General features: G+C 38.0%; 2 pseudogenes; both read right to left on the bottom strand.

Annotated features, from left to right (window-relative positions):
* Positions 1-8819: 8819 nt before the first annotated feature.
* On the bottom strand, positions 8820-16199 carry LOC111144472 (annotated as a pseudogene).
* Positions 16200-35898: 19699 nt separating this feature from the next.
* Positions 35899-69247, bottom strand: LOC111144471 (annotated as a pseudogene).
* Positions 69248-72089: the final 2842 nt, after the last annotated feature.

The raw sequence follows: 72089 nt of genomic DNA, 5'->3' as shown, positions 1-72089 counted from the left end.
TTTAGGATATTGAAAAGATATTAATAGCTACTATTATTGAGACCTTCCTAAGTATATACTGTTCTAAATGTTTTACATTTATTACCTTAAGTCTCAAAACACCTCTGAGGTAGATACTATTATTATCCCTGCACATATAGATGAGGTCAATACTATAATTATCCCCACATTATAGGTGAAGTAACAGAGACACAGAGAGGTTAATTGATGCCCAGAGTCACTCAATTACTGAGGAGTGGAGCCAGTGTCGAAACTCTGTTCTTGTGACTTCAAAGCCCATACACAAAATGGTTATTGTGAGGATTATTTGCAAAGGTCAGTACCGCTATTCTTCAAAAAGGGTGGTTCTCAGGACTCCGGTTGAATTCTGTTAACATAAGTGTGCCATGGGTTAATTTGACCCTGTTACAAAGACTCCTTTAGTTGCAGGATTTAGGGGACAAATGCCATGGTCTAGACGAGGATTTCTCCCCACCTGTTGACAGTGAGAGTCCTTAACCAACTCTTAATGTTGTAACTTCTTAAATTCTGGCAATTGTCTCAAATTTCATAAAACAGTAATATTTTGCTGAAGAGTCTCAGTCATGACTGAAGAGTCATGGGCCCCTCTTCATTGTCCTTGCCCCAAACTCCCTTCTAACTGCCCACCAGCAGAGGGGGACTGTCCAACCAGAACCTATTACAGGGATTTTGGTAGATTTACAAAGCAAACTTTTCTGAACTATTTGGTATAAGTATCTATACATCATGATATTTTGCCTTCTCCATTGTTTCTTTATTCAAGATTTTATGATAAATACTATAGTTTAAATAAGTTACATGTCTTAAAATTATATATTTTTTAAAAAGGTCTTTTATGGACCATTAAATCACTTATAAATTCATGGGCCATGTTTAGGGAGAGAACAAATCTACCAAGTGAACTCATTTACTGACAAATTTTTTTCCCACAAACATCGGTCGAATCTCTTCTAAAACAAAAGCGAATAAGGACACCACCAGATCCAAACACTTTTACTGGATTGTATGTGCCACACTTTTATTCTGTGAGTCCTTCAATCATCTGGATATAATATCATCTGTTCTGTATTGTTGGTACATTGTGAAAAGGTTTTTATAGATTTGAATTTTCTAGGAAGATTACTAGGGCTATAAGATGCTATCTCTAGGCATGCTATCTGTCCTTTTGTCTATAAATTTGTCTTTCATCCATAAAAGAGGCTCCTGCTAGGAGCCCAGTACAACTGACAAACATAAAACATTGTGAATCTATGATCCAGAGAGGTAGATGGATGGGACAGACCAGTGAATCACCTAAACAAGAAGCAAGCATCTCTGTACTGAAAAGTAGCATAAATCAAATTGATCATTCTCTTCTCTTCTTTTGCCCTTACCTGTCTACCAAATAACCTCCTGACAACAGGCTACACTCTTCTGGTTGTGCTCATGTCTTCCAGATGTCAGCTGACGCTTCCCAGCCCCTGGAATCCACATAAGATTGGCTCGAGCCCCTTCCCAAATACTGGAGATGACCAAGCCCTCTACCAAAGTTTTCTAAATTTCAGGGTGGGCAGGAGAATGTGTGCAAGGAGGCAAGGATGACATTTTCATGGTCATTTCCGTCTCGAACTATTCCTTCATTTGAGTTCATTTATTCTGTGACGAGTTTCACACGTGGCCTCTTTATGCTGTACACATGGCAAACCAGACATGAAACACAGCTTCCTCTTCAAGTTCTGCAAGAATCTCATCAACTCATCTTCCCAAGTGATGCCTAAGCTGAGACTAAAGAAGTTAATCAAGTAAAGAGTTTGCCGGTCAGGGAGTCTGAGCAGAGGAAGGGAAACTCCATGTGGCAATGCTTGAAGCTAGAGAAAGCATGATATATACTTGCTGTTGAAAGAAAATTAAGTTTGGTTTCATATTTTTCCTCCTTTGGGTGTTTTTTCACTCCTCATTTTCATCACAACTCAGTACAGCTGTGCATTTCTTCAGACAAGACAAAAACACAAATATTTGCTGTCGCTATTCTTTTTATTAAAACCAAATCAAAATTACATGCTCACGTTGCACCGTACATTCCAGTTTCCAAAGCAATTGTTACAATCTCATTGGAAACTCTCAATGGCCCATCACCACCACCAATACCAGAAAATCATCTCCATCAAGGACCCATTTTTTATTTCAATAAAAAAGACTTCTAGAACTTCCTGAAACAGCAGACATTTTAAAAATAATTGAAAAAATTACCAAAATCTTCACCCCAGAGCAAAAGTTTGCTTTATCAAAGGCACACCAGTTGCATATATAAATTAGTTCCCTCCGTGGTCTGGAAGTGAGACACACTTTTTCTTCTACAGTGAAGAACATAAGAAGTAGCATTTTAGAATATTTGTTCACATATTTGTAAAAGGTAACAAAATAAAGTTTATAACACTTTGAAAAAGAATAATTGGTACATTTTTATGAAGCATTAAAAACATAATGTCTCACTCTTCACCTTTATAACGCTCCCTTTAGTTTGATAAATGTGGAGGGAACAGGCAGTGGGTTCTGGGTCTGCCCACGCCTTGCCAGGAAGCATTATTCATTTGGCAGCTCAGACCTGAGGATGAACAATTGCACATAAGGCTTTCTGACTTGCCTGTGAAGTGTCTGGTTAGAGTTGGTTGTGAAGGCATGGGTCAGCGCTCTTGGACCAGAGGATTTTGCATACCACAAGAGGCTTCAGAATGATGTGTTCTCCCCATCTGACCCTTCGGATGATCCCGGGCCAAGTGCTTCTCTGGAAAGGCTGGTTTCTCTCAATGCCCTCTTTCTGTCTGTGTTTCTTGGTTACCAGACTTGCTTACTTTGTAATATCCTCCAAGCCCATGATTTCTTCCTCTTCTGTTTTTTCTCCAAACAACCTTCATTTTCTCAAAAGTGTTCACAAACTTCTCTATGTTTTAGCTATCACAAGACTGAGCACATTTCCTGGTGGCTGAATAAGCTCTATTCAACACAAATAAATTAAGGAGGAATAAGCAAATTGCTTTACCATTGTGAATGCTCATTAAAACTTGGAAAAATGCTCAGGAGCACAGATTCATTCCCTTAGAAGTATGATTGCATCAACAGGTTATAGGCATCTTTGAACATTGAGCATCTGCTCTGTGTGGAAGTGTTACATTGGCATTATTACCTTCGATTTCATTTTCCCAGAGTTTGATCATTTTATTTGCATTTGATAAAAAGTATTTTAAAATTTTAGTGCAAAACTTCTTCCTCGTTCTCTAAAGGGCACCAGACTGAAGTTGATTGTGCAATAGAAAGGAAATGGTAATCAGAGTGCAAAGCAGCAGAAAGATCCCTACAGCTTCGTAGATCAGAAATGGAGTCGGGGGGCTCCCAGAGGATGCCAGGTTATTTCTTGACTCTCTGTATAGACAGCAATATGCAAAACATGTGGTATCTTGTTGTAAGAGTAAAGTAGCTCTGGAGTCAATGGCTTGGCCTTGAAGAAAACCACACTTGAACATTTTAGATACAGCAGGATGGTGAAAACCACTGGCTGTGGGATCAGAACTCGCTTGGTGACGCTTGCCACTAGTTATGGGATCCTGGTGAAACTATCAACCCCCAGCCTTAGTCTTCTCATCTATAAAGTGATTTTCATTAACATTAGCTTTTTTATACATTGTCATAAGGAATAAAGCAAAAAAATTACATATATATAAAGAAATTCCCCACGAGATACATAAAAAAGTCCTTATTAGCTATACCACATAAAAATGCTCAATAAATACACTATTTTTTGTTACATCTTGATTTGCACCCATTTGAGGGTCTTTTGTACCCTCATAGACACCTTGGTCAATTCCCTGGAGCTGAGCTACGTGGACAATTCTGGTGGTGGTGAGTGTTAATCAACAAAATGTCTGACAAACTGAAATCCCAGTTCTATCAGAAACATACCCATTACTGCAACATCATTGAAAACAGGACCTGGGTTGTCTTCACCGTGATAAAGCTAGCAACTTAAAGTGCTGTAAACATGGAGGGCCCAAGGGATAGTTGCTAACTTGAAATGATCTGACATACTTGATAATAAAATTGTTTATGATAATAGAAAATCTGAGATGCACACAAATATTATTTTCTATCACGTAGCATTAAGATGAATCCTTAATGGAAAGTGAAAGTAACTAACCAAGAGCGACAGATCATCTATATTGTTGTAAAGACACATTTAGTTGCTTGCCAAGAAGGTGGAAGTTAGCATTTATAAATCAGAAAAGAAAGGTCTTTGTCCTGTTTGTTATTAGTGGAAAATAAATTCTCCATTAGGTATCTCCTAAGGCCATTTATGATGCTCTAAGTGTCTGCATTGTATAGGTTTCACTAGAAAAATTTTATATTTATTAAAGAGGAAATGGGACTGACTTTTAACAATTTCATAAATTTAATTTGGAAGTTTTATTAAGTGAATTAAGGTACATGATAACGTGTAGGTTTTGTTTAGAAGGGCTTATTTCTATCTATATTCATCTTTAATAATTACGGGTTGATTAGCATTTCAGTGCATCAGGTAGATATGACCTTCAACTTGCTGATCTGGCTCTTGCTTTTCCTATGTTAACTTATGAATAATTTACATTTGGCCCATGGGCATTTTACAATACACAATGACATGGATATCTTGATAAATTGCTAATTAACAATTTCATCAGCAACCTCTCTCCAATACAGAGCAGATATGCCTTAGGAACTCTGTGCTTTTAACCATGTCTAATATAATAGTGCTTTGCAAGGAGTAGTAAAGAACAACAAATTGAGGAATGGTAGTTACTATAAACTGTGTGATGAATGGTTTGAAGGTCAATTCAAATACTTTTCAAGAAAACTAACACCGCCTTTACTTCTTAAAGACATCTATACTTTGTACTATTCTATACATAAGGGCCGTGTAACTTTGCTGCTGATGATGTCAAGTGGTCTGAAAAGTTATCTACCTAAAGACAGTATTCTAGTAAAAAAAGAAATAAAAACATGTATAAACAAGGGAAAATGCAACTGAACCACGAACCTCTATAGAAATTAGTTGCAATAAAATAAATAGAAATCTCGGTGGGTATTATGGAGGGCACATATTGCATGGAGCACTGGGTGTGGTGCATAAACACTGAATTTTGGAACACTGAAAAAAATAAAATTAAATTAAATTTAAAAAAAGGAAAATAGTCAAGCTTAATATTAGTACAAAAAAATAAAAACTGAATGACACAGGAAAAAAATAGAAATCTGTCTTTCTTTCTTTATTTATTTTAGAAATCTGTCTTTAAAATAAACATGATATTTGTTACCCAATTAGAAAATATTTTAAAAATTGAGAAAATCCTGTCTTAGGAAGAACTTAAAAGAGTGGGCACTGAAATACTCTTCTAATGAACTGAGTAGTAGCATTTTGCTTTAGATAGTACTTTGGCATTATATAGTAATCACTCTAAAATCGTGCATACTTTTTGACCTAATAGTGACACAATTAGGAAATATGGTCTAAAGTAATAAACCTAAAGTCAAAAAGTACTTTATGAAAAAAAGTTTATGAAAGCATTCTTTATAATAGAGAAGAATCAGAAGTTTATTTTCCATCAAAAGGAAATGATTATTTATGATATATCCATATAATGGAATATTACAAACTCATAAAAATATAATGTGGAAAATTACTTAAAATCATGTTATATAAAGTAAAGTGTAAAACTCTACTCAACAATGTTAACAATACTTTTCTTTTGGAAGATTGAAATATGGATTGCTCTTTTCTCTTTTCTATTTTTATGTATTTATGGACTATCTTTTTAATCACTATCTCTTTTTTAAATTCAAGAAAAATAAATTACAGAGTTCACTGCAATAATCTATTTGGAGATTATGCTCTGGACTTTTTCATAGCCTAAGAAATTATGTCAGGTTAAACCAAGATTGCAAAGTATGCTTTCAAGGACTCTCAAGAGTAAGCGGCCCTATTACAAATTCACTGGCTCATCGAGTCTAGGGCAGAGGCAGCAGCATTTGGGAAAATCCTGATAATGGCTAGAACTCTGTACGTCTGACGGACTAAAGGGAGCCAATAGCCAGTAGAGCTGTAACTTTGAGGGGGAAGAGCTGGTCCTGTATCAGCAGATGACTTTAATCTATGGACAAGCAGCAGATCATACTTGTCCTTGCTCATCCTCAGGGCAATAAGATTTTGGAAGATTTTTGAAAAGAAAAATGACAAGACTCAATGTACTTTCTAATTAGATCATTGACTTTCAATCTTTCAAAACATGTTCTCATTCTCTTTTTATTGAATCTAATTTCTACATTAAAATCATTTTTTTTCTGGGTTGCCTGGGTGGTTCCATTGGCTAAGTATCTGACTCTTGATTTTTGGCTCGGGTCATGATTTCAAGGTCATGAGATCGAATGCTGCCTGGGGCTCAGTGCTGAGTATGCAGCCTGTTTAGGATTCTTTCTCTTCTCCCTCTGCTCCTCCCCACTCATTCTCTCTCAAAAAAACAAAAACAAAACCCAAAATCATCTTTTTCTTTCTTGATATTGGTAACGTGTGTTTTCGTTTTTTCTATTTATTTGTCGTGATAGCAGTTTATCACTTTTATTAATTTTTCCAATGAATCAAATTGTGGCTTTGTTAATTTTCCTCTATTGCATATTTTATCTTCAATGTTATTGACTTATGTTTTTATCTTATTTATATGCATACATTCATATACACATTATATAGGTTAGATTTCTTTTCCTAGCTTAGTGAGATCAAGTTTAGATCACTGACTTTTTTTTAGGTATTTATTTACTAATATATGCACTTAAGTAGTAAATTTCTTTCTAAACTCTGCAATGACTGCATCTAGCAAGTTTAATGGGTTATGTAGTCTATGGTTTTCAATATAAATATTGTTTAATTTCTTCTTTTGACTCTTGGAATTTTTAGAAATTCATGTTCTAACATCCAAGAGTATGGAAAAATTTTAGTTGTATATTTTGGCATTTGATTTTTTGTATTATTGTGTTAAATTCATTCATAGAATTGTCAGGATAAAATTGTCCATTTTAATATTTCCACTTATTAATTTTATAGAAACAAATTATCTGGCAAATTTTTCATCCTTTTTTCATCTTTTTTTTTTCCTTGAATATATTAATCATAGTTATTTTGCTCTGGTCTGATGACTTTTAACACTTGAGTTTCTGTAGGTGTGTTTTGTTCTAGTTTTATTCTCTCTCAGTATTCAACTATATGATCCTTTATATTGGCAAATATAGCAATATTTTTATAATCAAAATACTGTAAATTTTTAAATGTAGACAAATAGAGACGGGGCTGATCACCTTAATACTGAGTTGAATAAAGCTTAGGTTTCAGTTTTATTAGGACTCAGTCTATGTCTGGTTCATTTCTTATGTTGGCCCCTTGCCTCTAAAGCTTTTGACATGGGCCAAGCTCATATTTTCAGATGTTAGGCCACATCCAAAATTGCAGATGCTTTCCAAAAAATGTACTTGCAGATAATCAGCTCACCTTTCCAAGATTCAAGATGATCCTGGACCATAGTTCCTCTAGTACATGTTGCTTCCACAACTTTCCAATGTGATTAAAAATGATCATTTTATTATACATTTTATATTTCATTTGGCTCTTTTTTCCCCACTTGTTCTTAGTAGTACCTTGATCTGTCACAAACTACTCCATCCAAATGCAGAAGTACAGATGATCGTATTTTCTGACACTTTACTTACCTGTAAATTCTGATTTTTCTAAATTCAGTTTGAGATTTCATTTATAATAAATATGCATTGGAGACAAGGATGTCTAACCTCACCATTTCTATTCAATATTTTACTGAAAGTTCTATCCAGGGCAAATAGGCAAGAAAATGAGATAAAAGTCATCCAGATTGGCAGAGAAGAAATAAAATAATCTCCATTTCAGATGGCATGGTCTTGAATATCAAATATTCTATGTAATCCACTATAAAGCCATTAGAACTAATATATGAGTCAATAAGACTGCAGTATATAATATTAAAATACAAAAATCCATTGCATTTCTGGATACTAGATTAATCATTTGTAAAATGAAGTTAAGCAAGCAATTCCATTTATAATAGATAGATAAGAATAAAATACTCAGGTATCAATTTAACAGAAGAAGTGAAAAGTTTATACACTGGAAATGACAAAGCACTATTGAAAGAAATTAAAGAAGATCTAAATAAATGAAAACACATCCCATGGTCATGAGTCAGAAGACTTCATATTATTAAGATGGAAATACTATGAATGGCAATAATGCCTTGTCCCAAATATGTTCACATTCTAATCTCTGGAACCTGTGAATGTCCCCTTGTATGGCAAAAGAGACTTTGCAGGTGTGGTTTAATTAAGGATTTTGACAGGGAGAGATTATACTGGATTATCCAGATACACAGAGTATAATCATATGGTCCTTATAAGAAGAACACAGGAGGAGTCAGAGTCAAAAGACAATGAAATTAAAAAAAAAAAAAAAAAGACAATGAAATTGCTGAAGCAAGAGACCGGAGTAATGAATTTGACAGTTGAGGAAGGGGCCACAGCCAAGGAACAGAGCAGCCACCAGACACTAAAGGCAAGGAAATGGACTCTCCCCTCATTGCTTCCAGAAGGAACCAGCCCCACGGATATCATAGCTAAGTGACACTTACTTTGGGTTTCTGACCTCCAGGGCTGTAAGAAAATAAATTTGCGCTATATTCAACCACTATGTTCGTAGCAATTCGTTAGAGCAGCAATCAGAAAATAATATACTCCTCAAATTCATCCACAGATTCAATGCAATCAATATCAAAATTGAAAGGTCTATTTTTAATCTAAGAAAAAAAGGTAGATTTAATGCAAGAATACCATGAACCTGAGGATAAATAAATCTGCAGCATAAAGTTTGATAATTTTTTTCTTTTCTTTGTAGAAAGAATGGTATCTGAAAACACAGGACTGAAGATATCAAAAAAATTTAATGTCTAACACCCAGATGAAAAAAAAGTTTAATTGTCTAATATCCAGGACTGGTCTTGGTCCTCCCTTGCCACTCTTCTAACACTCGCCACTGGCCAAGGTGATGGTCTCACCTTCGTTTAATTCAGATGCATGTTAGCTTCAAGAGTAAGCTGATGGCATGTTTACTGATTTACCTTCTGGGATCCTCTTTTGCACAGATTGGGGATTCATAGCCCCTCTTCATCCTTGGTTTTCAGTCACTCATCAAGCTCTATATATTTCAACATTTCCTGATCAATGTTATGAAGCATGGCTGGATTATATATTGTATTCTGGATTATATATTATTTATATTATATTCTGAATGTGATCATAACATTCTTTTGACTAATACTTGCAAAAATGTCACCGTCTTACATCATGTGTAGTAGATATTTTTTCCATCTCTTGAGGTCCAGATTGCACACAACTTGCCATATCGAATAACAGTAATGTTTAAAAAGTCTTTACAAGTCTTTCAATGTTCTTTTATTTTTTTAATAAAGATTTTATTTATTTATTTGATAGAGAGAGACACAGTGAGAGAGGTAACATAAGCAGGGGGAGAGGGAGAAGCAAGCTTCCTGCCAAGCAGGGAGCCCAAGACCCTGGGATCAGGGCCCCTGCTAAAGGCAGATGCTTAACGACTGAGCCACCCAGGCACCTCTCAATATTCTTTTAAAGAGATGACAAGTTTTCCTTCTCAAGTCCTATGATGTTAATTAACTTAAATAAAAATTTCACTTTAATTGTTTACCAGGTTTCAAAGTTCTGCAAGGTTAATTGGTTGAATACAATTGTGCTAACTCATGGTAAATAAACATTGCTAAGGGACTTAATGAATCTAGCCATAATCTGAGATATATGTTTTGGGAGCTACTGTACTCGGCCAAGTAGTATCAGAGAAACTAGAATACATTTTTTACATGACTTCAACACATCATGACTGATGACTATGGCAGGGGTGGGGTTAGCCTGTTTGGGGAAGGAGAGTGTTTGTTAGCCTATGTGAATTACCCTCCATGTAACTGTATAGTAAAAAGGGCTTTGCGTGCTATTCTAAAATGCACTTGAGTTTTTTAATTTTGGGGGGGGGGTCTTTTTTTTTTTCAGATATAAAAAGGCCAACAGATCAGGGGATAATTGCCATTGAAGATATCGTTGCAGGCACTGAGTGGCTCAATCAGTTAAAGCTTCTGCCTTCAGCTCAGGTCATTCATAATCCCAGGGTCAGGTGCCTGGGATTGAGCCCCACATTGGACTTCCTGTTTAGCGGGGAGTCTGCTCCTCCCTCTCTCTCTCTGATCCTCCCCCCTGCTCGTTCTCTCTTTTTCTCTCAAATAAATAAATAAAATCTTAAAAAAAAAAAAAAGTAAATATTGTTGCTAAGTAGTTCCCAAGAGGAGGAGACACACCCCTGCATACAGGGCTGCACGGGGAAGCAGCAGGGTCAGTCAGGTGGCAGAAGGAGCAAGGGGAAAGCATGGCTCAAAGCCTTCATTCTGGTTTTTGAAGGAAGAAACAGGCAAGGTAAATCAAGCAAGCTAAGCAAATTTAGGAATGGATAGTTTGACTAATTTTGGTAGGCTTCAGATTATAGCAGTGATCCCTAGTTGTCCTGTACCTAGATCTGGGGTGATTTAGGTCAGGGAGATAATGTTCCTGACTGCAGGGGTCTGAAAATGAGACAGAGGAATAGCTGGAGGGATTGACTGGTTTGCATATCAGATGCATGCTCACAGGCAAGTTGTTAGCTGTCTCTAGGAATTAGCTAACCCCTCCCTAGGTCCACAGGGCTCCCTAAATTGTCAAAACATCGTAAAATACAGACAGCAAAAACCATGATTAGTAGAGTTCTATTCTCTTTACAGTTACCCATCATATCTATGTCAAGATATGGAAGGGCACACTTAAAGCATTTTGCCACTTGCCGCAAGTAAAGCTGGCAAAGGTCAGCATGTATTGAAGTTAGTTAGTTTGTATTCATCTGAAGCTTGTCTATTGCTACTTTAAGATGCCAATTTCTCCCAAGGGCTATTTGCTTCCACAAGTGCATTTGTTAACTGACAGCAAAGCCCAGTGAAATTATTTGTTGCATATTGAATATACTCCCCATTACAAGTACTAATGAAAAGCTATACCTTTAAGAATCATATGTGGAAAAAGAATTGAGAAAAAAAAAAAAAAAGAAGAAAGAATCATATGTGGAAACCAGGAACACTGGGCATAAAAAACTTTGCAAATACAAGGCGAGGACACCCAAGAAATGTTCTAAGACATCCAGAGCCCCAAACATAGTGCCCAGGTATGATAAGTTACAAAAAGTTGCAAAAAGTTCCTTATTCTTGTTGATTGGTTCACAAAGTTAAATCATTTGCTTTTGAGCTGAGAGCTAACACTGTTCACAAATTGATGGCAGACACCATGTCTTCCCCAGAGTATCCCAAGTGGCAGAGGCAGCTTGGGCAGGAAGAGCTGGGAGGAAGGGCCACAGTGAATCACCAGAGGGCCTCCAGACTCCCTGTAGAAACTGACAAGCTAATTCAAAAAATCTATATGGAGGGGCACCTGGGTGGCTCAGTGGGTTAAGACTCTGCCTTCAGCTCAGGTCATGATCTCGGGGTCCTGGGATTGAGCCCCGCATCGGGCTCTCTGCTCAGCAGGGAGCCTGTTTCCCTTCCTCTCTCTCTGCCTGCCTCTCGGCCTACTTGTGATCTCTCTCTGCCAAATAAATAAGTAAAATTAAAAAAAAAAAATCTATATGGAAATGCAAGGGATCCTGAAAGCCAAAATAACCTTTAAAAACAAGAACAAGCCCTGAATTCAAATGTTACTATAAAGCTACAGTAATCCTGGTGTAAAATAAATTTATGGATCAACGAATACAACTGAGAGTTAAGAAATAACCCATACATTTATAGTCGGTTGACTTCCGACAAGGGTGTGAAGACCAATCAATGGGTAAAGAATAAATTTTAACAAATAGTCTTCAGACAACTGAATATCCACATGCACAAAAATACATTTGGACCTTCTACTGCACATTATTCACAAAAATCCACTCAAAATACATTACAGACGTACATATAAGAGCGCAAGTATAAAAGGTTTAGAGGAAAACAAATGCAAACCTCTGTGCCTTGATTTAGACAGTGGTTTCTTAGATACAAAACCCAAAGCACAAGCAACAGCAATAAAAAAGATAAATTAGACTATATTAAAATTAAAAACTTTATGCTGCAAATGATACCAACAAGAAAACTGAAAAACAACCTAGAGAATAAGAGAAAGTATTTGAAAATTACATATCTGATAATGGACTTTTATACACCTACAATATATAAAGATCTCTTATAACTCAATAATAAAAAGAGAACTGAATTTAAAAATGGGCAAAGAACTTGATTAGATATTCCTCCAAAGAAGATGTACAGATGGACAATAAACACATAAAGGAAAGTTTAAGATCAGTAATTATTAGGAAAATGTATCTTAAAATTGCATGAGATACTAATTCACAGCCATTAGGATGGTTATCAAAGAGATACACAGTAATGAGTGTTGACAATGATGTGGAGAAGTTTTAATCCTCATTGATTGCTGGTAAGAATATAAAATGGCACAGCCACTTTGGAAATATTTTGGTAGTTCCCCCAAATGTTAAGTAGTGACCATATGACCTAGCATTTCCATTCTACATGTATACATAAGATAAAATATATGTCCACACAAAAATTTGTACGTGAATATTCAGAGTAGCATCATCCAAAATAGAAAAAAATGGAAGTATCACGCATGCCCTTTAACTAAAGAATAGATAAATAAGGTGTGGTGTACCTATATAATACAGTGTTATTTGAAAATAAAAAGGAGTAAGGTACCAATACATGCTACAATACAAATGGACCTTGAAAACATTATGGTAAGTGAAAGGATCCTGTTTCAAAGAGCCACATATCCCATGATTCTATTTTTTAAAAGATATTGTTTGTTTGTTTGTTTTCGAGAGAGCACAAGCAGAGGGAGAGGGACGAGTAGACTCCACATCGAGCACAGAGCCCAAAGTGGGGCTTGATCCCAGGACCCTGAGAGCATGACCTGAGCTGAAATCAAGAGTCAGATGCATAACTGACTGAGCTACCCTATCCCCCCTCCAGGATTCCACTTATAAAAATATGTTCAGAATAGGTGAATCTATAAAGACAGAAAGTATATTAGCCTAGTGCCCAGGGCAGGGGGATGGGAGGGATGAAGGATTATGGAGTGAATGTTAATGGATATGGGTTTATATTTTGAGTTAATAAAAATATTCCCAAGTTAGATTGTGGTGATACCTGTACAGCTATGTCAATATACTAAACACCATTGAATTGTAAATTTCAAATGGTTAATTTAATTGTGTCAATTATAGAACAATGAGGATGATAAAAAGTTACATAAAAATGCAATGGAAATTAATGTGTGAATTAATTAAAATTATATCAGAATAGGGGCTCCTGGGTGGCTCAGTCAGTTAAGCATCTGCCTTCAGCTCAGGTTGTGATCCCAGGGTGCTGGGATCGAGTCCCACGCAGGGCTCCCTGCTCAGCGGGGAGCCTCCTTCCCCCTCTCTCTCTGCCTGCCTCTTTGCCTACTTGTGATCTCTGTTTATAAAATAAGTGAATAAAATCTTAAAAAAAAAAGTACAGTCATGAGCTTGGCAGTTGTTTACCGATCCATTTTCTCTAACTTTTAAAGGAACCTAAAATGAGAGCACCAAGATCTTCCACAATTTTCTGCCAGACATGATGGTAAGCAAAGTTAAAGATGGTCTCTTTCACAACTGACAGGAGATCCTGATCTACTTAGAAAAATCACTGATGTTGTAAGAGCAATCTCCCTCAGGCCCAGTGATCTATTGCTGTAGAAGAGTAACCAATCCTTCTCACAGCACATGTTTCTGGGAAGTACTTGATATGACTCATTTCTACTTCTGAGTCACATTTTTTCCCAATAAGCTCAACCTCTGTTGCATCCAGTGTTAAAAGTATAGGGATAATGATACACAATAGTAGAGATATTTGGTATCATGCCTCTTTTGATTTTGGAACTGAAAACGAGAAATGGAAGGTGGAGATAATAATGAATCTTCAAATATTCAAATATGGTGTGATAACAATATTTAAAGCCAAGGAATGTGAACACAGGTAAAAATAATTATATTAATAATTTGTAGTTTTAGGTGCCCACATGGGGCAGAAACTATATAAAATTGCATGTGAACCTCAAAACAACTGGGCAAAGCTATGAGTGAAGAAACATGAAGGTTATGCATGATGCTTAAAATCTCTGCAGTTTATCAGCAAAACATAGACCCGAAATAAAAATCATCCCCAGCTCATATCATATATATGTAATATATATAGAATAGATATGTATGCATATGATATACATGCATATAAGGCACATATCATATTGCTATTACTCTATATGGTCAAATATCTTAATAAGCAGTGATTAATGTTTCACATCAGTTTATGATTTTTGAAATTTATTCACCAAGGCTCAAAGATGGTAAGTGGCTTGGTACAATTTAACCAGTTAGATGAGAACCAAGACCACACTCAAATTTAAGGCTTCTGCTGAAATGGCATTTAAAAATATGTCTAGGGATTTCTATATTATGACTCCTTGCATCTGATGAATACTGAGATTTCTGTTCCAGGTCAAGGAGCTAGAATCCTTTGTTAAATTTCTTCTTTCCCATCTTGGTATGGTTTCACTCTAGGTGTTTGAATCGTGAATTGCATTAATAGACATCCACTTTGATTTTCTATCTCTTCCAATTTGCCCCTCTCTTATCCAGAAGCTGATCACTAAAGCAGAGTGTATATATTCAAGTGAACTGGGAAGTTGAATAATTATGCGTCGGAATCAGAACCCCAGTCTTTGGGTTCTGACCTAACCTGACCCACCAATTTTTCTTTTCAAAATATCCACCATGCAATTCTGTTCAACTCTCTGCTTCACTTAAGTGATACAGATTTGAAACAAGCTACAACTGCCTACTTTATAAAAGTTCTTCCTCTGAACTACTGCTTCCATAATCTAAAAGGAGCCACCTTTCAAAGAACGTCTACAGTGATGAACTCCACCAATTTAAAAGTAAGAGAGTACAGCAGTGTGTCAATGAGAAAGGAATAAGAAAAGAAAGTCAAGGAACACTTAGGATTTATGAATTTTATATTCAGGGTTTTTACTGTTTTGGGTATGTTGGCTCACTTCTTTCTTTCCTGTCCCCAAAATCCCCAGCAACATAATGATGCATTGTTCCCAGTTTGAAACACACAGTATGCTTATGGTCATTATAGTATTGCAGACGACATCATTTTAAATATTTTCTTAAAAAAGAAGTTCTTTTGTGTTCTGTTACTTTGCCTGCTTTAATTTCACTCTTTTCCTTTTCCTTTTAATGATTTTAAAGGTTAAGTCTTTCAAGAGAAATGGAGTGCTAGTAAGTATTGCCAATTTCAGTACCTTACCACCTTGGACACAATGGCATGTGACCCCAGTGAGGCCAGTTTAAAATTATTTTTTGAGACTATTCTAAAGGAAGCTGGGAGAAAAGTGCATTTGCTCTGCAAATCTAGCGAATTTTGGCTCTCCCTGCAAACACTGCTCCTCCTACAGCCCTTCTAAGTGTTACATTTCAGCCTTCTCCTTTGTTCAAGGTCAATGCTCCTTCATTTCTTCCCTCTGCACTTTACCGTAGCACCAACTTCAGCAGTTTCCCCCTTTATTGGATTATTTCCAACACTATGAAAACATACTTTCATTCTTCCCCCCAAATGTCTCTTAGCCCACTTTACCCTTTGTCTAGTCCTCCCATGTCCTTGCTCATCTTCAGAGAAAACTGCTTTGAAAATGTTTGTGTTCATTGTATCAGATCCTTCTTATTCTCTCTTAAATTCACTCAAGTCTGTTTTCTTTGCCACTCTCCTCAATGTCACCAGCGACAAGTCAAGTTATTCTTGACTTCTTTCTTTTTCTCACATTCCTTATGCAACCATCAGACAATCCAGTTTGTTCTACCTTCTAAAGAGGTCTCCAATGCAACCATTTCTCAAGCTCGTTAACCTGGCGCAAACCACCACCATCTCTCCACCAGTATGGCGGACACCAGCCCCATGGTTTCCCAGCTTCAATCTGCCCCAGCACTGTGCACAGGGTTTGGGCTCAACACTGCAGCAAAATGATCTTGTTAAGTAAAAACCATATCCTTCCTCTGCTCAAAACCCTCCAATAGCTTCCTACCTTGCTCAGAGTAAAAGCTAAAATCCTGACAATGGCTTGTAAGGCATTACAGCCTCTGTGTCTCTCCCCAGCCCTCCCTCTCTCTGACCCCAGCCCTATCTGCTCACCCATCGGCTCCGGCGCTCCAGCTACACCAGCCTCCTGCTGGTCTGCCAACACACCTACCAAGCTTCTGGCCTGAGTTCTTTGCTCTCTGCCGGAACACTGTTTCCGCAAATAGCTTCAGAGCCAACTTTCTCATCACCTTCAAGTCTTCTCTCACACGCTCCCTTCCCAGTGAGACTTTCTGACTTGGTTTGCTAGAGCTGCCATAGCAGAGTATCACGAAATGTATGGCTCAAAGAGTAGGAATTGATTGTCTTGCTGTTCTGGAGGCTAGAAGTCCCAAATCAAAGTGTCACCAGGGTTGGTTCCTTCTGAGGGCTGGGAAGGAAGATTTTTGTTTCAGGCCCCTCTCCTCAGCGTAGGGATGGCCATCTTCATGTTCGTAGCGTGTTTCCTTGTATCTTCACGTTGTACTCCCTGTATCTCTGTATCCACATTTCCCCTTTTAATAAATCATATTAGATTAGGGTCCACCCTAACAACCTCATTTTAACTTGATTACGTCTGTAAGGACTCTATATGGAAATAAAGTCACATTGGAAGTGCTGGGGTTAGGAATTTAATGTATGCATTTGGGAGGAGATACAGTTCAACCACTAACACCTTCCCTGACCACCTGCTTCAAATTACAACCTCATTCACTCTTTGTCATCCTTTTTAAGGCACCTATAACTTTCTAGTATACAATAAAAGTATGTCCTTCCCCCCCAGGAAGATAGAACCACTATATTCTCAGAATAGAGGATAGTTCATAGCATATAGTAGGTGCTCAAGAATTATTAATTAGATAACTTCCTGTCTGAATCTATTATGCCTTCTCCTTCCAGAAATGATTATCTTTGGAACAATAACTAAGTAGCCTTTCAGTTACTAGATCCAAAGGACAAAAACACCTGACTGGGCCATCTAGCTCTTTCTATAGCTCTACCTACTCTGAAACCACTCAGAAAACACACAGGACTTGACCTTGCCCTAGGAACAAGCCAAACTCCACACTGCACTTATAACAACAATTGCCAGGAACTTGATAATTAATTCACTTTTCAAATGCCTTGAAAATGTAAAAGTAGGGGTGCCTGGGTGGCTCAGTGGGTTAAAGCCTCTGCCTTCCACTCAGGTCATGATCCCAGGCTTCCTCCTCCTCTCTCTGCCTGCCTCTCCACCTACTTATGATCTCTGTCTGCCAAATAAATAAATAAATAAATAAATCTTAAAAAAGAAAATGTAAAAGTTTTTATTTTGCATTATTTTTGCAAAGGATTTATTGTACATTAAAGTTAACTTACTGCTAAGTTTGACACTTTCAGCTTGTACTTCTATCCTTAGAAAAAGAGATCCTATTCTTTTCTTCATCTCTTTCTGCACATAATATGTTGTATACACATGATTATTTATTGATAAAGCAGTGTCTCTTAGGACCAAGAGGACGAGTCAGAATTAACTTTCTTGAAATCAAATTCTGGCTCAGCTATACAATCATGGACAACTTTACTTAATTTCTCTGCACTTGGTTGAATTGTCTGTAAAATGACAGAGACTCCAGAAGGTCCTTTTCTCATTTGCATTTCTCTATTTCTGGATGGATATCATCAATTATGTAAGAATTATGTGGATATTCCTGGTTTTAACTTACTCACTCAACAGAGAGAACTAGTGATTCAGTAATCCAAAAGAATAACATGAAAATCACATAGTATAGCTTTAAAAATAGCAAGAACAAAGTATTCATGGCTACAATAAACTCATTTGCAAATTCCCAACACCCTCAGCTCTGTCCTATTTTTACAAGAGACAGGGAATAAAGGGGAAGAAGTTTATTTACTTAAAAGGAAGAATCAACTATTAACATACATGCCAAGTCATTGAAAATAATATTATGAGGCAAAGTATAATCTCAGTAAATCTTTAAAGAATTGTTTTGTGGCCATTTGAATGATCTTTGATTTTAGAGACAGCAGCTATTACACTGATGCGTAAAGTATATATAGTTTTATAGAGTGCATACTTACCTTGTTTGTCCAGAACCAATAATATTTTGCAATATGAACATGAAACTATCATCTATTGATTGTGGCTGTAACATTCATTGAAGACCTTTAAAGCACTGGATTTTCAACTCTTTTTTTGCCTTTCGCCTAAAATATTAACTCATTTGAAAACTTGTATTTTTAAAGAAGAGGATGAAATTTATAGCTTGCATTTTCCTCACTTTAAAAAGTAATTAATGCATAAACGGTGGTACTTCTACAATATTCGTGTTAAAGAAGAATGCAAACTTTTTTTATTTTGCTGTGGAAGAAATTTCCAGGATACATTATAAGCAAAAAAAAAAAAAAAAAAAAAAGTATAGAAAGATCTTTGTAGTATTCAGTCTTTTACTAAAAAGGATACAAAAGAAACTCAAAATCCTGTTTATTTTCTATTATATTACTTTTATGTCATTTTTATTTTTAAACCATAGGACAATGCCTAAACAAAAATTTTTACAAAACTTGAATTATTTTTATCTTATTGGATAACAGCAACACAAAACATAAATACAATAGAAAGGGAGCATTTTTCTTCCTCTTTCCTCTCACGAAGCAGATTAAGATAGAAAGGGAGAATCCAAGTTTATCCCCATGAATTGTCCAATTATTGTCTAGGTTTTTATGAGAATGAGAGAATAAAAAGGGCACCGCTATCTTCGCCCGGCTATGGCGTGTTGTAGAAGGAACATTTTCAGAAGAGTCCTTTTTGTATTCACTCAGAGTTAAAACTCCTTTCCATCTGCGGCTGCTTTTGGAAGATTTAGCTGTAATGGAGGAACCACAGATGCCCTCAGATACCCACGTCCACCAGGAGTCCCAGAAACAAAGCCACAGCCGCTGGTGTCCCCTGCTTGTTTGTGCTCATGCTGTTGGTGCGGCTGCGGTTTTTAGGAGGCGTGACGTTAATGCGGTGAAATAACTCTATTTTGTGTGACACTCAATGTTTTCATTTGCTGTGTAATCATATGTATCATCCCTATTTCTGATGAATCCTGAAACAAGCTCGTGAGGATGTCCACATTCTTGTCCAGCAGGAAGACACAGCAACGCCAGTCCCGTGCAGCGCACGTGAAAAGCACCAAGGTGGATATTAGCTAACTTTTTATGGTGATCTGTAATTAGTTTATTTTTCATAGACCTCACTCTCATTTTGGTGAATCATCTACCCATAATACCTATGGCTAATACGTGTATCCCAAAATAAAATACATAGGATCCATAATCCATACATCAAAAAAGCTATAAAAGCTATTGTTACTGCTGTTTTTCAATTCTTTATTTCATGACTTGTGGACTCTAGAAAGTCTTACAGATATTGGTAATGGGGTTCTAGCCTAAGAATTTCTGTGTAATCTCTTCCAAAGTTTTTAGGACAAAGTATAAATTGCAAGATAAGATAATTTGTTAAAATTTGTTGAATGGATTAAGTAGTCAGAAAAAAAATACTAAGAAGAATGGTTGGGAATTGTCTTCTCTGAAAATGAATGACATTTTGATATGAAAGAGTTCTCACAGAATTTCTGACCCATCAAGAGTTACATTAAAAAGGACTGAAGTGGGGCGCCTGGGTGGCTCAGTGGGTTGAGCCTCTGCCTTCAGCTCAGGTCATGATCTCAGGGTCCTGGGGTTGAGCCCTGCATCGGGCTCTCTGCTGAATGGGGAGTCTGCTTCCCTCTCTCTCTCTGCCTGCCTCTCTGCCTACTTGTGATCTCTCTTTCTCTCTGTCAAATAAATAAATAGAATCTTTAAAAAAAAAAAAAAAACGGACTGAAGTGCAGTTCATAATGGAGGTTCACTCCAGCTGACACACGAACCTAGTGCCTACTTTGAAATCTTTCGGTCACTACTTCTGTGCCAATTAAACAAAAATTTTAAAAGAATTTGATGAACCCTAATAAAATGACCATTTCTCTAATTTTGCATAAATTCCTCATGTCCACATACCTAGTCCTATAGGGTAGTATTCTTTTTAAAAATTAATTAATTAATTAGTTAATTAATTATTTTTGAGAGAGTGATTGAGAGAGAGAGAGAGTGAGTGCAAGTGCATGAGCAGGGAGGGAGGGTCAGAGGGAGAGGAAAGAAAGAATCCCAATCAGGCTCCATGCTCAGCTCAGTGCAGAGCCCCACGAGGGGCTCAATCTCATGACCATAAGATCATGACCTGAGCTGAAACCAAGAGTTGGACACTTAACCAACTAAGCCACCCAGATGCCCCAGAGTTGTATTCTTAGATTTGGAGAAGAGGAACGAAGAGAGGGAATAAGAATATGTATTATGTTATTTATGACAGTTAACAGCCTTTTGAGTATCAGCTATGTAGTCCTACATATTGAGTGGTAAAATTCTAAATGTTTCAGCAAATGTGTACTTACACTTATTTCAAACAATGTTCAAATAACCATTTGCTTCATGCAGTAGGAACAAATTTCACACTGACCTTGAGTCACTGCAGTATTCTAACATGCCTTCTGAATCATCAAAGATGCAATTATGGTTAATTTAATTTTAGTGCTAAGAATATGTTAATATGAATAATTTGAAATTATTGCACAAGACTAATAATCTCTTTATATAGTTGCTTATGTTAACCGTAATATTAAGTTCATAGATTTTCACACGGGTCACATGTTTAGAATTTGCTGTCCTTGTAAAATTTGAAAATAAATGATAATAATAAACGATGTTGATAATGCTTTAGAGATGTTCTTTAGAAGCACAGGTTTCAACTCTTTCAGAATCCCTTTTTTAACTTTTTCATATTTAAAAAAATGCTTCTCCCTTGACTGCCCATGGCCCCTTCTACTGCATATTACATGACAATTAGCTGTTTACATATTCATCTCTTCTCAGAGATGTTCAGTGTCTAGAGGACAAGGACTGTCTTATTCATGCATGGTGTGTGAATATATGGTGAATTGTGGGGGTTGGCAAACAATGTTGTTATTTTTTATTGAGATATAATGGACATGTAATATTATTTTAGTTTCAGGTGTACACCATAAAGATTAATATAAGTATATATTGCAAAACAATCATCACAATATGCCTAGTTAAAACCCATCACTACACCTGTTACAACTCTTCCTATGATGAGAATTTTTGCGATCTACTTTCTGCAACTTTCAGAAACACAATACAGTATTAGTAATGACAGTTACCATGCTGTGTGACTTTGAGTTTCACTAAGTGATACAGCTGTTGATCGCTTCTGTGTCAGAGGTGCCCACACCGCTACTCAACAAAACTGTATTGAACTCCTGTGGTACGATTGTCAGCATATTAGGACAAGAGCAGGAAAATTACATGAACGAAAATCCAGAGATGCTTGTGGTTAATCTCCAGCCAGTGTCATCTGGTGAAAGACTCTATGCACTTGTGTACATAGACAATCAATTACAATAAAGGAGATCAGTGCTGTCAGGATAAATGGGGATACAGAGAAAGAAGGGACCGAGTGTGTGGGACGCCTGGGTGGCTCAGTTGGTTAAGCAGCTGCCTTCGGCTCAGGTCATGATCCCAGCGTCCTAGGATCGAGTCCCACATCGGGCTCCTTGTTCTGTGGGGAGCCTGCTTCTCCCTCTGCCTCTGCCTGCCACTCTGCCTGTGCTCTCTCTCTCTCTATCTTTCTGACAAATAAATAAATAAAAATTTAAAAAAAAAAAAAAAAAAGAAGGGACCGAGTGTGGAGATGAGGAGGTGACCCTTGAGCATAGTCCTAAGAAGTGAACCGAGGTTTGTTCACACAGTGAGGAGAGAGCGCGTGCAAGGCGAAGATCCAGGAGAGGCCCTCCGTGGGGTAGACTAGGGGCAATTCAGCGGGTCTGGATGGCAGAGTTGGTGGGTGGCACTGATGGAAGCTGACATTGGCAAGGAGGACTGAGGAGATGTGGAGTTTTGGTGCTTCTGGGTCCCGTGGCTGGCAAGATGCAGATGGAAAAGCAGGAGAGAAAAATGAATGGTGTATTGAGCTGACTGGAAGAAAAGGAGAGATGCAGGCAGAAAAACACACTTTGAAGTTACTTATAAAGCACCACTTCTGCAGCACGAGGCAGTTTGCTAGGCTATTAGTATGATGCTATTTAATCCTCGCAACAGCCCGGTGGGTTAGGCACCATTTTCATTTACAGATGAGAAAGGCTTACTGGTGTTAAGTCACTTGCCCGAACATAAGACAGGCAGATGACACTGTCGGGATTCAAACCCAGATGCATCCAACTCCAAAGTACATGCACAGAATCACTAAAATCTCTGCCTTATACCTAATTCTAAAAATGGATGTCCCTGGGAATAACAGAGAAGATAAAAAGAACAAAATGATCAGAGGAGATTTAAAAAAAAAAAAACCAAAAAAACCGAAACGAAAATGTAATGAGGTATTTGTATCTTGGCCATTCTCATTATGCATCTTGCATTCCCTCCAGAAGCACACTGGAAACTCCGGCCATGGAGCCTGGAGACTCTGATCCCCAGCATCTGATAATAATTGCGATAAGTACATGATGTTGAGGCGATTACCATTACACCTGTTCTGCCAATGTAGTTTTTAAATGAAGACACCCAGCAGAAGCCTTTCATAAACTGTGCCGGTTGAATTTTGCCAGAGCCCTAAAAGCACCAGAGGGAAAAACAAAACACTACAACAGTAGCACGGCGGCTTATGCAAATGGATTTAGGTCACCCGGAATATGTAATTTTTGGGCAAATTGCCTGATATCCTTGCTATTTTATGTGCTCTATTGTTTGAGTATCCATATTATTAGTTTGCTCTCCTCTGGCCTGTGAAATTGATCTTATGAATTTTCTTTTCAATCCATTTCAGGAGGCGTTCTAATTTACATTTAAAATATCTGGGCAGTGAAGTGATGGCCCTGAGAGGCTCTATTACACTGTTATGGGTGGGGGCCCGTGTGTGCGGGGTGTGTTGGGTAATCGCTCGGGGAGGGGCCTGGAGAGGGGGCCCAGAAGAGACGGAGCCCTCGCAACCAAGACATACTTAGCCATGTTTTCCTTCACCTGGCTTGTCACCTCAATCCTTAAAAAAGCAAGGCATCAAGTAAATGTTAAGTGTGCGGATTTATTTATTTATTTGATTTCTGGCAGCCGAAAACCACGATTGGATTAAGTGAGTAGTCCTGAGCAACAAAGCTACTTCCATCCATCATCGGGCTGATGTGGTGGCTGGGAGTCTCAATCCACATTTAATTAAACTCCTTTCCTTTTTCAGATGAGAAGCTCAGAAACACACACACACACACACACGCATGTACACACACACAGAGGGAGAAACTGTTTGCCTTTTGTACAGTGCTTCTGTGGTTGCCAGAACTCGACTGATTTCATTGCATCCTGACTGATCTATCTCAACAGGAAAAATCTAATTTGTTCCATTTTTCCCTGTGCCCTCTGACTTATTTTATTTGAGAAGAATCTGTGGAATTTGAGTTGTTTGAATACTTTTGGAGGCTCAGTACTCGGGTTTATATTAGAACCTTGCCAAATTCTAGCAATAATAAATGATGTGAGTAAATAAAATTCTGACCAAATTCAAAGGCCCGGAACATTTGCTTTTATAGAGGATATTTGCAAAATACACAGACGTTAATGTCAATGTTAGTGTCTTTCATGAAGCTCTGAAACATCCAGTAGTTTAAAGAGTGGCAGAATGTAAGAAAGATTTCAATAAGTAAGTTATGTGCCCCCCATACCCCCATGTAAACACAAATACACTATGACCTGTATTACATGAGAAGGGAGGGAAGGGAAGTGTGGTTGGATATGAATAAGTAGAATATTATATATTCTACAATCAAGAAATTATAGATTTTCTACTAATCTCTATTTATATAGCAGTATCCTTATATCGTGATGAAAACAAATATTTTTTATAAATACCTGCCTTCTATTACTCCCTTTCATATTTCACTAGACTATTACAAAATAAAATATTATAAAACTATTACAAAAATGGCAATTATACATGCATACCTAAAAATTAAAAACTTAAAGCACTCACTAAAATTTGAGAAACAGGAAAATTTAGTATAATATTGTCTGAATTACTGCCACATACCTGACAATGAAAAAACTGAGTTACCAAAAATTTTATGATCCTCATGAGAAAGAATTATGCTAACAAGTAATCATTTTATGTTAGTCTACAAGGCTGTCTTGAATACTGTTTTTGTTGGTAGTAATGTGAAAAGTACATGGTTTGCAAGATGAGAACTGATGTAGTCGTCCAAATCCTTCCTTTGTGTTTGTTTCAGCCCAGGACCCATTCCAATTATATCATAGATCTAATTAACTAATCAGGTTAAAAACAGAACAAAACAAAACAAAAACAAAACAACCAAACAGTTTCTGTTCAAGTTGGCCCAGTAATTAAGAGAAATTTTGACTGAATGCCTGAATGATGAAATGGACATTTCATATCATCTGAGTTCAACATGTATTTGCAAAACTTTCTCAACTGCATTAATTATGCAAGTATTTTATCTAGCGTTAAGAAACACAGAAAACTGGGGCACCTGGGTGGCTCAGTGGTTTGGGCCTCTGCCTTCGGCTCAGGTCATGATCTCGGGGTTCTGGGATCAAGCCCCGCATCGGGCTCTCTGCTCAGCAGGGAGCCTGCTTCCCTCTCTCTCTCTGCCTGCCTCTCTGCTTACTTGTGATCTCTCTCTGTCAAATAAATAAATTCTTAAAAAAAAAAAAAAAAAAGAAACACGGAAAACTGCTCAGCATCTCTGAAAAAAAAAACAGTTGCCAGATTTGGACTGGGAGGGCAAAGTATCCAGGCCAATACTTGAGGGATCATACGAAGGCATTGCTTTTGGAACAAGGTCCAATCATACTAAGTTCTTAATCATAGAATGTAAATTAAGATACTGTTTAGTCATGGTTTGTATTTTGGTACTGCATACAGATGACCTGGCTTGGTACCAGGCTGTCGGGTCCCAGCAAGAACTATTTAGCCTATTTAAACAGGATATTGTTGGAGAGTTTAATAAGGAATCTATTTACAGAGGTGCAGATAAGGCTATGGGGACGCAAGAGAGATGTCGAAGCATCCTCACAAAGAGAGAAAGCCATCACCACTGGCTCAAAGGAGCAGAGGTAGGGGGCTGTAAGTAAGCGGCAGGGAAAGGAGGCTGAGCTATGGCCTTTGGTATGGGAGCACAGCCATGGCCTCCATCCAGTAGGAAAGGAACCATGGAATAAATACCCTAACCTCATTACTCCTTTGTCCTCTGCTAGTCTGTACTAAATTTCCATTGGCTGAGCCTAATTAGAAGGTGGAGAGGAAGAGGGACCAGCTAAAGATAGCTTCCTGAGGTACAAAGCCTTTGGAGAAGGAATGGAGTTGGGGGCGGACTGAATCTGGATGGACTATCAGACAACAGCCGCATAGCAGATTAGCCGAAGAAGGGTAATGACCAGTGTTGTGCTGAATCAAATATCTGTGATAATGATTCCAGCTTTATTTCAAGGTTTTCTATCTTGTTCATCCTGTATTTTTGTACTCGTTTATCAAAAATGATCCTCTTATAGGGGTGCCTGGGTGACTCAGTTGGTTAAGCAGCTGCCTTCGGGTCAGGTCCTGATCCCAGGGTCCTGGGATCAAGCCCCATGTCGGGATGCCTGCTCAGCAGGCAGCCTACCTCTCCCTCTGCCTCTGCCTGTCTCTCTCTCTCTCTGTGTGTCAAATGAATAAATCTAAAAATCTTAAAAAATATTAATCCTCTTATAGTAATTTACCCTGAGTGCTGAGTTTTCTGGTTGACTCCTTAAATTTTGCACCCTAGCTATTGCCTTGATCCCCAGGTGGTGGGGATCAACGTTCTGCATTTTGCTTTTTGGTGATTACCTAGAAGTGTTATTGTGGGCTTTATTATGTTTGTGAAGGATTGTTTTAAAACTTAAGTTCTGAAAAAATGTGAGCAGAACTGATACATTTTATGACATAAACTCTGAGGACTCCCTTGTTTTAAAATAAGCAAGATTAGGTCTACCAATAAACTTTCTTTGAAAGAAAGCTGCTTGTCTTTGATTCTGAGTATGACTTGATTTCTTTTTTTCTTAAGATTGTATTTATTTATTTGAGAGAGAGAGTGATAGCAAGAGAGAGCATGAGCAGGGGGAGGGGCAGAGGGAGAGGGAGAAGCAGAGTCCCTCCTAGGTGGGTGGCCCATTGTGTTGGGTACAGGGCATGATCCTAGGATGCCCCAACTATGGTCTGATTTCTACAGACAAGCTGTACTTGAATGAAAGCTGCTGTAATTAAGTTACCAGTTAACAGTCTATTCTGTGGCTTACCGAGTACATTTATTTAAATTTGAGACTAATGTCTGTCTGTCCACCACCTACACTGTAAGATTCGTGAAGGCAAGGCTAAGGGTTTTGCATTTTGTTTTTGTTTTCCCTCACTACGGTAGCTCTCTAAATTTGCAGATATTAGGCAACCAATAAATATGGGCTCGATAAAGTAAATGAGTTAGTCAGCCATCATATGGTATAAGAACCACGGATTTTAGACACCACATCTTCTGCTACCAAGCTTTCAGGAAAATAGGACAACAACCTCATTGCATGATTCAGAGTATTCTGCTTTCATGATGTGGTTTTTGATGATTTAGAATCAGAAAATTCCACTTTAGGAAACAACAAAAAAGGGAGAACTTACTGCAAGTGGCCAAAACACCTGCTGAGGTTCAACATGTATCTAGAGTATTTAATTTCCCTTGCTAGTGGCCCAGATTGCTCCCAATCTCCATTGGTCTGTGCCCACTATGTACCAGAAAATCAAAAGAAGGATCTGTGTAAGAAATCACCTTATGAGGGGCACCTGGGTGGCTCAGTGGGTTAAAGCCTCTGCCTTTGGCTCAGGTCATGATCCCAGGGTCCTGGGATGGAGCCCCGAATCCGGCTCTCTTCTCAGCAGGGAGTCTGCTTCTCCCTCTCTCTCTGCCTGCTGCCTACTTGTGATCTCTCTCTCTCTGTCAAATAAATTAAAAAAATAAATAAATAAATCATTTTATGAGTACCAGTGAAGATCCTGAAATAAGTGGCTAAATCAAAGAAGGAGTTCTTGATGCCGTCACTAGAATGGGACAATTTAAAAATTTGACCACTTTAAAATTCCTAAATATCAAAAGCACTGACGTTTTGAATGTTAAAATACTTTCATTATTTAGAACATCACGTGCTCTTTGTCACTTTTTGGTAGCAAGTTCACAATGAATATGGCATGACTCTAGATCAGCTTAACTTTGGGAGCTAGAAGTTTCTATGTCAGATGGTACCATTTGAGTGCATCCTAAGGAAATACCTTTGTGGTACTGCCATGGTGAGCAACACTTGCCTAATGATCTAATTAGCTTGCATTAGAATTTCCCAGAAGTGTTCTTTGGGACGTTAATAGGTGGTATGTGGTCCGTAGGTGTGTTTATGTGTGTGTGTGGTGGGGGTGGAGGGTGGTTATGTGGTCAAATGCTTTTGCTAAGTGCTGTGTTAAACAGATTCTTTATGTCTCCTGAGAGCCTAATATGCTGATGTGAATTTCAAATCTCCAAGAGGGATATGCCACAGTGGCCAGTATATTTGATTATAATGCTCTTTTCTCCATAGCATTTCTCAGGGAAATATGGGTGTATCCAGAAGTAATACTTTTAGTCCTGTATTAATTTCCTCTTGCAGTTATTAACAAATTGCCTCAACACAAGTGGTTTAAAACAACACAAATAATAGTACAATCGTTTTGGTGGCCATAATACGGAAATGAGCTTTACCTGACCACCATCAAGGTGGGGGCAGGGCTGCTTCCTGGAGTCTTCAGGGGACAATCCTTCTCCTGGTCACTTTTGGTCTCGCGGGGCTGGCCTCATGCAACTTCTGTTTCTGTTGCCACTTCTCCCTTTTTTCTGCAAAATCGGCAAAGACCATCCTGGTATCACATTTAAATATGTCTCATTATTACAATAATTTAATTCAAAGTATGTACTGAGTATCTACTCTGTGTGTTACTTTCGCTCCTACTATGTGACGTGCTCGTTTGATTCAACACAGTCCCAGACCTCAAATCATTAATCATTTAATTATAGATAAACACCTACTTGCCAGATATCCACATCACAAGGAAGAATATAAATGGCCTAGAACCAGTCACCAAAGTGCCTGAAGATTCAGAGAGAAGATCAAACATTCAGTTGGGGAATTATAATGGGGCTCACAGAGTAGGTGGGGTAACAGACCTTAAATACATAGGCTGTGACCAGTTAAAATGTGAAGAGGCTAGCAGGGGATTAAAAAAATCAGTGCAAAATGAACATCACAGAGGCTGACACATACAACATGTACGAGATGTGGAAAAGTTTGGAAAAGCAGGTTGAAGACAGATGGTGTATTTTCTTAATGTTTTGAATGAGGTGATTTTTCTTAACTTGGTAGGTAATTAATTTGGTCATTTATCATTTTTTTCAACATGTAATTAGAAGTACCTAATCCGTGTCTGACACTCTCTAGGTGCAGGAGGAAATGTAGCCACGTCATCACTGAGGAAGTGGTAATATCACATGGAGTTTTAAAAACAGTAAGTGCTGGCCATGGAATAGAATGAATGGGGTACTACATTGGTTTGCCAGGGCTGCCATAACAGAGAACCATAAATTACATGGCTTTAATAAAGGAAGTTTACTGTCATTGTTCTGGAGGCTAGAAGTTGAAATCAGGATACTCTCGCTGAAAGTACTAGAGAAGAATCAGTTTCAGGTCTTTCTCCTGGCTGCTCATAGCTCCTTGAGTCTTCCTGTAACGTTCTGTTTGCCTGCCTCCGATTCTATGTCCAAATTTTCCCTCTCGATAAAGGCAAAATCATATGTAATCAGAGCTCATCCCGATGGCCTCGTCTTAACTTAATCAGCCTTAAATGCTCTATTTCCAAATAGGGTCACATTCTCAGGTTAGAACTTCAGCGCCGTTTGCGGGGGAGGGGGCGCGGATGGAGTTCACCCCATAACAGACTGGAAGTGGGCAAGCGAGGAAGGTAAATCCAGAGCTGTTCCATGTGTTAGCAGAATGGGAGAATTTGCAGTACCCCCTTAAGACGTAACTGGAGCCTAAGTTAGGGTCCTAGCAGTGCAATGGGAAGAAGCACTGGGTGTAGCGTGGAGCCTGCAGGCCCCAGAATTATTTCTAATGAATCTATTTTTAAAAACTTCCAAGTAAGCAACATAATCTCTTATTTAAAGTTCATCTGCTAAAATGCAGCAGAACTATAAATTTGCTGAAAACTGCATCTCCCATCCATTTCTCATCACGATTCTCTTTCTACTATTGACCGGATGATGGAAATAATCAGCACTATCTACACAGCATAGATATTTTTATTTGTATTAAATTGAATATGATTTTTTTTTCTGAAATGATAAAACATTGCATTTGAAAGTGATTTTTTTTTTCCCTTTCCTACAGACTACATTTCTGACTTTATGTCTTGGCAAGTTGAAGATTTTAACATTGTTTTAAATTTGAATCAAAAGCACATACTTTTTTTTTTTTTAATGTAAGCAAATTGCAATCACCTGGTGGTAAATGTTGTCAAGAATCATGCAGTCCTTAAGTGTTTTTCAAGAAACTTGTCATGCATAAAATCCTTGATGTATGAATGCTTGCAGTCCTGCCTTTCTTAATGAATGTTCTGAGAAGACTTCAGAAAGACGAATTAAAATCAGTTGTCCCTGACATGAATATCTAGGGAATATCAAGAGCTTTTAAATAAATTCATTTAAGGATGAATATAGGCCAAAATATTTTTATTTTCATTCTTAGAACTGACAGATTGTCAACATTCATTAATGTGGATGTAAATCACATTATATGACAAAAATCATCAATGGATAATAAAAATTAAAGGGAGATGTCACATATATTATGATGAGCAATTGTTCTACTCCTGCATATTAAAATTACACATGAATACCCTGCAACCCGTTCTTGGTCACAGTGTTCACAATTTCTCCTGAGAAATGTGTAACTACTTGCCTTCTCTCTTCACATCCCCTCCACCAACTTTTGGCTCAAATCTCTTCTTTGCTTCTGAAATTGCCCAAGGTCACCTCCTAGGCAGCCAGCCAGTCTAAAAGAATCAAAGTAGCTGTTTTACAGGGTTTTGCTCATTGTTATTTTAGCAAACTCTTTCCATGTTCCGTGTTTCCCTCTGACGCACATCTCAGAAGAATGAAATTTGCTCACAGTTGTGCATTTGTATTCTCAGAAATCACTGTTGCTGCATAATTGCTTTATATTCAGAATGATCTAGCAAGAATCTTCTCTTTCTTACAATTAGGAGTGGTAGAATGTAGTTTGTCAATGCACTGCCAGGAACAAAACTCCAGTCTCTCAAGATTCTGAGCTGGCATGTCATGAATTCTTACAGCAAACGGAAAGAGATTTAAGGAAGTTTAGAAACAAAGGTGTAGGGACTTAGTTAGTGTTCCACTATTTCTTGCCAAATCAAATTTTGCTCAGTTATAAATAGTTCAATTAGAAATAGGTTCCATTTTGGGGCGCTTGGGTGACTCAGTGGGTTAAAGCCTCTGCCTTCGGCTCTGGTCATGATCTCAGGGTCCTGGGATCCAGCCCCATGTCGGGCTCTCTGCTCAGCGGGGAGCCTGCTTCCCCCCCTCTCTCTCTGCCTGCCTCTCTGCCTACTTGTGATCTCTGTCTGCCATATAAATAAATAAAATCTTAAAAAAAAAAGAAATAGGTTCCATTTTCCTTGAAATGCATACAGATTTGTAATCCAAAGGAATGTTGTTTTGTGCCCTTTCTCTTCTCAACATCCATCTCTCTCCCTCCCTCCCCCCTTCTCTCTCTTTGTCTCTCCCCTCATCCCTCTCCCATATGCAAAGTTGGTAGGAACTAAAAAGCAATTTGCCTACTTCCGAATTTTGTCTGTGTCTAAACCTTGGCCTACAACTGTTAATAACTCCCAGCCTTTTTGAAAAGGTGATAACAAGGCAGTCTTGACATTTAGTGCAAATTCATCCCTACTGCTGGGAAAACCACTAAAGCTGGGCCTGCTAATGGTGCATCAATAATCTTTGTGTCATAGGTGAAGACTAGTAAAATTAACACTTAATGTAGGCAATTCTTCCTGGCCTTCCTAAGTAAATTTATGGAAGGAAATGGATTAGTCTTTCTCTACTCTTAGCTCTACTACATTTAATGTATACTTTCTTCCTTGAAGACATCATTCATTTTCATGGATTTCATATCAAGTTCTTGGAGGCTGACTTGGCGCTCTCATAAGCTGGACTACAATGCCTGTTACCTGACTCCAGTCTAATTTTCTGGTCTCATCTGCTTCTTCTCCCTTTCTTGTCATTCACTCCTGCCTCCTTTGGTCTCCGCATGGTGGAATTTCTCTGTTCCCCACATGGGTGCCCTTTTACATTGCTGTCCTTATTATTCTAATGATCTTCTCTAATTTCTTTACCAAAAAATGTACTCAGCTTAGTAGTTTTCTCCCTTGTGGAGTCTTCACTTGAAATCCTCTTTTCCAAAGGCATAGTAAATTCTGTACACCCCCCGCCCTTTTTTGAACTCCCAAAGCACTTAATTCAATTCTAATATTTAGCATATATTTTTAAAACTATGTAAGAATTGGGGTGCCTGGGTGGCTCAGTCAGTTAGCAACTCTTGATTTCAGCTCAGGTCAGGATCTCAGGGTCATGCTCTTTAAAATAAATAAATAAATAAAATCTTAAAAAAAAAAAAACCAAAAAACTCTGTAAGAATTCATACAGAGAGATGCTCAGCAAATATTTTCCCCAGCTTTACTGGTATATAATTAACATAAATCATTGTGTAAGTTTAAGATGTATAATGTATTGATTTCATATTTTACAAAATTACCACCATAGTCTTAACTGACATCTCCACCACATCACATTAACTACACTGTTCTCTCTGTAGTGAGAACATTTAAGACTTACTCTTTTAGCAAGTTTCAAGTGTATACTACTATATTATTAACTATGATCACCATGGTGCACATGAGGTCCCCAGAACATCTTCATCTTATAACTGGAAGTTTGTACTTTTTCCCCAGCATCTCTCACTTCCCCCACTCCCTAGCTCCTAATAACCACTACACTACTCCCTGTTTTTTTAGATTCTACATGTAAGTGATATTGTATACTATTAGTCTTTCTCTCTGACATTTCCCTTAGCATAATGTCCTCAAAGTTCATCCATGTTTCCTCAAATGGCAGATCTCCTTTCTCATAGCCAAACAGCATTCTATTGTGTATGAATACCATGTCTTCTTTCTCCATTCATCCATCAATGGACACTTAGGTTACTTCCATATCTTGGTTATCATAATAATGCTGCAATGGAAGTTCGGATATCTCTTTGAAATCTTATTTGCATTTCCTTATACAACTCAACAGCAAAACAAACAAAAAATCTGATTAAAAATGGGCAGAATACTTGAATACACATTGTTTCCAAGGAAGACATACAAATGATCAACAGGTACATGAAAAGGTTCTGGATATCACTTATCATCAGGGAAATATACATCAGAACCACAATGGGATATCATTACCCTCTTTAGAATGATTTTCATCAAAAACACAAGGAATAAATGGTGAGGAGGTAGAGAAAAGGGAGACCTCATGCATTGTTGGTACAAATGTTAATTGGTACAGTTACTATAGAAAACAGTATGGTGTTTCTTCAAAAAATTAAAAATAGAACTACCCTATGATTCAGCAATTCCACTTCTGGGCATTTATCCAAAGGCCATATTTCTTTAATTAATGAATTATTTGTCTTTTATTCTCAGCACTTCCTTCACCATATTGCCAAGGGATCACTCGCCCCCTCCCCCCAACACTTGGAAGCTAGACATTTCTCTAGTGTGGCCTTGCATGCATTGCTGCACAACTACTCATCTACATCGTTTCTCCTCTGATCTCGACTATATTGCAAACTCCACGAGGTTCCAGTCTGTGCTATATTCTCAGAGTCTAAGACTGTGCCTGGCACACAACAGTCACCAGTGAGTACTGAATGTATGAGTCAATAAAATCAAAGGGCAGAATATCCAGTCATAGGATTTGTGACTGCAATGACTTTTTTCCCCACTGATGTCTGGCTTTACTTCTCATTTGCATCATTCAGTTTAACTTGTGTATATAGCCAATTTCTTACTTTACTCTTTTTTCTTTTTTCCTGTTTGCAAATATTGTCTCTCCATTGAGCTGTTAACTCATGGAGGTCTTACAGCTCACGTCTCCCTAACACAGAAGAATGGATTGCTATGGTGATGGGGGTTCTTAGTGACAGGATTCTTTTCTTTGCAGGAATTACCTCTAAAACAATTGCACTGGAGCTTCTGTAAAACATAGTTACATGTTCAGCCAAATGAAATTGTATTATGGGGAATATATGAAAACCCAGTGAAGGTGGTAAGGTTCTTTCAGAAGGGATCTCAATGGAGATTCTCATGGCACATTAATAACAAGCTCATCATCGATTAATCTGATTGGTATTAGATTCAGTTCATAGTCTAGGTTTTCCAGAAGTTTTCATGTAAAACTACAAATTTGGGGAATTTTTATTATGACTCTCATCCTAAACACTGAATATTGGATTGGATAAAGAATCTGAATCTATTATCTATAAAGCCATGATAAAGTTTCTCCATTTTACTGTAGAAAATATGCAAAAAGTTCAAATCACAAAATATTTTGTCTCAACTATCTAGTGTTAATGAGAGAACGAAAGATTTTTTTTTTTACCTTGAAGTACATTTACAGTTGACTTCAAAATACCACTTTTCTCAGGCAGATAAAACTAGATTTATAATTACCTTTTAAAAAAGCTGTTCTAATTAATGGCAATTTAAGTGATATAAGCATTCAATTATATTTTTTGATTGTCACAGATATTTAATCCTTTTATCCAGGAGCATCCTATATCATGTTTTCTGCTTGCCTTTGTTTTCTGAGGGAATAATGATGAAAATAATCCCTAGAGAATAAAGGATCCGAAGCCATAAATTACCTGAAAGATTTAGGGATTTATGCCATTTGAAATCTAAGCTTAAATGAGGTTTTTGTAGGAGGAAAGCAAGTCTAGAAGCTATTCCAGTTAAGTGGAGTTGGTCTCAAAATGCTGAAAAGTTGTGAAATGTAACATTTTTGTTCCTTTGTTTGTTTCAGGCCTCTATACCAGGAATAATTTCCAGCACAATGTAAGGTCAAGCTCAAGAGAGCAAAAAATGCAATCAGTTCTAGATTCTTCATGAAATTATCAAATTATAGCTCCAGAACTGCACAACTTAAACTTATTCTCTGCCTAGGTGACATATAGGTTGTCCAGGTTCTATGTTTTTACTGTAGTTTTAATGTTTTATTTCTGGAGAAGAAAACAAGGTTGTTGGTCAACTGTATTAAATTTTATTTTAATTTTTTTTAAAGATGTATTTATTTATTTGACAGAGAGAGAGCTTGAACATGAGTAGGGGGAATGGCAGGGAGAAGGAAATGGAGAAGCAGGCTCCCCGCTGAGCAGGGAGCCCAACATGGGCTTGATCCCAGGACTCTGAGATCATGACCTGAGCCCAAGGCAGCCACCTAACCAACTGAGCCACCCATGTGCCCCATCTATATTAAATTTTAAAACAGCACCTTAATTAACACAAATGTATTCCCTGTGGCTTATTATGTGGTGTGACAGATGGACAAAACATGATCATTACCATCACAGGGACATTTACTATGTAATAATTTGCCACTCTAAACTTTCTTCTTTATAAAGAAGATATCAATGCATTTCTCATACAGTCGTTGTGATGATTAAATAAGACAACATATTTAAAGGGCTTAGAGTAAATGCTTAGTATATTTAGGCCATTTTATAAAATAGTTATTCTTTTATGTGCTGAAAATTTCCATGGCAGCAAAGTCACTGCAAAAGTGCTTAGTCAAATAATATGACTGACTTAATATCTTACGGATTAGACAAGTAAGGGATTTATAGTTCTCATTGAGAAGTCTGGAGTTGATTCAGGACAGAGTCAGCTTCTCCTGAATGTTATCAAGGACCTGGATTCCTTCTATCATGCTGTTCTTAATCATTGGTTGTGGCTTTCATCCTCAAGTTCACAAGATGGCTCCTGTACTCCCAGTGTCACATCTGAATTCCAGACACAAAAATGGCAAAGAGGTAAAGATCTAAAAACCTTCTCCACATGGGGATTTTGTTCTTTTTATTTGTAAAGGTAGTCACTTCCTAGCAAACTTTCAATTATAATTAAAAAAAAAATTCTCAACACTTTTAATGATTTTTTAGAAATTACAAATAAGAAAAACAGCTTTCAGAGATATGTATTCTGTTAGTTGTTTTTATCACAATTCAGTATAATAGGATCATGTTTTGTCTTCTTCACAAGTGTGAGAAAGTCTTCAGGGCTCAATCCCATGGTTGATGGTTGAAGCATTGGTCATTGGATGAAAGTACATCTTTTCTTGTCCCCCTTCTAAAACAGCAGAATCCAGAACAAATTTCTCATCTCCATCATCACAGAAGAATGCCAAGGATGTGGCACAGCCTTGGCCAGCTTTTAGTTTTTTCTAGCATGGCTGTTTCATCATCAAACAGAAGATTCACTCCCAACACCTAACTGCTTGGCAAGATTATTTGAATTAATTTGTCTATCATGAAGAAGTGTCACCAGCCAATAGCCTTTTGTCTTCAAGAAATAAGTTCTTACTTTGTGTTCCTTTCAAATGTTGGATAAGAGGCATCATTTCTTCAATTGTAAATACTTATGTGAGCTCCACAAACTCTGTGCAATGGCCACTGCTTGAGTGCCACCCGCCCCTTGGCACCTGCCACTCGGCTGTCCTGGCCAGCGGAGAGGGAATGCCCAATTATATTTTATCAATGACAAAAAACATACCACATGGTGATTCAGCACAAAGAGGACCGAGAGCTTTTAGGTCTTAACTAGGATCATACCCATGCCTCTCTGTTGTGTGTATTTCTGTGTAGATATAGTAAAATAATAATAAAGGAAGAAAGGGAATTGGATAGTCAACCAACAGTGTAAGCCACACTCATGTTCAAACTATGTATTTTGCAGCTATATGAAGACATGTCTAAGTATGATCTCAAAAACAAGTATAGTTAAAATATTTTCAATCAATTATGCCAATTATGAAGGTATATATAAGATACTCCAGCTTAGCGAAAAACATTAGAATGGGGTTAGAGTCCTGAGTTTTGGCCTTGGATCTGTCACTAGTTTACTGCTTAGCTTTGTGCACACTACCTAATTATTCTGCATAGCCTTTCCTCTTCCATCAGTTGTGGAGGTTGAAAGAGATGATGTCAAACATCACCCTCAGGTCTTAAATTCCGTGGTTATGATTGTAACATTTATCTCTTCCTCTTTCAAAAAGTTATAATGCCGAAAATTTAATAATTTCTTGGAAAAATTGATCTCTGATTAAAACAATCATCCAAAGGTTTTTTCCTGGTTTTAGCACTATGCTAGGCTGACTATAAGACACAAAACAAAACAAAACAAGCAAAACAGAACAAAACCCAAAACAAAAAAAACAAACAAAAAAATCCCTCAAACAACAGCAAAAAAAAAAATAATTAAAAAAAATAAGACTGAAAATAAGTTAAAGACATGCTCCCTATTATCCACTTATGAAACTAAGTATGCATGATGTGGCCATAATTCACTGTGTGTGCAGAAGATCTGAGAAGAGACAAGTCAGTAGGAAAAAGCTGGAGATATCACCATGACTGAAATGGAAGTGGAACGTATCTCAGCAGCATTTGAAATAAAATCCAAAGTGGAATGTAAGGATTTGGCTAGGTACAGAAGCTTTGAAGGAATATCTCAAATGAAGGGTTACAATATTAACAGAGACTAGAAGGGAAGTTTACTGTTTTTGGGGAAAAGCCCAAGGAAAAAGCCTATCCCAGTTGAATGAGCAAGCATATGTTGGTGACTAATAGACCATAGGTTGACCAAAGAATTTACACACCTTCTTCCTGCAATTCTTATTCTTGGGGCACCTGGGTGGCTCAGACAGCTAAGCCCTGGACTCTTGATATTCAGCTCAGGCCCTGATCTCAGGGAGGTGACATTGAGACCCGCATAGGGGTCTGCACTCAGCGTGAGTCTGCTTAGGATTCTCTCCCTCTCCTTCTGCCCCACCCTACCTCTCATGCATGTTCCCATTCCCTCTAAAAAAAAATTAAATAAATAACAAATCTTATTCTTCTGCAAATATCTAGCTAAAACCAGGGTGCTGCTTCTCCTTCAAGTCTCTTTACTACTTGCACACACACATCACACATATTTAGATCCAGAGCCACCTGGACCCAGATTCCTGTGACCCAGAAAGCATAATACATCAGTTCATTACTGTGCCATGTACTCAGACTCACACTGTGTACATTTTGCTAATACTATATCTTGACGTAGCTGACTCCTGGATCTTGGATCCTAAGCTAGGGGGAAAATGTCTTCCTATACTCTTTTGTTGGATCTTTAATTATGAACTAATCAATCATAAATTGCAACCTTATTCTCACTCCTCTTTATCTAACTGGTCACGTTACCTATGTGTTGGTATGAAAGATAGAAGAAGAAGACATAGTATTGCCTCACTGAGCGATGAGAAGCCATTATTGCTACTTGAAGAGAAAGTGGACTCTTCTACAGTTTTGTCCTAGCAGCATTTGGAAAGAAAAAAATAAAGTAGTGTAGCATCAGGAAGACAAGGTAAAGGTACTATCTTGGAGGAAAATCACGAAGATCTAGAGTAATGGAGTGGACTTTTGAGCAGAAGGGGAAAACATTGGATTTGAACTATGGATTGGGAACAAGGACCAAATCAGAATATAGATTGTGTGTGTTTTTGTAAGACATGTGTCTGTACCATATTTATGCCTTTCCCACTTGGGCTATATGACCTAGACGGCTCTAGAATCTGAGATTCCAGCTGAGAAGATGAGGGTATCAGATCAATGTGATGGGGAAGAAGTCAAGGGTGATCCCAGGCAGTTTTTCTTCATTTCATGTAATTCAGGCATTGAGAAGGGAATCTGGCAGGGGCCAAGATGAAGCCTCTAACTCTGTAGCCTGCTTAAAACTGGGATCATAGCAAGAAACTCTGATAGTGATAGCCTAATTAACATTCAAAACTAAAGAAATGAACAAAACTTTAAAAAGTCCTCCGCATTTCAATATTCATGAACCACTTTAGACCTACATTATCTTAGCTATAGATTTTGTGTTTCTAGATGTAATCTACCTAATATCTTTATAGCCTCAATTTATAAACTGCTCAATTCTTAAAATACTTAACCATATATATCCCCATTATATAGATCTTTGTTAAAAGTTTGACAACCACAAACTTAAAAAAAAAAACAAAACTTATGTTTAGTGAGTAAGGTAAAGAAAAGGAAAGAAAAGTATGTGAAAGTATTTTCAAATAATGGTTATAATTTTAGTTCAAGTTCAATTATTAAAATACACTTAGGAGATTTTTTTAAAAGGAAAAAGAAAATAGCACATTTTGAACAGAGGCTTTTAAGCACTAATTGGGAAATACACCTTTTATAGTCTAGTCTCTTCAAATACTTTTTTTTTTCCTTTTCAAGTGACTTTTTGACATAATGCTATGGTTTCTCTTTGTAGGTAGAATAACTTTCCCTGTAAATCCCTGCAGGTTCAAATGCCACTGACCAAATCAAACTTCACAGCTCCTGGGGAATTATTAAACATTATTGCATCAATTTGCTTGCTACATATGTAGTTAATGTTAGAAGTGGCCTTTTTTTCTTTTTCTATTTCAGGTGATTTTTTTTGTTGTTGTTCTTCATAGTATTTGAAGGACAGCTTTCATATTTAAAAGCTGAAGTCCAAATATAGTTTCTTCTGACAGTGCTTTGTAATATTTTTGGGTCAAATCACCCTTTGAGACACTGATGAAACATTTGTCCACACAATTTTGGAGGGTTTCATGGACCCTGAAGCCAGTCTACGATATTGAGATGAAGAATTCTGTAAACCACAGGATTAACTGGTAACTGGTCAGTGGAACTGAAGGACTGTTTCCAGGTGGAGTAAACATAAATTTATTCACTATGCTCTGGAGCACATGTCCTGAAGATGCTGATATGGTTTCTCCTCAGATGTGAAAGCCACAGCCTTACTGAGCCACTGTTGCTGATGGAAAATGCTGTCCCTTCATATACATGGAGAGAACCACTAACTGGTGGTCTATTGATGTTCTCCCCTACCTTCCCGGAAGACCACAGCTGTGGGCACTTCATTCCCTCATTATCCACTCTTCTATCTACATTCTCCCATCATTAGTGTGACAAATATTAGGTGTCTAATACATATTAGACAGTTGGGACAAAACAGACAGAACTCCCTACTCTCTCTATGACTTATATTTCAGTAGGGATGACAGAAAGCAGAAAATACACATTAGAGGATGATTAATGTTATGACAAAGGTAAAACACCACCCAAAGTGCTTTGATTCTCCTCCCAACAAGAAGTAGGGGGCAGGACCCCCACCCCTTGAAATTCTCCTCCCCAGATACAGTTCTCTGTTCACTTTGAAGAAACAATTCTGGAAGCAGCTCCGTGCTGGCTTCCAGTTCCAGACCCACAGAGCCCAGCTGCTTCCTTTCCGGAGTCACCATGTTAGAAGTCTGGATCATCTGATGGGATTGTGTTTAAAATATCCTGAGAGTGCGTGGAGAGGGACGCAGGTGTGCAAGTTCCAGCCATCCCTGCCAAAGTACCAGACACAAAAGTGAAGCTTGCTTGGAACCCCCACATCCCCCCAGACACCTGCAGAATAAACTGAGTGACCCCAGTCAATGCCACGTGGAGCAGAAGATCCACCAGGTATGCTGTGCCTTCATTTATGACCCAGAGATTATGAATATAATATAAGGACCATGGAGTTCAGTCACTGGAGGTGGGATGGTTTATTTGTCAGCAGTAGATAACTGGACCCATGGTGGTGGCCTCCAAAAAATGGAACAAAAAGTCATACTATTTATATCAGGCAAGAGCTCAGTGCTGTTGCCCATTCTTTACTGAACGCTAACTGACTCCTTCTCTTATTTCTGACAACACTGTTCTGGACCTTTCCTACCCTATCCAAACTCAAAACCCATCCCTCAGTCTCCTTACAATCATTGTAAGACCTGCCTTTCCCTAAATGAATATATAAATGATGTCCTAATTTGATACTGAATTATCAATATTAAATCTTCCCTACCATGCTTTACCTCAGAGTCCTGTGTCTTCAACCATATTCTCCTCCTGCTCTCCTTTCTTAGAGAAAAGAATCTACACTAATTTCCAAAGTTAATTTTTCCACTTTGCATGCAGTCTCAATCCCCCTGGTCTCCCTACCTTTCCCTGGTGGTTATGACAAAGGTAAAACACCTTTGTCATTCTTCCTCTCCACCCTTGCTGGTCCCATGCCTACAAATGGCCTTTTCTCAGTTCTCATCCAGTTCCAAAGAAGCAACACTTCTCTCAAAATACGTTCTTTCCTGGATTTTTAAGACACTGAATTTTAAACCATCTTTCCCACAACAAGTATTATACTATGTAATTCTCTTTCTCATGAACCATCAGTGGCTCCCAGTTACCCTCTAAATAATACAACAGACTTAACTCTCCACAAACACCCTCACTTTGTTTCTTTTGTCTTGTTTTGTAGGCCTTTATTCACCTGAATGTTATAGACATCTCTGCTTCCTTTCATGTTGAATCTTCATCCTAAAAACTTTCCTCCCTTCCTGAATGCTACCCGTTTTTTAAGGCACTGCTGATATCCACCTCTCCAACCCAAGCCTCACTAATCACCAGCACATTATGGACCCTCCTTCTTCCCAACTACATTTAACACCTCCCCTTTGCTCTTCTCTTACAGCATTCTTTCCCTGCTTTGTTAAATATTTTGCATCATCTTTTACTCTTTTCACTATTAATCTACTGAACAACAATTTTAAGGGCTAGAGATAGCAGACGCTGGAATTCATGCTAAAGAAACAGAGGCAACAGACACTGCTCATTCTCAAGAAGCACACATTCTAGTATAAAGACAGTGACTTACAACAATTTTCTTTCAAACTCTGATAGAAGTAATGGCTCGTAGGATATCTGAAGAATGAATGCGTTTATGTAAGAAACTAAGAAAAGACTTCTAGTAGGAGGCTGAAGTTGAGTCTTTAAAAAAAATGAGAAGTTACTCAAGATTAACGAGGGAAAGACATTCTTGATGAGGAGAAGGGCAACAGCATGCCTGGTGGATCTTTTGGATCCACCAAAGATTCCACCACCTTTGGTGGAACATTGAGTCACAGCAGCTGCTCTGAGAATCAACTCATCCATCCCAGAACTGTTTATAGAGAAGGGGCCTCCAAGGGCAGTGCCAAAGAAATTGGGTGAGGAATTGCACCTTGGTGTAGTCTTTGCTGAGTGTCACATTTTTCCCACTTCCTTCTCATCCATTTTACTTCTCTGTATAATGGTGCTGACAGCAAACACATGATACTTGGACATGTGAGTTTTCAAAAAGGGAAAGGGAAAGAGATGACCTCAACAGAAGTACAGACCACATCCATGTCAACAAAGTGTAGGAGAATGGAATCAATAATTATGCCATGCGTGAGAGGTGCAAAACCTGGAGGATCTCCATTTAGTGGTTTCCACAAGGTCATTGCTGGCATAGGCAATTTGGTATAGGTGAAACTGAAAGAGTAGCTTGTAAAAAACCCATGTCAGAGTATGCTCCTGTTTTCTGTCCCTTCCTGGTAATATTTGCCTGGTTTATGAGCAACCTCTTTACTTCCTTCTGGTAACCCCTGGGTGAAAATTGCTTCTTTGAGAGTTTCAAAATTCAGATAGGGTCTGAAGAGCAAGCTTTGTAGTTTATCTTACCTAACAAAATTGCCAGCAAGAGAAAAGTGCAAACTTTTCTTCACATAGCTCTCCCATTTGGATTATAAAATCTTGCTGAGGGGGTGATGAATGTGATAGAAAACACATAACTTGTTTCAGATGTAAAGAATGCTGACAGCCTCAAAAACATTACTTTACCTGATTTTCTTGGCAAATTCAATTTGTAAGAAAAGCTGGGAGTAGAAAATATCCAGATGTCATTTAGGGGTTCACTTTCCTAAGCACAGCCATCTTGATTATGCAGTTATACTCACTGCAGACCTCTGTATCACCAAAGCCTCACCTGGAGATAAATTCCCGAGGTTGTGTGGCAGCTGTACTAAGAAGTTTCATATAAGGAAGAGACATTTGTTTCTTTGCTTATTACTTGTGAGTAAATGTTGCAAGGAGGAAGGAGTTTTAAGAGACATGGTTTGGAGCTCTGGCAGCCTGAGTGGTGGGTCATTGATAAGTGGCTAAGTTTCTTTGAGCCTCCATTTTTGTGTCAAAAAAATGCACAATACAATCTACTTTATGAGAATATTGTGATACTTAATCACAAAATAAATGTCAAGCAGTTAGCCCATTACTTGGTATTTGGTAAATGGGTATCTATTACTACTATTTCATAAACCCTTTCGTACATATCACTAAATAACACCATCCAACACTAAAAGTATACATGAGTTTCTTTTATGTAGAGAAGCTCAGAATTCTTTGTATAGTTATTCTTATCTCTCCAAGGATCACATAAACTTGACCCTCTCATTTTTCTATCAGCCATAGTTTTTTTAATCTTTTGCCAGACAAATACATGAACAATTTACCACCACAGTCATTCATTTCCTCAACAAATATTTACTGAGCACATAGCAGAGAACATGTGCTAGTGCCAGGAACTGCTCAAAGCTGTGAGGACACTGCAGTAAGTCAACCAAACCCGTGCTTTCATAGAATTTATATTCCAGTGCATAGAGGCAGGGGAGATGAAGAGAACCGCGTAAGAAACAAGGAAGACATAGGTAGTATGCCAGATAGTGATAAGAGCCATGGGAAACAGTGCAGGGCAAAGGACAAGGAGTGTAGAAGCAGAGATGTTGCTATTTATAGCACATGTATAAAATCATCAAGCGAGGACTCCTTTGCAAGATGTTGTTCAAATGGAGATGGAAAGAAAGTTTGATTATTATGAGCACATTGTAAGCTACTTTGGATGGCTGGAATTGAGGTGACCATTCAACATGCAAAACAGTCAGAAACTGGTGTGAAAAACAATCAACCATTCCCATCCTTTTGCCTGTTTCTCAGATCCTAACTTCACTATATGCCAACAAGCTAAGACCGTGCAGCAGTTAGAGGATGAGAAACCTCTGTGCTTTCTATGAGTCACGGCAGATAGAATTCCAAGTGTCTATATTTGTCTAGGGTGAATAAACTGCCTTTTCTAAATATATGCCTTACCACTTCCCATTAACCAAATTCCCAAACACATATTTCTGCTGGGAAAACAGAACACCAACCATTTTATTCATGTAAAGAGCAGCCAATTTCTCTGTTGCTATCAGACTTAGAGGTGACACAGAGCTTAAAAAGGAAAACTAATGTACTTGATGACAGAATAAAGATTTAAAAGACTTTGACATGCTGGAAATATAACAAAATCAACAAGATAAAATTAGGAAAGATATATGTATAAGTCTAACATTTACATTTTTTGAAAAAGATTTTATTTATTTTGGGGGTGGGGCATGAGCAGGGGGGGCAGAGGGAGAGAGAGAATCTCAAGGTGACTCCACACTGAGCACAGAGCTGTACTCCGGGATCAAAACCAGGACAATGAGATCAAAACCTGAGCCAAAGTGAAGAGCAGGACATTTAACCAACTGCACCACCCAGGTACCCCTGACATTTAGACTTTAAAAAATCAGCTGCACAAGTTTGAAATTAGGGTGATCTTGATGATTATCAAATCATCTAAAAAAAACAACAACAACAAACCCACAGATATTCAATTGTCTAAAAACCTAATGTATGAGTTCACTTGATGATCATATTTTGCTTATACCTTAAGAATTGTACTTAGATAATATCAGAATTTATTAAGAGGGTATTTTTAGGGGCGCCTGGGTGGCTCAGTGGGTTAAAGCCTCTGCCCATGGCTCAGGTCATGATCCCAGGGTCCTGGGATCGAGCCTTGCATCGGGCTCTCTGCTCAGCAGGGAGCCTGCTTCCTCCTCTCTCTCCCTGCCTGCCTACTTGTAACTTTGTCTATCAAATAAATAAAAATAATAAAAATAACCATTTGCTATAGTCGACTAATAAGCAATTAACTCAAGAACATTAAAAAAAGAAAAAAAAGAGGGTATTTTTAGTTTGTGTTAGGCCTTCTTGAAGCGAAGATTCTGCTTACTCATCTTTCTAATTCAGCCCCAAGAACAATTCTTGGCAAAGAGTATTTTGATCCCTTTATTCATTGAATCTAATACAATATTTTATTACAATAAAGTTGTATATACATATAAAGTGAAGAATGTCTCCTTACAGGTTACAATGCTTAAGCTATGTCTGCAGATCTGTATTCATATTTGAGCACCTACTGGAGTTTGTCCATTAGAGTATAACCAAAGACAGATGAAAGGCTTTAAGCTAAAATCACATAAGAAATTATTACACAAAATGGAGTGTTTCTAATCTTGGAGAAAGGAAGCTTTGGGAAAAATGATAGCTGTGTTCAAATACATGTAAGGTTTTCATACAGAAAAACAATTAGATGTAGTTTCAAAAAAATAACAAAAATCAACAGAACAAATTATAAAAGGACAGATTTTAAGTTAACTCAAGTAATGCAAAATTAAATAGTTGCTTCCAAAACAATGAGATTCCCATCACTGTGGAAGTGCTCAAGTTGAATCTGAATCAGCATCTTTCCAGAATAAGAAGTTGGAACCAAGTGGTGCAAATGTTTTTATCCAACTTTGATCTATTGATTCTAAAGTTATTCTCAACTTGCCAATAGTAAGAAATATCCTTCCGAATCAATTGTATCTTAGAGAGAAGGACTGTAACTTCTCAGGCCATTATTTTTAGATTTTTTTTCCATGTGAACTCTGCTTTTCTTGACCTAACCATACCATTCCACTGAGCAATCTTCTTGCTCAAAGTCTAATGTTGATTTTAGACAATGTAGTGAAAAATCTGTGTGGATTTCTAGGTAGTGTAAAGGTTAATATGTCATCCTGCTCACAATTTCCCAAGATACATGCTGTCATACTGCTATTCCCTGCATTCCAAGAGACTCAGAGTTGTTTGAATTCGTGCTATGTCTATAGATAAATTTCTTTGTCAGAGATTATTAGCTCTAATAAGGAAAACCATGTCCTTTTGGCACTTGTTAGTGTCCTAATGCTCAAACATAGAATTATCTATACATTTGGTCAATGAAAATTCATTAAACAACATTTATTTAGTTCAAGGGCATGTATTTTAAGGATATAGTGACAAACAAGATGCCCCTGACTCCAAGAATTTCCAGTTTGTTAGAGGAAACAAACATAGACCAACTCATTACAACACAGTGTAATAGCTGATGTAACAGTTTTCATAAAAGACTCAGTTCTGGGACCCTTGGTTGGCTCAGTGGATTAAGCCTCTGCCTTAGGCTCAGGTCATGATCTCAGGGTCCTGAGATCAAGCCCCGCATTGGGCTCTCTGCTCAGTGAGGAGCCTGCTTCCCCCTCTCTCTCTGCCTGCCTCTCTGCCTACTTGTGATCTCTCTCTCTCTCTCTCTCTAATAAATAAATAAAATCTTAAAAAACAAAACAAAAACAAAAACAAATGACTCAGTCCAAGCAAAAAGAAAAGAGCTGCCAGTTCTGGGTAGGTTCAACAGAATCCCATAGAGGAAACTTCAGAATGAGTCCTGAAGGATAAGTCAGGGTTTTTCAGGCAGACAAGGCCATTCCAGCAAAGAGGAAAAGGGGTATTGCCATGGAGGAATATTGTCATAGGATTTGCATGGGCTGTTCAGAGAACACTAAGGAGCTTCCTGAGTCCACTGTAAAGCATGTATGGTAATCTGAGGAGGTACTGGGCAAGGAGGGCATGAATCACATGGAAGGCTGACTGAAGAGAAAAAGGAAGAGACGGACAAAACTACTTCAGAGTTTTTTGCAATTGTCCACATGGGGGAATGACCTAATGTGAAGAACTGGGACTTAAAAGGAGCTGAGGGAATAGTGAGGAAATATGGTTAAAAGATAAAAATTCACAGCATTTATTGAATACTTACAGGTGCTGTGCTGGCATGAACTAGTAAAGGTAAATACACACAATCCTTTGCTTTCAAGAAACTAAAAGGTACTCTCCGTAGAAATATAGGCTTCAGTATTAGAGAGTCCTCCATTCAAATCTCTACTTTCCTACTTGGAAACTCTGTATTTCACTTTCTTAATCTGTTGCTTTGAGATCCTTTGTTCACTTTTCTGCTCTGGAAAATCAAGGAACACTGTCTTGGTTGCCTGCCCAATGGAACCTTTCTCCCAAGACTCTCTGACTTTGAAGGAGAAGTAATTCCCAGAGGTTGGTGTAAAGCTTAACTGAGGGGATGGAAGAAGTACAGGACACAAAGTACGTGCTCAGTAAAACACACACGGAAGTTTGGTAGTCTTTTTTTAAAAAAATGAACATATCTGACTACATAATAGTGTATGTTTGTTTCTTTTAATATATCGGTCCCATCAAAATAATTATTTCTTTAAATTTAAGGGTATGCCCCAGAACACTGAGTTTTGGACATTTAAAGTTATTTTTAGGCTAATTTATCAGTATTCTCTAGAAAAAAATGAGAAAGAAAATAACTCACAGAAAGAAAAGAAAGAAGGATAAATGCTGTTAAACTAAGTGATATTTGATTTCTAAAACATAGGACTAAGTTATAAAGTGTTTCTCATAAAATTCTCTTCCTATTTTGTATATTCCCTCTTTTCTTTTATAGTCATGAGGTCTTGTTTTGTTTTGTTTTGTTTTTAAGATTTTTATTTATTTATTTGACAGACAGAGATCACAAGTAGGCAGAGAGGCAGACAGAGAGAGAGGAGGAAGCAGGCTTGTTGCTGAGCCGAGAGCCTGATGTGGGGCTTGATCCCAGGACCCTGGAATCATGACCTGAGCCAAAGGCAGAGGCTTTAAACCACTGAGCCACCCAGGCGCCCCAAGGTTTTCTTAAATGCTCTTACCAAAATGGCTATATTAATTAGTTAAGAATTTCCATAAACTTTTATCAGACCAATCCTTCAGTCAAAGAATTTACAGTTGTTTGAAAGAAACGGTTAAAACTAACCACCCCCAAAAGTTTCACTTCATTATATAAGTAAAGATAAAGTGATTTTTAAGATAGATTTTAAAATATTACATCAATATTACCCCAGATATTATTTATTTTTAGCCTCCATGCTTATCCACATTGGTTCCTGGGATACTTTTGAATTAACACCATCACATCACCTGATTTAGCATTCATGAAGGCAGAAGGAATAGAAAAGGAGACACATACACTTGCCAAGCTCTTGGCATTTGGTCCTTTTGATTTTAAGTTGTTATACTGGCAAAATGATCTGAGTACATGTCCAAAATACTCATTCATATCAATGGTGAGGAAAATATATCTGCACTATCAATTTTCATTCTATTGTTTAGTCCCAATCAAATAAATAGATTCTAATTCAGAAAAATAAGTTTCTCTAGTGCCATCTTTTGTTCAAATGGCAGAGATACTGAAGTAAAAATTCCCCTCCAAAAAAGTCAGAAGCAATGACAGAAAGGAAGAAATATTTTTGTTGGTTTCAAATGAAAGAGCTTGGAGTGTTTACTTATGCTGGATAAAATATACCCAAACGTTACCTTCACTAATTAGAAGCTTAAGTCTGTATATAAAGATCTTCCCAACTGCAAATTTATCCCAGGAGCTGAAGCGGAGAGATTTAAAAATCTACTTATTTTTTTTTTAATGATTTTCACCAGATGCTTTATACCTCTGTTTGGTGCTTGGTACCCAGGAGCTCCGTATGAAGGCAGGTTAGCTGTGCTGACATACACCGCTCTCCCTGGGTTCGCAGCATAATCCAATCTCTGATTAATGGAAAGGCAAAACATTTGCAGTGTGTAATTTGACACACCGATGCTCGCAGCAATGACTACCGTGCATTGAGAATGCAGCCCTAATAAGAGCAACTGCCCCTTTCTTATTAGTTTTCTCCTTAGTGGAATTATTCTCTCTATATGAAAATAAGAATCTAATACATCCCAGTGATAACTGTATTTGAACATAATGTGAGATTGGCTCTGACTTCTGTTTAGATGATTCTTTAACCTGGCAGGTACAAATTCTTACCTTGTGATGGTGGAGGAAAAGTAGGAGGGACAGCTGGGCTGTGTGACACGGCCAGCAACTTGGTCTGGGAAGCACGGAGGAGGAAATCAGCCCCTGACTGTCCAGGCTAAATCATCCCGGTGTAAGGCTGACGGGCTGATGAACTGGGGCCACCAGCTAACCTCACTACTGATGCCTTGGGAGTCAGAGGGAGCCACAAGACCCAGAATATCCGGCTGTATTTAAAAGCAAGTGGATAATCCATCAGGTGAAATCAACTGGAAACAGGGAGTGGACCATGCCATACATGACCCACATTTTACTTGAATCAATGAAGTTTTTGGGCTCCCTTCATTGTGGTATGGGGAGATTAGGGAGGCCACTAATTGGTGATCGTATCTGTTGTTTTGGTTTTTGGAAACACAATAAATATATATCTGGATCATATAATCTGAACTACTTCCAAAGACAACCTCCTATGATTTTTTTTCAACCCTCCTAGAATTACCTGACATTATACCACTGAGTTATAATGAAAAATGTTGTAGTAACTTATAAATATTTAAGTACATTTATTATAGGGGTGCTCTTGAAGCTATTTAGCATATCACAAGGAGTTTTATATATAGATGCCTCTCAGATTTAATGTGCAAAAAGTCACTTGGGGACATTGTAAAAGTGCACATTCTGATTTAGTAAGTCTGGGTGGGATAGTGGAATCCATGTTTCTGGATTTATAGGAAATTCCCAGTCATGATGATGTTGATGCTCTTTGGACCACACTTTGTACAGCAACCTGAATCAGTGTCCCATGGTAGAAATTTACTTGCAGAAAAGCTGCAATTGATGGCAATTTTTTATTCATTAAGTAGTATTGTGAATTGCACTGGTTTGGATCATATGAAATTACCAATGTTGAATCATCTTTTAACATACATCATTACAATTTCTTGTAATAATAGATATGGTATAGCAATGGTATACTATAATCAGAGTTTTCTTTTTTTAAGATTTTATTTATTTATTTGAGAAAGAGAATATGCATAACCTGGGGAGGGAGTGGCAAAGGAAGAGGAAGAAACAGACTCCCCCCTGAGCAGGGAGTCTGACAGGGTGCTCAATCCCAGGACCCTGAGATCATGACCTGAGCTGAAGGCAGACGCCTAACTGACTGAGCCACCCAGATGTCCCTTCAGATTTTTTTCTTTGAGTTGAGAGCCAGGTGGCTTGTAACTAAAATTGTGCCCCTCTCTCATAACAAAGTACACAGAACCATTTATAAGGAACATATTTTAGGCACTAACTTCCCCTCTTTGTAAGTAAGGAATCTTTAAGTTATAAGAAACCAAGACCTAAATTGACTGGCTTAAGAAAAAAATAGACTTACATAATGAGGAATACCAGATTTAGACCTTTTCTTATGGTGTGCATAGATACAGGAACTCAAATACTGACATCAGACCTCAGTTTATCCATTCTCTGTTTTGTTTGCCTCTATGATGATTTTATTCTTAGGCAGATTCTGTCTCTAGATGACTCCTTGTAATCCAGGATGACAGCCTATCTTCTTTGCAGCTCCAACACAAAAAGAGCTTCTCCATTCAGGAACTGAATTTAATTGGATTTGCTTTGGCCAGAAGAATGGAAACCTCTGGTTAGCTAACCCGAGCTCTCATGCTTTCTCTGAACCTGGGTCAACTCTGTCAAACCCATATTGGCTGAGAGTTAGGGGTTATTCTTCAAGAGAAAATTGGGTGACTATTACCAGAGAAAGGAAGAATATTGAGAATCCTTCCTAATAATGCCTTTCCTCTTGAGAAGATTATCCATCCCCACCTCAGTGTTGTCAGCATTGGCTTGTGACTTGCTTTGGCAAATGACCTGTACAGTGCAGAAATGATATGTGTCATTTCTAAGTGCAAGTTTTAAGAACCTGGGTGTGTTCTTTCACGCTCCCTCATCCCACTGCAGGATTCCAGATAAGAGCAGCTCTATCTGTGTGGATCCTGGCATGAGAACTTATAATGTGAGCAAGAAATGTGCTTTGTTGTTGTAAGCCACTGAATACTGGGTTGAACACAAACTAATTCTTAGCCTAAACTGACTGATAAAATAGGCAAAACAACAGATGTTCACAATAACTACTCATCTCATTCCAACACACACGTTAATTCTTCTTTTCAAACATAAATTTGAAAAATATACACACCAAATTTAATGCATATATTAAACATTGCTCTAAAACCCACTCAATTCCTCCTCAAGGAAAGAGATCATAAAATCTTGTCCTGCAGACAAGGATCTGCCTGCAGAGCAAAGGTCAGGATTTTTGAGTGCTGGGAATGTTTCTAGGTCAAATCCCGATTAACTTCTACTGGTGGAGCAACCTGTAGTTAAAGGATATATTTAAATATATTTAAATGATGTATTTAGCTATCCCCAATACACATAATATACAATGGTGGAATTAAAAATGAATAATTATAAAATAAAACAAATTCCTATTCTTCTTTTGAAAAGAAGCTAACAGAAAACAGCAGAATGGTCATGGGTCCATAGCAAATAAGAACTAGAGCCCTCCTAGCAGAACGAGTTTCCTGGTTCACGAGCCTGTCTTTTCCTATTCTTCTTTCTGTGAGCATCTTCTCTGTTTACTTCCATAGGCACATCTGAGATGACCTAAATAGAATTCTCCACTGGGGCTACTCTGTGTTAGCTAGTATGGAGCTCATCTGGGCCTCCAGCAGTGTTAAAGAAGAAGCCTTAGGTTAGGAGTCCAAAGTGACCTGTCCTTTGCCCTCAGGCTTCATTTTTAATCTTGGCTTCTGTGGATGAAGATGTTTAGGAGGAGGTGCATGGGTGGGCCTGCCATATTTATCTTCCTGTCTTATCCTCCACTCTATTTCTTACCTTAACTGCTTTTTGGGCACTGACTGTAGCTGAGCTCATCAAGCCTAGCTGTGTATCTTCCAAGACTCCAATCTCTTAGCTCATAAATTTCCAGCCATAGGCAGAAAAGGGCTCATGAATAGACAAAGCAAAACACAAATTATTTTTACTTTTTGTTTTTACACAATCAAGTTGTAACTAAAGTAAAGATTTTCTCTTTTTATAGAATATTTGAAAATCAGACAGCACATGCCAGACCCTGTTATTTTTCTACCAAGTCACTCATCTCCAGCCTAGGGAGTATATGGACTGATTGCCCAAGGCACAAGACATGGACTTTAACCAACCACTTGGCTATGTCACAGGATTCCCAACTTTCCCGTCCAGGAGAGGGTTCTCTTTGTGCCTCATGTTACTTCAGCTCAGCTGGTGACATAGTTAAGATTCTGTGATTTGCAAAACCTCAGTTCTCGGAACTTTTTAAACATCAGGTTAGGGTTCCTTGGGTGAAAGCTAGAAAAACCCTCTCTGGCTGACTGGAGGGAACAGAAGTTGAAAAAGGTCCAGATTATCTCACAGAACTGAAGGAAAAATCAAACAACCAAACTTTGGATAGGATGAGACCCAAGAAGCTCCAGATATATAAACAGCAAAAACTAACGATTTTTATTTTGTGAGGGGGATTTATTTTATAGAAATATCCACCACAGTCCTGAAGTCCTCATTTCCATTTTACCCTACTTTATTCTGTTGGCTTTTTAAGCTACCAAAAATCCTCAGGAAACAAGATATAGAGTAAAAACAAATAGTATCTAATACGGGTATCTGGTGAAACAATTCTTTCTTGAAATGAGAATCGCTCACAGTCCCTTGTTGAGTGTAAAAGGACATGGTGGGTGATCCTCTCAAATTCAATCACACTCGAAGTTTTTCTTATTCTCCCTCTATTATCACTCTTTTCTCCCCCTGAAACTTGCCCTCCACTGGCTTCTCTTCTTCCCTCTTCTAATTTGGTTGAACAGCATCAGCAATTCTCCCAAATTATCTTTGGTAAAAAGCGTGAAATAACTTCAATTTCTCCCCCACATCAACACCTCCACTTCCTCCACTTCCCAGAATTCATCCAATGTTGATTCTACCTCCAAACTATCTCCAAAGACTCATGTCCCCTTTTCTGATCCCATTGCTATTCTTCTAGTCCAGGGAACCTGCCCTTCTTCCATAGAATAATTTCTTTTTTATTTTGGAATTTTCCATGATCCCTTAAACAACACCTAAGCACATGATACATATTAGTTAAGTAGGTAAGTAAATAAATATATGTCTGGGTTTGGAAATGCCCTAAGAACTGTAATTATAATTTTCTTGCTCTGTGTTAGGTCTACAATACCTAACACAATATCTGATATGCAGCACATTGGCAATAGATGCTTGAGAATATTCGAGAATGAATGAATATGAAAATGAATTACTTTTACAGGTTTTCACAGAATCTTGAAGATCCCATTGTGTCTACCTATAGCAACTCTTCAGTATAAATATGAATTTGGGTGGCAGAGAGGAAGTTTTCAAAGACTCTTACCAAACTGGAAGTACTTTTTAGGTTAGCAGAGTGACATTTGCGTACACACGTTTAGGAAAGAAAGATATACTGAGAGTTTGCACCAAAGTAAAAGCAGAGATTGGGAGTCTCATCAGTTGCCATTCACCTGTGTTTGGCAGAACTTTATCCTGGCCCACAAGGAGGCTTTCTGCAAGGGGAGTTCTGCAGTAAGATGCATGCAGCCGGAGGTAGAACATAATGTAGGCACCGAGGGAGAGCAGCGGTGACAGTCACTTCCTACGCTGGGCTTTACTTCTAGGTCGTGTTTCTATTCCACAAACTCCTGGCAATTAGGAGTCCAACAAATCCATCATAAAGTTTTAGAGACGATGTAGGAACATGCAGTACTCCGTACATTCCATTGCTATCCTTTAGGCTGAATCTCCTCTGAGTTAATTAAATTCAAATAAGTATCTTTCCATTCCCTGGGACTTGGAAGGAGGAGTCCAATGCACTTGAGAAGTCACAAAACAGCCATTAGATGTTAATAACTAAGAACTGTTCCAACCTCTGCTGGTTTCAAATGAGATGACCAGAAGCATAAAGCTCCATAGGGCATTACTAACTTCCTGAGACACTCAGCTGCTGAAAATGAATTCCTCAAATAATAGTTTCCTTTTCCAAAATTTAGCTGGATCAGATATTTTTAGTTTAAAGGTCTTAATGAGACTTTGCAGGAACACGCACAGCAAGAGGGATTCCTGCACAATAAATCACTGGAGGTGTGCCACCTTACTGCTGGCGATTTGAATAAATAACTTTGTTGATTTACAACAGATGTTTTTTCACTTAGCTGTCGCCCACCAAAGCCCACATTCGGCAGTAAAGTTCATGAGACTCAGAACCATTTCTGTCTTACTCATTACTGTCATAAATAGAATCTATCAGTGCCCAGCAGAGATTAGATGCTCAACAAAAATTTTGACGGTACAAATGAAAGTCTTGTCTAAATACAGTACAAGGACGTGTAGGGGGCTCAGTTGGTTAAGTGGCTGACTTTTGGATTTGGCTCAGTCATGATCTCAGGGTCATGGATCGAGCCCTACGTCAGGCTTCTAGTGTGGAGTCTGCTGGAGATTCTCTCCCTATTCCTCTCCCTCCCTCTCTTCTTCTCCACCCTACCCCTGCACACGCAGGCACACATGCTCTCTCTCTCTCAAATAAAGAAAATCTTTAAAATAAATAAATACAGTGTAATATTCTCTGGTCAATTCTATCAAAGAGCAAGTGATACCTAGTTTTGATCTTCAGACCCAAGGAGTAGAAATAACCTATTCTGAAGTAAAAATGCTTTTGCTTCTTCCCCATTCTTTGATGGGGCTAGAAAGAATAGACTAAAAGAAATAGACTGGAGAAAGGCATAGCCCTGAAGGTTTTATGCATAAAATATTGCTCCTTGATGATAGATTGCTTTCCATACATAGGATAGTTTCACATATATTTCTCAATTTTTATTTATATTACATCTATTTATTTTCAGCTCCCAGTTCCATGCCTGTAAGTTCAAGCTTAACACATTTACACTGAATGAATATTTATTTTGGTTAAATTGATTAAAAATACTCTATTCCATTGGGTATTTGCTCAAAATTTACTTCAAGCTGAGTCATCTTGTCCTTACCTTTAGCCCTGTTCCCAACTGGAGGTTTTCTTGAAAAGAAGACAAGATGAACATAATGCAAAATCAATAGATGTGATGTTTGGCAGTTTCCCCATCTCTAAAATGATAGTTACAATAGCACCTAATTCGTAAGGTAATTTTATGGCCTAAATGATTTATTTATCTAAAATACGCAGAACATCCCCCTACAGCACTTAAGCTTCTACCAAATGTTATGTATTATTATATTTGTTGTAGCTGCTGTGATGGGTTACAGCATCAATTACTCATCCCTCTGAAGATCACAGGTGGTTAAAAAGAAATCAGTCTAAACTAACAAATTATTGGAGAAAATTAAACAGAATACTTGGTCTGATTTTTGTTTGGTTGGGTTTTTCCTGTAATACATACGATACTTTTTCAGAGAATTTCTGGAGACCATTTTCCTACCCGAAGCAAGAAATGGCCTCTTACATTGAACACCGCAATTTCTTATTGCAGAAATGCCATGGCAGGTTGTTCAAGGCAGACTTTAAGATCCTATGGTGCATTATGACCCCATCTGTGAAGATGGATATGCTTAGCCTCTATCCAAGCCAGTTCGCTTCTTTGCTTTGCTTCTATGGCTTTTCCTCTCTCATTCATGCTTTCCTTCTCTCCATCCTCCTTCTCTTCTAGTCTTAGTTCTGTCCCATGGTCAAACTCTTTTTATTCTCTGGTGAGGTACAACTGTGAGGGTGGTGTAAGCTCTCTCTACGGGCAAACATCCATAGTATTTATTTTGTGGCCCTTGAGGGGTTCTCTGGATGATTAACTGACAATGCACACAAGAAGAGGGTTCTCCACATAGCAGTGGTTCTCCAAATGGCATTAGGGGTCTGTCAGAGGTCTAGGGATTCTCTGCAAGACTCTTTCATTTTGTGCTTTAGTTTTGAGAAAATAGTTTGAAAATTCATACAAGCATTTTCTCGGTCATCTGGATGACCACCTAATGCTTGGGTATTGGTGTAAAATTTCAGTACCCACAATAGATATTAATGTATATTATCTCTGTATTACTAATAATCACCAAAAATATCAAAATTCATTTATAATGAATTTCCCCAACTGCTATCAGCAGAACCCTTGAGGTCATCTTGGGATCCTGCAAATTCTTAAGTTTGAGAAACAAAACAAAACAAAACAAAACAAAAAGAAATTATAAGACTGAAGAGAAGCAGAATCCATTTAAATAAAAACTAAAGTGAATACATGTTGGGATGCCTGGGTGGCTCAGTCATTAAGCATCTGCCTTGGGCTCAGGTCATGATCCCAGGGTCCTGGGATAGAGCCCCACCTAGGGCTCCCTGCTCAGCAGGAAGCCTGCTTCTTCCTCTTCCACTCCCCCTGTTTGTGTTCCTTCTCTCTGTGTCTCTTTCTGTCAAATAAGTAAAATCTTTAAATAAATAAATTAAAAATAAAGTGAATACATGTTTCCCAATGAAAGGCAGAAATTAGATACAGAGAACTCTCGAGGGTAAAATTTATGGCAAGTCTTCATCTTTATCAACAAATACAGAGTGAGTGCTAATTATGTACTAGAAAATGTTAACTTTTCTCACTACAGAGACAAATAAAGCTTGGCCACTGCCCTGAAAGGTTTGGACAATTGAAAGTAAGATAGTCACTTACCCAGGAGGGCCTACACTATAAGTTATGGAATGGAGGCATTTTTTAAAAGTGCATTGGGACAAAAAGAAGGTAACACAAACTTCTGCTTAAAAAAAAGTTGGAAAAAGATTTAGATAGAAGATGGCATTTGAGTTGGGCCTAGGGCTATATGGACATTTATGAGGCAGAGAAGAGAGTGAGGTGGGATGAAAAAGATATTAGCATGGCCAGAGTTTCACTTTCATGAACAAAGGTTAAGGACTACAGTGGAAAACCTACATTGGGATTAGATTTTGAAAGATCTCCCATGCCCTGTTAAGCAGGTTGATCTTTACCTTGTTGTCCATAGAAAGGAGACAGAAGTTTTAAAGGAGGCTGGGACAGGATAAATATTTTTCCAGGAAGTAGTAGTCTATCAATAGTGTGGAAGATGAGTTAGAAAGGAGGAGAAACTGGTCAGAAGGTTGCGACAATGATCCAAACAGTGGCAAAACCAATGAAAATCTTTGATTCATGTTTTATGACAAAAGAGTCGGAACAGACAAAAGTGGAAGAGTAACTGTATGTGGGGAAAAAATCAAAGAGGATACTGCAGATTCTAGGCACAGCCTGGGTAGATATTGGTGGAGGTGGGGTGAGGGGTGGTTGCAAAGAGACATGAGAGTCAACAAAGAAAATTGCACTTAGCCGCTAGCAGGAGAAGGTGGGGAGGAAACGATCAGGTTTATTTTGGAAATACTGAATCTGAATTGCTTTGATTCATTGTGAAAGATCTTACCTACCCCTTCAGCTACGATCCTCTCCTCACATCTCATTCACTCTTGTCAACCCACCTTAATAAAACTGCCAGTTATTATACTAGCAAAATGTGTTTATTCGGGAATAGTGGAGAATTGCAATTCAGATTATGCAAGTTAAGGCAAAATCATAGGCAAATCCAGAGACTAAAGGAGAGGAACACTGTTTTACGCAGGAATGTTGGGAGAGTAAGGGTTTGAGAAGGGCTGCTGGGAACAAAAAAAGAGTAAAGTGGGAGTTCAGAGCGCGGTGGCTTGTCATTGGCTGAGCCGTGACAGTCTCTCATTGGCTGAACTGTTAACAGGGGTGGAGAAAAGCTACTTTCCCCCTGCTAGGGCAGGAAAGTACAGGCTCCTTCTGGTTGGTTCTGCCTCAGGCTGCAAGGACTGTTAGTCAGGGGAGCGCCCCCTTCTGGCCTTCCATTTCCATTTAAAACTAGGTTTCCTTTTTTCAGTTTCACTCTTTAATTTCAAGCCCCACAAATCTCCAGATAAATGGCTTTCTCAAAGACCATTGAAATATTCCAATCACTAAAACCCATGTTCTCTTTTCAGGCCTCAATTCACTTGCTCTTTTGTAGAAGTTGAATATAAGTATAGATCCATAGGTAAGGCGGCAATATAAATTATTCTCCAAATGGGGACACTTTTGAAAGTGGAAGGGTCAGTATTAACAATTATGTTGGGGCATAATTATGTTGGGACAGTCCTCCACAAACCAGAACTTTTAGTCTCCAGAGAGTTAGGAATGTGCCAGGTCTGGAATTTATCCTCCCAAAAGGCAAGTATATACTGAGAAATAGTACGGCACCCACAGTTTATCTTGAATAATAGTGGAATAAAGAGCCTCCTATTTCCAAGACAGTAAAATTTTCCCATTCTCCATCAGCACTGGGGCAGGGTTTGGGGGCAGGATTCCCTGGAAAGATCAGAACAATAGATGGGGGTAGGGGGGCAACATGATTTCTAGACATCCAGACTAAAGCTACTTAGAGGATGAAACTAAAATACAAAAGACAAATAACTCCCGATTTTGCCATCACAAAAAGACTGATCATCTGAAAGAAAAGAAGATTGGTCATATGAAAGCAAATCATGTGTCCTGCTTTCATAAATTTCCAAAATGGGCATACGTGTGGGAGTTCTAAAGGGTTAGAGAAGACATTGTGGACTCAGATTATTTCACTTTTTAAAAAAGAATGATACAGGAACACATGTTTTTGTGGCTCAGTAGGTTACGTGGCTGCCTTCAGCTCAGGTCATGATCCCAGAATCCTGGGATCACGTCCCACATAGGGTTCTTTGCTCATCTGGGAATCTGCTTCTCTCTCTACCTGTTTTTCCCCTGCTTGCGTGCACTCTCTCTCTCTTACAAATAAATAAAATAAAATCTTTAAAAATAAATTTAAGGGGCGCCTGGGTGGCTCAGAGGGTTAAAGCCTCTGCCTTCGGCTCGGGTCATGATCCCAGGGTCCTGGGATCGAGCCCCGCATCGGGCTCTCTCCGTGGTGGGGAGCCTGCTTCCTCCTCTCTCTCTCTCTGTTTGCCTCTCTGCCTATTTGTGATCTCCTCTGTCGAATGAATAGACAAAATCTTTGAAAAAAAAATAAATTTAAAAGTATGATGCAACTAAATGAGAGAAAACAACAAGGAGATTGTAATGTTAGATATTTCTTGATTTTTGAGACCAAGTGGTGGGTTCAGTTCAGTGCTAGACTGAACTCATGCATATTTTTCTTTCTTATTTTAACAATGTCTCCCTGTGGGGAAGATAAATATCTGTCTTAGAACTTTATTTCTAATCAAAATATTGTATCTTCAGCTTTTAAAAAGAGACGTATATATGCAACATAAGGATCAAAAACATCATTGTTGGATTTATACTACAATATGGTTACCCTAATTCTTTTCATTTTTCCTAAAGTTTGACCATCATGATGTTTGCCATGCCTTTCCAATTTTTAGTTTTTAAGGATCAGACTTCTGCTGAGAATACTGATGTTTTAAAAGTATTTCTAAGGGCACCCGGGTGGCTCAGTGGGTTAAAGCCTCTGCCTTCGACTCAGGTCATGATCTCAGAGTCCGGGGATCGAGCCCCGCATCGGGCTCTCTGCTCAGCAGGGAGCCTGCTTCCTCCTCTCTCTCTGCCGGCCTCTCTGCCTGCTTGTGATCTCTGTCAAATAAATAAATAAAATCTTAAAAAGAAAAAAAAAAAAGCATCTCTAAAGTATAGACCATTTGAAGAGGGTTTTTTCCAGGACTTGGAGCCACTTTATTACCATTAAGGAAAAAAAAAAAAAAAAAGGAACATAAACTTTAGATTTTGAAAAGTACATTTTGCTAAAATAGTGATAATACTGCCATATGTTGTATTTGTGCTGTTGATTTGTGACAGAGAAGTATTTTCTTAAGAAGTAATAGTGATTTATATGTAATTGTTTTTCTACAACTAAAGAGCCAAAAATTATTTTTTTTCTACTTTAGCAATTGATAGAATGTTAAAGCCAAAGTCCTTTCTTGAAAGGTCACATCACAAACGCCTACCTGTAATTTATAATTCTGTATGACTATCATTTAGCTTTTAAAAAGTACCAATAATATTTTCTGGGCTACAAAGTTGTTATTTTTCTATTCAATGAAAGAAATAAGAAAATGAGGCATATCAAGTAAGGTCCTAAAGCAGAGTGACAGAACAGAGGAAACGCTCTGAGTAGAACATTTGTAAGTACTTCTGTTGGACTGAATTTTTTAATGGCCAGAGAGAGAAAAATACAGAGCTCTATTAAGAATTGAGCTTACATATATGTTATGAATCTCCTAGGCTGGTTGTTTCATAATCTTAATTACTGAAGTAGAGCATATGAAAGGTCTAAGCCCTTAATTAGAGTAAGTGATATGGTATTCAGGTGTCAGGAATAAAAATCTGATTGTAATTAAAAAAAAAATAGATAAAGGATTATGACTTAGGGACATGCTTGACCAGTTAGGATGTTATGGTTTTTGTGTTTGCTTTGTTTTTGTTGTTGCTATTCTGAATTCTCTAGTTTTTTTCTGAAATGAAAGGAAGCAGAAAAATTCAATAAGCAGAAAAAGGGGGAAAGGGCAGGTGTTGGTCCTTTTGCTGAAAACGGGTAAATACAATATTGAAGAGCTCAATAGGAGTATCAGATGGGCAAATCAAAATCATCTTTCAGGTAAGTTTCACAAGACCATGAAATATCATTAAACTGCTTTGAAATCTCACTTATTTGAAGTAGGAAAATTCATGGGCACTCAAGAAGTTTTATTACATCCCAAGTCGCTGGAACTGTTGATGCCTGAAGAGTGAGAAAAAGTTAAATGGGTTTCCTTTAATTTTTAAGGAATGTTAGGGTTGGATGAAATAATGAAAGAAATCATTTCACATTCACTTCAAAAGATGTAATTAACTTAAATATAGGTATTTGTTTAACTTTATCCTATGTTCTGTCCATTTGTTTAGAGCAAATAATTTAAGACTGATTAACATTTTATATTTACTATTTTAGTAAATAATGATATTTTACAGAAAAAGCTTAATTGAATGTAATACAAGATAAAGGTTCTCATATCCAGCAATTCTAGCCACGGATATGTGGTTGGTGGAACCATGGAGTCATAATCCAAGGTTTATACTTGTTGGATATATTGTAGCTATAAAGTCAGGAGAGGAAAAAATGAGCTTCCATAAATCAAAATCTGGAAATCCAAATTCAAAATTGATGAAGACAATCAAAGAGGTAAAGAAAACATAATGTAAGAAATAAAACTCTCTTCATTTCTTTATATCTTATGTTTTTCAATGATTTTCTGAAAATTCCAAGTTGGTTTCTTATAGAAATAAAATTTTGAAGGTTGGTTATTAGTCAACAAATATTTTTTGTGCCTCTCCTATGCACAAGTAAAGCAAGTTTTCCTCTAGCTACTATACCCACCCTCAGTGTTTCTTCTTTGTCTCCTTTACCACTGTGGATCTCCAGTCCTGAGATCTCTTTAAAATTTCCTACATCTATAAGCACAAATATTTCAAAAAAGTGCATGAGTAATTTTCTTAGTTTCTTCTAATGCCTGAGGCAATTTCTGTACAAGAAAACACAAAGCATCTCATGAGTTCAGTTAGCATTTGAATCTGGTCATGGATTTGACCTCAGTGCCAAGAGGGTCACCTTACACTCAAGGCATTCACTCAGGTGATGGTGGTCTCCCTGAGGATTGGTATGCCTCTAGTCATGGAAGCCCTTGGACTCTGAATGTGCTAGATGAAAATGTGCTATATCTTTTGGAGTTCCCCATTCACTGAAAGCACTTAATATAAATGTCCGATACCCTCTACACCACAAAGATAAGCTCATGTGCACCTCAGTTCCATTTGCTTTGTTAATTTTTCATTTTTATTTTTTCCCCAGTAGTCTTATCCTATCTGTAAATTCCATGAACACTAAGTTAGAGAACAGTCAGAACTAGACCTTCAGATCCAGTCTTTCCCTTTTAGAACAGTGATGTTATTTCAAACCATATTTTTGTTTGCCATAACCTCACATCCCTTAGGATGCATTAGTCCACAGACCTGCATGTAGACTTCTGTGCAGGGGGGGTCTTGAGACCAGTATGACTTGTGACCATGATTCTTCACAAGATACTGCAGTGTTTTATGTGCGGGGGAAGAAACACACTTTATGAGGTATGAGCCATGTCCTTGGAGAACGTTCAATCTACTAGAGAAGATAAGACACATAGTGCTGATTATAGTACAGATTGAAAGTCACGTCTGCCGCACAAGTAGCTGTGAGAAGAACTGACATAGATATAAACTAGCAAATGTTGTCATGCCCACTGGGTGTGGACATGGTGGACAATTTCAGGCTGCAAAAGGAAGAAAGACTTAGTCTGATCTAGATGCAGGGTTCTGAGCTGGTGGTTTTGAAGCTGAGAACTTCTACCCAGTTCTCTCTCTCTCCCCTTATTTTCTCTTTCCCACCAAGGATCAGAAAACCAGAGTTGTACTGGACTCCATTTTGGTAACCGGAGCAGGTACTTTGCCCTCAAGACAAGCTTAAAGTCCTCCCATCCTTTCTCTTTCCATTACTGAGCACTCAGGCTGTGGGTTGACTTTTATTTCCTGCCCTTCTTATGTGTAAGAGTTAGGTCTTTGTCCATGGTGTGAGGGAAGGTCCAACTCTCTTCCCAACTGCATTGTCCTTCCTTGCATTCACCTGAGCCGGGACCCCTTTAGGGAAGCCCACCCACCACAGTGCCCACACGCCTGTGTTTACAGACTCCTTGATGAACAGGGAGTCTGGCCTACCTACTCCGAGGTCAGCCAACCACAGCCCCCCAGGCTGGAAGAACTGCTTTCTGTGGGAGGGAATAGGAAGTTTCATTTAAATAAATATATGAATAATAAAAATAAGAACTTTGGGTTAGTTTTGAATCTGTAAGTGATTTTCGAGTCCCACATTTCAGAAAAAAAGGCTTCTTGAGTTTTGACCTTTTTAAGCTCAGTTGTTTGTTAATCTCACCGTGAGAGGGAAAGCGTAAAATCAGAAATGCATAAATAAGAGAATCTTCTGAGAAGACTGTTATTCAAGATGTAATTATTTGTGGGAAAAAAATGTGCCATTAAAAAAAAAAAAAGTAATTCCATACAGGAATTATAACTAAATTCAAAAGAGCATAAACTTTTCGCAGCCTGTAGAAATACTTTCTACGTTAATATTAGTGAACTCAAAGCAGATGAATTAAGCTCTTTAAAATTACAGAAACTGATTTTCTCTTCTTATAACTCAGTGAATTTTACAAAGAACAAATGTCTCAGGTAACAAGTGCTTTACAGAATGTGTCTCGTTTTACAGAGTTTTTGTAAACTTCTAGTATTGGAGAAGAGCTTCATATTTTTATAAATACTAATTCTGTTTTAAATTCAAGTTTATTAAGTTCTGCTTCAGCTATAAGCTATTCTCAATAATTTTAAAAAATTATTCTTATTGGCCTAAGAAAATAATGTCTTTCCCATCAGAAACTGTAAGTAGACTTTAAAAACTTAAAATAAAAAAAAATTAAAATCATAAAAATATCCATCCTCCCCAGATGTATCTACAGATTCAGTACAATGCCAATAAAAAGCCCAAAATATTTTTTCACATATTTTGACAAGTTGATCCTAAGATTTAAAGAGTAAAGGGACAAGCAAGTGGGGGCTTACTATCAGACATGTCTCAAAACTTATTGCAATGCAAAGGTAATTAAGATAGCACAAGATTTGTCTGGAGACAGACAAATTGGCCAAGGAAGCCGAATAGAAACTCCAGGTACAAAACCCACATATACAAATCTGATAATTAATGAAATGGGGCTTAAAGCTCAAGGGTAAAAGGAGGAACTGTCTATAAACAGCACTAGCATGTTTAGTTTTAGATACAAAATCATGAAGATTGCATTTCAACTTCACATCCTCTACATGTATGACTTTAAGGTAAGTGACAGAATTAAATATTTTAGGCAAAATGACAAACTTTTAAAAGACCTTATAAGGAATATCTTAATTACTTCAAGATAGAGCATTTTCAAAAAAGCATGAAAGAACTAACCATAAAAGAAAGATTGATAATTTCACTACATGAAAATAAAGGACTCCTGATCATCAAAAGAACTCATTAAAAAGAGAGGCAGAAGACATGAACCTTCTCCAAAGCAGACATACAAATGGCTAACAGACACATGAAAAAATGTTCAAAATCATTAGCCATCGAGGAAATTCAAATCAAAACCACATTGAGATACCACCTTATACCAGTTAGAATGGCCAAAATTAACAAGGCAGGAAACAACAAATGCTGGCAAGGATGTGGAGAAAAGGGAACCCTCCTACACTGTTGGTGGGAATGCAAGCTGGTACATACTTTAGAAAAGTGTGGAGGTTCCTCAAAAAGTTAAAAAAAGAGTTACCCTATGACCCAGTAATTGCACTACTAGATATTTAACCCAAATATAAAGATGAAGTGAAAAGAAGGGACACATGCACCCCAATGTTCATAGCAGCAATGTCCACAACAGCCAAATTCTGAAAGGAGCTGAGATGCCCTTCAACAGACGAATGGATAAAGAAGATGGGATTCATATATACAATGGAATATTACTCAGTCATCAGAAAGGATGAATACCCACAATTTGCATTGAACTGCATGGAACTGGAGGGTATGATGCTGAGTGAAATAAGTCAAGCAGAGAGAGTCAATTTTCCTATGGTTTCACTCATATGTGGAACATAAGGAATAGCATGGAGGACCATGGGGGAAGGAAGGGAAAACTGAATGGGAAGAAATCAGAGAGGGAGATTAACCATGACAGATCATGGACTCTGGGAACAAAACTGAGGGTTACAGAAGGGAGCGGGGTGGGGAGATGGGGTAGCTGGGTGATGAGTATTAAGAAGGGCACGTGTTGTGCTGAGCACTGGGTGTTATATGGAACTAATGAATCATGGAACACTACATCAACAACTAATGATGCACTGTATGGTGACTAACATAACATAAACACAAAACAAAACAAAACAAAAACCCCAAACCCATTAAAAAAAAAAAAAAAAGAGTGAGAGGACAAGGGGTCCCTGGGTGGCATAGTCCATTGAGCTCCAGACTCGTAGTTTTGGCTCAGGTGGTGTTCTCACTGTCTTGGGATCAAGCCCCATATTGGGCTCTGGGTTCAGTGGGGAGTCTGCTGGAGATTGTCTCTCTCCCTCTGCCCCTCCCCCCACTTCCGTGCTTGCATGTGCTCACTCTCTCTCAAATTAATTAATTAATTAAATAAAATCTTTAAAATAATAATAATAATAAAGTGAGTGGACAAGTAGGAAGAATGTATTTGCAGAACAAAGTTGTAACCAGCAAAGATTTTGTGGGAAGAGCATGTAAAGAATTCTTACGAATAAAGCGAAAAAGCAACAAATTACATAGCAATTGGCAAAAGATATGAATAGGAGTTTCCCAGATAAGGAGGCACAACTAATGCCTCACATATGAAAACATGCCCCCTCCATGGCAGTCAGAGGAGTGCCAACTGGAACTACAATGAGACAGTACTTCACATCTGCCTGAGGGGTGTGCCTTACTAAACATGAGGCTGGGTAGCCCATTTAACTTTTGGTGCCTTAGTTTTTCCATTCCGAAGATGAGACTCTTCTTTACCCATGTTTGCCACAGTCTGATCTGTTATTCTACATTCTTTTAAATTCTAATACCTTACCTGTTTCGTTACATCCGTTCTTCTCGCCCTTGTATCAGTTTCTAATGGATTTAGCAGGAAGCAGACATTTCTGTTCGGCATGTACAAACCTGTGAAAACATGAAAGGAATGGAAGTGGAAATGGAAATTTCAGGCCACCAGGTGTCTTTATGCATAAACATAAATAATGCTGCCATAAAACTGACCCCAGCCTACCTCTTAAGTAGGAAAACATTCTCCTTTAATCCAACACGGGTAATTATGGATGATTCATTTGTTACTAATTTGCTGGAAACTCCTTTCAGAAAATGCTAACAATACATATATTAAGCCTTTCATTAACACATGACATTCGACGGGAATCTGTTCACTCTGATACTGTTCTTCTGAGGAAGTCCTTAGATGTGTTTCCTAATCAGCATAACGAGCTCTTTGGAATTTATGAAATCTAAAACTCCTTTCAGCTTTCAAGTTTCAGCTCTGTGCTTTCACTGTGAAGGACCATTTACTTCCATAAAAACAGACTGAAGAGCTATCACGGGTCTTCCTCCCTCCTCCCCATCCACTCTGCTTCTGGGTCTAACTCCAGTTCTTTTTTTCCTCTTCCCTTCTTCCTCTGCCTCTCTCTCTAGCTTTTATCCCTCATACTCTATTGCTCTTTCTCTCATTTACTCCATGATTAAAAAATAAATAAATGAGATAAAATAAACCAAATTAGAAATGTCTACTAACTTTCTAAAAAGTCATCCTTCACAACACTGAGCAGCACTGCTAACATACTTCAATGTACAATACATAGTTATGAATTTAACAAAATAAGTATGACCCATATTTCTCCTTGTAACCATGGTCTTATACAATGAGATATATTCGCTAGCAATGAACAGATGATCCATCTTTCTCGTATCAAAAATTAGCTTCCTTAAGTCTTCCAGGAATTTTTAGGAGTACTCAAAGCAATTGCTCACAACCTGGTCTGTCAGCAGGAGATCCCAAGCCTCCCAGACACTTCGTTTGCGCTTTCTCTTTGGCTCCCCTGGAAGCCATCTGGGCAGCTTGACCTCTCATCTGCCCTTCTAGAGGAGGTCACTGACCCTGTAAGACACAGACTCCAGATGCTGATGAAAACCCAGCTTTCTGGCGTCAAAGAATCTCCAGATTCCCAGTAGAGGTAGGGAAGACAGCTTCCTCTTGAACAAATCCTACTTCATTATCTGGGCAATGAGGTAGTTTTGCATCTATGCTCATCTCAATTCTTCATGAAAAAGAGCATTGTCAAATTCTGGTCCTCTCTGGGGTAACCCAAGGCTCACTCATGGTTCAAGGGACATGTGTGGAACAGACCATTTCCATGAGGGAGAGATAGAGCCCCTCTTGTTCTTCTAAACTGTGCCCCGACGTAGAACTTCAAGTCCCTCCTCCCATGTTGTCCTCTAAATAATCTATTCCCATGCTATTCAACCTCCTAAAATATATCCCTGCTTAGAATTAAAAATTCTTTCTTTCTCCCAGTTACCAAAGCTGCTTCTCCCTTTTCCAGCCATTCTAGTTAAAATCAATGGCTTCCAGCATGTCAAAGATATAAGCATATCCTGGAAGAAGATAAGATCCCAGCCCAACCATTCCTCAGGGCCTAATTAAATAATTAATTAGACTGACCCGCTAGACCTGGAATTCGAACCTGATGCATGAACTTGGTGGAAGATACTGATTGCTTGTCCCACTAAATGAGAGCAAAGACTGCATTCGCCTAGCTCAAAGGGAAAGTTAAGTGTGGACTAGACCTTGTTTTTATCATTTGTCTGCAATGCTGTATATTTTTCTGACTGCATGCAAGCACACTGTAAAACACTTGAAAATTGCACATGTATAAATCACTCTGAAATCTTATCACACTGAGACAACCACTGTTAAGATCCTGACATTCCTATTTCATGTCCCTCTTTGAACATACATGCAGATGTAGACTAAATTTGCATAAATGGAATCATATCCCACTTCCTGTTTACAATTTGGAAATTTTTAATGTTGTCTTTTTTCATTCTCCCCTCGTAAGTGCTCTTATTTTTTTTTTTATACCTCATATCATTTACCTAGCGTTGCTTATTGTGAGTACTTCTTTCTCCTCCTTTGAGTGCAGAATTGCCTTAAGAATGAGACCACAAGCACCCGTGTAACCACCACCTCGCTAAAACTGAAATATCACAACACAGCTGATATCTCCTCCTCTCCTCCCACGTGTTAACCCCCATCGTAATTTGGTGTTTGTCACTAACATAATTATCCTTAACCACACGTCATATACATCTTTGTCCCTCAACAACATATAACAGTTTTATACGTTTTCCACCTTCATACAAATAATCACACTTTATATATTTTTCTGGAACTTCTCTTTTTGTGGCTCCGTGAGATAGGAGTAGCTCTAGCTTGTTCATGTTTGCTATTTTGTAGCATGCTCGTCTGTGAAGGTGCCTGTTGTGTATCTAGTCCCCCGTTAATGGACATTGGTATTGCTTTCAGCTTTTTTGCTATCCTGAGATACATTGCCCTGAACATATTTTTTCAAGTTGAGAGGCAGTGCAGCATAGCAGTTTGAACACCGACTCCACTGGATGAATCTGCCACATGGCAGTCCATTTAATAGCTAAGCAACCAGGGCACCTGGGTGGCTCAATGGGTTAAAGCCTCTGCCTTTGGCTCAGGTCATGATCTCGGGGTCCTGGGATCAAGCCCCACATAGGGCACTCTGCTCTGCAGGGAGCCTGCTTCCTCCTCTCTCTCTCTCTCTGCCTGCCTCTCTGCCTACTTGTGATCTCTGTCAGATAAATAAATAAAATCTTAAAAAAAAAATAGCTGAGCAACCTTGGCAAAGTTATTTAATCTCTCCAGGCCTCAGTTTCCCATTTTAAAATGGAGATAAAATTTACTTCATAAGAACATTGAGATGATCAGCTTGAAGCATATGTAATTGTGATTTCTGTAGGCCAAAGAGAGTCAAATATCAGCATTTTCATATGGTACAAACGCCTATGAGTTGACACACACATGTTTAATATTGTAACTATATGGTAAATACTCAGTCATTGTTAACTGTGACGATAGTGATGATGATGATGATGATGGTGATAATGATGCTATTTCTTTGTGTTTACGTGTATCAGAGTTTCCCCAACCTACACATCTAAGAAGAGAAGTGCTGGGTCATGGGATCTGTATAAATTCAATTTTTATTTCCAAAATTTTTGCCAGAATTTTCCTATCCAAGATATGATTTAGCTTACCATATATTTCAGTCTCATTTAATAGATCTCAATAAAGTTTTATAGTAAGTTTGTAATAAATTCTCTGTGTGTGCGTGTGTGTACACATTTACTATTATTTCAACAAAGCAACTTGCAACACTTTACATGTTTAAAACTGAACGTCATCTTTCCTTTCCAGTGAACAAAAAGAAAATCTTAAAATAAACTGAAGCAAAATTACAATAGAGAATGTCAATTCCAAAGAAAATCCTACAGGTTCTATGGAGTCTTCCACCAAGTCATCATTAAGAGTGAAATCAAGTTTTTCTCCTATTCCCTCCCCCATCCCTCCTCTTCCTTCTCCTCCTGCTGCTCTTCTCCTGCTTCTGCTTTTGCCAATGAAATATTTTAAAATTATACATTCTAGATATTGATTGCTGTTACATAAGAATTCAATTGATTTTTTTTTTTTTTGCTTTAATATTCTAGATTCAAAGGTGAACATCCTCTGATGTTCTGATGTCAAGGGGAGACAGGACTCTGATGACCTATTCAGATCCTGTGACTTCTCCATGTTTCTGCAAGATTAGCATGACCTTCCTCAAAATGATCAGACACCATCTTTGCTTTTCATGGATCAGGAAAGTTCTTTGCTGATCTCTCTCTAGGACTGTCAACTGTCACCCGGAGCTCTTAGACACTGTTTCTTCGGTTTGCCTTAGCTCACAGAGAAAAGCTTGCTGTAACCGTACGCAGAGAAGCCCTTGGCTCTATTTGCTCCTGGCACCCTCCCCTGACTCTCTGTGGCCCCAGCGGCCACATCTGGTGATTGATAGAGCTGCCATTTTCCCTAGATCCACCTCTACTCTTTGTTTTCCCTCTCTATTCAGAGGATCAAGAGATTCACTCTGCTGTATAACAAAGGCTCGTTCAGTCCCAAGAACAAGGTTCCATCTGAGAATAGATACAAACTACTGAAAGTTCCCAATTAAGTCAACATTTTATTAGTCATAAGAGCTGATATGACCTAGGAATTTATTTGTAATAGGAGAATGCTAAGTTAATATAAGAGACTATTAGTCAAAAGTGTTATGAATAATTTCAGGACAAAGCATAGTGAACAATTCAATGCCAAATGATTAAATAGTAAAATTAAATTAATTAATATTAGAAGAGTGAGAACTACAAAGAGACTTTCCATGACCTAACATGGAGTAGAATATTTTTCCAGAATAACATGTGTAATATTTTAAAGATACATAACTATTTAAAATCCCATTCTTTCTGTATCTCCTATGCCAGTGATTATCCTCTGTTGTTTTTCTATCTCCATTTTTATCCCCCTCTCTGCTGGACCCTTTCCAAAAACATTTAAATCAAACTTAGTATCTGCCATCTTTAAAAATAAAAACAAAACTACTCCCTGCAACTGTGGTTTTATCTCTCCTTTTCAAAGCCAAAATTTTCAAAAACATTAATTATGGTTTTTATTGCCTCTTCTCTACCTCACATTTACTACCAACCCATTTCATTTTGGTTCACCATGGTCATCCATCTACACCAAAACTCTATTTGCTGGAGGCACAGGCTGTCTTCCACACAAGGCATCTCTGAGTCCTCATCTCCCTGAGCCTCTCAGAAGCATGTACTCCACACTCCATGGCAGCATCAGGCTTCTTTCCTTGCTCCCCAGATCCACCACCTCCTCAATTTCCATTGCCAGTGTCAGCCCCCCTCTCTAGCTCAGAGTGTACACGTTCTCTTTCATTCTAAGCACATGCCCTTTCAGTTCCTAGAATATTCTCTACTCTCTTTTTCACATGCTTTTTCCTCTCTTTGGAATGCTCTTCCCTAGCCTTTCTCATGGAAATACCTACTCAGCTTAAATACCATCTGCTCAGGAGGGCCCCTTTGACCTCTCAGCCTGTCCACCTCAGGAGGGCCCCTTTGACCTCTCAGCTTAGTCAAGTCCACCTGCTATACACTCCTCTGGCAGCTGACAATTCTCCCTCATTAAAAACAAATTTAAAAAATATATAATATGAAATATAAATATAAATGTATTTTATATATAGTAGGATATATATTACATAGTACATTGTTGATCTTTGTGTTCACAACTAAACCCTAAGCTCTAGAGAATGAGAGACTATAATTTCTTATTCACTGCCACAGAATTAGCATATAGTTGGCATAGCAAAATATTTGTTAATTGAATAGATACAAAAATCCTAGGAGTGCCAGTCAGTTAAGCATCCAGCTCTTGATTTCAGCTTAGTTTATGATCTCAGGGTTGCAAGATGGAGTCCTGTGCCCAGCTCCATGCCGAGTGTGGAGCATGCTTGAGATTCTGTCTCCCTCTTCCTCTGCTCCTCCCCCCACAATACACACACACTCTCTCTCTCAAGAAAACAAAAATAAAAACAAAAAACCCAAAAACCAACATACAACCCATACAGAAGAAAAAACTTGTGTGATGGAAACTAACATAAATTTTTGTTTACAGAAAGAGATCACTTGAAAGTTTTCTTTGGATTGAGAGGATTCTTTGCTATAAAGGCAAATGGATCTTGAATCTGGATAATATCCGTTAACATTGGTGTAAGTTGCCTTGTGGGTCATATTGTTGACTTTTGAAGATATTTCAGTATACTGGCATATCTAAATGTAAACTGTCTTTCTGAAATCAGCTATACTTTTTGCGAGCGTCACCTTTTCTGAAGAAAAGCTAAGATGCTTTCCCATTAGAATGATTTAATACTTTGAATGAAAATAAAAAAAATATATAAGTTCAAAGCAAAAAGTAAATATAGATTTAGAAGAATATTTAATAAAAAATTTTTAATGTCTTTTGTTTTGGGTAGCTCATGTTCCTTTTTTATTGTATGGTGGGAAAACCCCACTCAGCTACCACAGAATTCTATGATGCTTGGAGCTTGCATTCTAGACCCAGTAGCTTCCTGGGGGGGAAGAGGCAACCAGCCCAGCACATATGGGCCTTTCCAACTGGGCTGACATAGTAAAAACCACTGAGACTATTCTTTGGAAAACTATTCATCTCTGGGAAAGGATTATGTAACTACTAGATTCATTTTTCAAGATTTTTCATTTTATATATTTCTAAGAAATAAAAAAAAAATCCCTCATGTAGTCATTAGACAAGGATCATAATCTTCATTGGTAATATG

This window comes from Enhydra lutris, unplaced genomic scaffold (assembly GCF_002288905.1).
Source record: "Enhydra lutris kenyoni isolate GAN:26980312 unplaced genomic scaffold, ASM228890v2 scaffoldscaffold11, whole genome shotgun sequence".
NCBI lineage: Eukaryota > Metazoa > Chordata > Mammalia > Carnivora > Mustelidae > Enhydra > Enhydra lutris.
The sequence above is the reverse complement of the archived record's forward strand: the minus strand, read 5'-3'. Positions and strand labels throughout refer to the sequence as shown.